Source organism: Phycodurus eques, chromosome 14 (genome assembly GCF_024500275.1).
Source record: "Phycodurus eques isolate BA_2022a chromosome 14, UOR_Pequ_1.1, whole genome shotgun sequence".
NCBI classification, from domain to species: domain Eukaryota; kingdom Metazoa; phylum Chordata; class Actinopteri; order Syngnathiformes; family Syngnathidae; genus Phycodurus; species Phycodurus eques.
Window position 1 is genome coordinate 21,813,907 of NC_084538.1, and position 70,408 is coordinate 21,884,314.

General features: G+C 42.6%; 2 protein-coding genes across 4 annotated transcripts in view; both read left to right on the top strand.

Annotated features, from left to right (window-relative positions):
* ccdc88c (coiled-coil domain containing 88C) overlaps positions 1 to 618 on the top strand; it is a 113,442-nt gene extending 112,824 nt beyond the window's left edge. For all 3 annotated transcript variants that reach the window (XM_061697127.1, XM_061697126.1, XM_061697128.1), the window contains one exon: positions 1 to 618. This exon is cut by the window's left edge and continues 4,450 nt beyond it. The gene's annotated coding sequence lies outside the window, so the exon portion shown is untranslated.
* A 24,100-nt stretch (positions 619 to 24,718) lies between these two features.
* Positions 24,719 to 60,605, top strand: LOC133413144 (ovarian cancer G-protein coupled receptor 1). Its single transcript, XM_061697130.1, has 6 exons — positions 24,719 to 24,997; positions 36,080 to 36,229; positions 39,251 to 39,384; positions 49,534 to 49,756; positions 58,142 to 58,322; positions 58,406 to 60,605. Exons 1-6 carry the CDS (start codon positions 24,911 to 24,913, stop codon positions 58,726 to 58,728), a joined length of 1,098 nt encoding a protein of 365 aa, XP_061553114.1. The 5' UTR covers positions 24,719 to 24,910; the 3' UTR covers positions 58,729 to 60,605.
* Positions 60,606 to 70,408: the final 9,803 nt, after the last annotated feature.

Sequence of the window (70,408 nt, forward strand, 5' to 3'; positions counted from 1 at the left end):
CCATGTAATTCCACTGGAGATGTTATTTATAGATTTCAATACTTTAAAAAATTGTAGAATTTTGATTAATTAGTGGATAAGATAGGAAAGGATGACATGAGGTCACTTTTGGTGTTTTCACTTCCCAACGTTTTTACTCAATTACATCTGTGCATCAGGCAGGGTGTTGGTGGGTGTCAACCAGTTTCATTTTGCTGATGTCAGAAGAAAATAGCTTAAATTCCTCCAGGCTATTTTTATTTTTTTATGTTTTTTTAAACGGCCTGAAATAACACACACTGCATGTGTCTGGCATTATTACTATTCTATTGACTGTCTGAAAGGAAAGTGTATTTGCGTTGCTGTCCTGTTTTATTTTTGTTTGTCGACCAAAATTCACCCGCGTCGCCCACAGAAGAATTTTGCATCTTTGGATGAAAGACGTGAGGGTGGCGCTGATGTCAAAGACATTTTCTGTTGTAACTGGAATAAATGCTTGTGTAGTTCCCTTTTATTAACTAATGTTGACTGGGCTGCTGTGATGTGACTATTATTAAAAGGCTATTAGACTGCTAGAATAGTTAAGACAATGGCTGACGTTATACTTCACTCTTTGGCAATAAAAACCTTTAAACTTGATAGTTGTCTGTGATTTGCTGTCAACTTTTGACTATTGCATTTGCATTACATGGACAAAAGTATTGAGACACCTGAATATCACATTTCTAACATTAGTTATGTCAAAGGTCACTGATGTTGGATTTCACTGCATGGATTAATGGATCCTGCTTTAATGCTGTAATAACCACAGTTTGATTCAGATATTAAAACTTGTTATTTTAATCTCACACTAAAAGAAGAAAAGTTGGGTGAACTCAAAATTTCAAAGCAACAAACAGTAACATTTTAAGTTGGGCAATTTGACGAAATGTTATAAGTTTTGGTTTAGCAAAAGTTGGCTTTTCCGCATTCCACAACAAAGAAATTAGTTGACAGAACTGTTGTCCCTGATGGAACCCCAAGTTCAATAAATAAGTAAAAACAACTGCGTAAATTGTTTTGGTGCAAATAACGTCCATTTTTGCTCTGTTTTATTTTGAAAGTGTTACTGTTCTGTTTCTTCTGTCTTTGTTTTGTTACGGGGCTGGGCGTGGTCAGGTGTGCTGAGCTCCTCACTTAGCTGTCTCTCATTACTCATCCCCCTCTTCATTTAACCTCCGGTCTGACCTCCACTTCGCCAGCTTTGCGCCTTCTGGTTAACTACTCTCCGTCGTTGTTCAAATTGCCTGCCCAAGTTTTATTACCTCCCTTGGTTGAACTTTTGGTCTTGCTTCTAGTTTTCACTAGTGATTTTCAGTTTGTTACTTTGGTGAAATTATGAGTTTTTCTCCTGGCTTTTTCCCAGTGACTTTTGTTTGGACCGATTGCTTTTTTTGTTCTTCTTTTTCATCCCCGCTGTGTAGCGAGCTTAGTCGCTGCCACGCCCGGTCGTCAGTTGTTTTAGTACTTAGTTGTTTTGTTTATTTGAAGTTTTTATTTTCTACTTGGGTGTCAGTGTCCACTTTTGGGTCCATCTCCTGCCTCAAACGTCACAGTACGTTTTGGCCTAAAATTATGGACCCAGGCGACACGAACAACAAAGAAGTAATTTGTTCTGATATAAAAGCCGAAAAATGTGAATTCAGTATTCAATCACTTAGCTTTTTAGGCTACATTCTTGCTCAGGGACAGCTCAGAGCAGACCCAGTTAAAATCGAGCCAGTGGCTAAATGGAAAGCACCCACCACGTGCAAAAAAACTCCAGTTTTTGGGCTTTTCCAACTTCTGGCATCAGAGACTAAAACACAGTTGATGCACCTCTCACTCAGCTCACCTCAACCTCTCCTTTCTCCTGGACCTCTGAAGCGAATGCAGCCTTTAATCGCCTGAAGCAGCTGTTCACCTTGGCTCTTGTTCTCATCCATGCCATACCCTCGCTCCAGTTTCTGGTTGAGGTGGATGTCTCCAACTCAGGACTATCAGCAATCCTCTTCCAGAGAAGTTCCAAGGAACAAAAGGTACAATTGGGTGCTTTCTTCTCCAGAAACTTATCCACAGTAGCACCAAGCCAGACGCTCACTCCTGCACGCGTAGTTCCTCTCAGGAGAAGCAGGATTCGGAAACCATCTTCCTGCTTCATCAGGGCGGCAGTGTGGGATATCGAGTGCGCGGCACAGGAACAACAACAAACTGATCCTGGTTCGGGCCTCAGAGAGCAACTCTTTCCCGGAGCTGGTTCGCTCCCACGTCCTGCAGTGGGGACCCTAAACGTTGCCTGCCTTTGTCTCACTTGGCCATTGACTTCATCACTGGTATGCTGCCTTCCAATGGAAAGGCTGTTGGCAGTCGTGGACCGTTTCTCCAAAATGGTCCACTTCATCCATCTTCCCAAGCTTCCTTCATCCCTGGAAACAGCCAATCTCCTAGTTACCCGCGTCTTCAAGCTCCATGGTGTCCCAGTTGATATTGTCTCCGACCGTGGCCCCCAGTTCACCTCCAAGGATTGGCAGGCCTTTTGTAAGGCTCTTGGGGCCTCTTCCAGCCTCTCCTCGGCTTACCATCCCCAGTCTAACGGTCAATCTGAAAGAGCTAATCAGGATTTGTTTTGTGCATCTTGGAGCCAGCATGAATTGAATACTCTCATAACTCCCTTACCTCCTCTGCCACTGGTATGTCACCCTTCATGGTCGCATGTGGGTATCAACCCCTGCTGTTTCCTTCCCAGGAATAAGAGGTCGCTGTCCCTTTGCTTCATGCCCACCTTCACCATTGCCATGCTGTCTGGAGGCATGCCAGAGCCGCCTTGTCCCACAATGACGAAGGCAATTGCCGGCTGGCAGACACTATATCCGTGCCCCGGATCACCGTCCTGCACAGAAGGTTTGGCTCTACATTCGTGATCTCCCCCTTCAGGTGGAGTCCCACAAGTTGCCCCCCAGGTTCATTGGGCCCTTTGAAATTGAGAAGGTGATAAACCCATCTGCTGTCAGCCTTGAGATTCCAGCATCCCTCCACATCCATCCCACTTTTCACGTCTCCCTACTGATCAACACGTTTTTTTGGATGCCAAGTTAAACGGCGGGTTATACTCTTCACTGATAGTTTTCAGCGTTGATTGTCATCTTCAAACCAACGTAAGAGCTGATGGCAGACACCAAAATAAAATATAAATGACTTTACCATGCTGGAAAGAAACTAGAAACATTCACATTAAAAGCATTAAAAGCTGAACACTGACCTAAATCTTCACCAAAGGTCAAACTAGCAGCTTTACATCACAAGGAATTGAGACAAAATTCACACAAAAAAAACCATCTCCTTGAACCACAAACACTATGTTGTGTCTCATCGGTGGGCAGGTAAAGGAATCAATGTTTTACAGAGCAAGAGAGATATTGGACGATAAGTAGTGATGCTATTTTTATCACCAGGTTTGTAAATTGGTGTTACTCTTGCAATTTTGGACATCTTTGGCACCACACGAGAGAGTAAAGATACATTTATGCAATGTGCAAGTGCTTTCGCAAACAACAGAAGCAATCGCGATCAAAATTGTGCAACAAATACCGTCCGTGCCAAATGTATGAATTGTTAGGATTCAAGACGGTTTCATAAACGTCATCATAATTGGTCGGTGTCATGAAAAAGGAGTTTGGATAGTCTTCTGTAAGATACTGATTACAAGAAATACTTTGAGGAGGACTGATTTTATGTGCCCGGTCTTCACCTATGGAGACATCCATGCATTCTCTGTAGCACTCATCCTCACAAGGGTCGGGTGCGTGCTGGGGCCTATCCCAGCTATCTTCGGGTGGGAGGCGGGGTATACCCGGAACTGGTCGGCAGCCAATCGCAGGGCACATAGAAACAACAACCATTCACATTCACACCTACGGGGAATTTAGAATCTTCAATCAACCTACCACGCGTGTTTTTTGGGATGCGGGAGGAAACCGCAGTACCCGGAGAAAAGGGGAGAACATGCAAACTCCACGCAGGTGAGGCCTCAGATCTGTGAGATGTGCTCACCAGTCGCCCACTGTGGCGCCAACGGAGACAAAGTAATTAATACATTTGTTAGCGAGTTCCTGTCTCGCCATTTACATGAGCAGGCAGCACTGGTGTGTTTTTAATTAATTTATTTGTTTTAATATAAATCCCGGCTCAAGACATTGTTCAGGACTGACCAAGTCTTCTTAGAGCCACTCTGGGATATCCTTAGCTCTTCGATGAAATGGTCATGTTTACTTTTCCTCAGCATATGAGCGATCTTATATCTGTAGGCATTATATTTATTTTTGATACCAATAATTGAGATTTTGATTTAATGTTTATAAAGACTGTTTTTATGTTTTATAGAATTTACAATCCCTCTTGTGAACCAAGAGTTCCGATCTTCGTCTCTGCATGTGAGTCTTTTCAGAGATCGATGAATGAATTAGGAACATTACATGAACATTATAGACGTCATTGATGGATTTTGTCTTCATGTTATCACATAGTTGCCCCGAAGTTATTTTTTTGTAACACTTTATTTTTTTCCCTACAGATAGGGGGTACAAGTTCACGAGTTAAATTTACAAACAGCACAATAGGAAAATGGTCACTTATATCAGACAATACTACTCCAGACTCCAGTATGGTGTTATGAATATTAGTAAGCACGCTATCAATGATATACTTGGGCAATTGTGTCACTCTTGTGTACTATAGATGTTTCTCGTTGGAAACAACGAGAAAGAAGGTAGCGAAATTCATGAAATAATTTTTTGTTTGTATTTTCTTAGGAGATATCTATGTTAAAATCACCAGTTAGAATACAGTTTTTTTGTTTTGTTTTTTATTGTTTATGGAATATAATGTTTCTTCAAATTGCTCCCTGAAGACTCAGCCCCTAGTACGGGCGCCGTCTTTCCATCCTTATTGAGTACGCACAGCAACTCTGGGCGCTTCCAATGCTTAATGTGCATGTTTGACCAGTGTTGATTCACTAGCATGTCTCCGTAGACACCCATCTATGGCATTTAATCACTTGATGTGGGGCCCTTGTTTGACTTTATCTTCCCAGACTGTCCTCTCATTTGCACTCAAATTCTTTCCAGGGCTGATTGCCACTGCGTAGTCACCCACACGACATACCACTAGCACTGCCTGGGTCGAATAACCCTGTCCTGTCCTGTCCTGTCCTATTTGGTAATTTTTGCGTACTTGGTCCTTTCCTCACCGGGTGTAGCACTGCCTTCCTAGTCTACATACACTGTCGATAATGGAAACTGATGGAAACTGCAACAGAGGAACCATCTCAAACTCTCCTGTGGCATCTTCTGTTTCAGCATGATAAGACATACATTACATATTTACCATACTACCACGGAGAGCTGGAGCCTATCCCATCTTATTTCAGGATAAAGACACACTCCACCCTGGACTGGTCATCAGTGAATCACAGGGCACATACACACAACCACTCACATTCACCTCGTCACTCAGTGGAAACTAAACCCACGCTGTGAAGGGAAGTCACGAGCGATGCTGTGAGAGATTAAAAAAAAACAAGTAATTATGTTCTTCGCCTATTTCTGAAAATGTCTGTGAGAGAGCCGTTATGAATTTACATAATAACTGTCTCTAAACTGAGTTAATCCGCCCATGTCTTGACAAGGCGGGCTAAAAGATCCACTTTCAAGTGATGACTAGATTCAGTCTGAAATGCTCGATCAAAACCAAACGGTAAGCAGAGCTGTAGTGAGTTTGGCTGAATGCTCACATTAGCGTTAGCTTCTGATAAGCTTCTGACGTTGTCGACGCTGTGGCGATGTATTCATGTTTGCCGATGTGTCCGCTGTTCCCCATAGGCAAATCCCCACACCAATTGATTACTTGTATAATTGAGCAGCCAGGTGATAAAGGACCAATCCCAATTCTACCCCTTAGGCCTTTGTTTCAAGGCTGATGTTAGTCCATAAAGTTTGTCAAAATGATCCTTCGATAAAAATGTTTTTAGAGTAGATAAAGATCCATCCATCCATCCATTTTTTTTTTTTACTGCTTATCCTCACTAGGGTCGCGGGCTCCTGGAGCCTATCCCAGCTATCTTTGGGCGGGAGGTGGGGTACACCCTGAACCGGTCGTCAGCCAATCGCAGGGCACATACAAACAAACAACCATTCGCACTCACATTCACACCTACGGGCAATTTAGAGTCTTCAATCAACCTACCACGCATGTTTTTGGGATGTGGGAGGAGACCGGAGTGCCCGGAGAAAACCCACGCAGGCACGGGGAGAACATGCAAACTCCACACAGACGGGACCGGGATTTGAACCCTGGTCTCTAGAACTGTGAGGCAGATGTGCAGATATGAATATAATTAATATGAATATCATTTATATTGTTCACAATTTGTTTTCCACAGGTGTCGCTACATGGAGCAGATTTTCTGCAAGGCTTTCTATGCTAAGTACAGCATTGGATAGAAGCAGCACACCGCGGGCCTCATGTACAAAAGGTACGTACGCACAAAAACGTGGCGTAAGTTTTTTTTCACGGCAAAGTTCAGATGTATCGAGAGTGAAACAACCGTGGAAATGTGCGGTGCCTCACGCCAACTTCATGGCTGGCGTACGCACGTTTCTGCAGCTGTCGGTGCTTTGGCGACACTTACAGGTAATGCTGGGAAACCGTTATAATAAATCCGCACATCAGAGACACATGGACAATTAGCACTGACGAACTATTCATGCCCGACAACATTTGATTTCAAAAATGTCAATCCTCTGAATTCACTTGTTAACCAGTGTATTCAATGAATCATAAGTTTACACCCACGCAATTTACAGGATATTAGACTAAATTGAAAGAAAGATGTACAGGATGTTGAAGGTCTAAAAAAGTAATTGACCCATCTTATTTATTAGAATAGATTTACACTAAAGTGAAAGTATGTTCATTTGTATAGTTCAGAATCACAATCATCTTTATTGGCCAAGTATGTCCAAAACACACAAGGAATTTGTCTCCGGTAGTTGGAGCCGCTCTAGTACAACAGACAGTCAATTTACAGAACACTTTGGAGACATAAAGACATTGACAAAAAACAATTGTGCAAAAAGATGCAGAGTCCTCTAGCACTTAGAGCAGTTCGAATGACTAATATTGCAGTAGTCCGGTGCAAAGACCATTGTGCAAAGACTTCAAGGAGTGTATGCGGTTTATAGTGACGAGTAGTGCGATCATCTGGGACAATGTTGGTTGTGCAAATGTTACAGATACTCCTCAATCAGTGTGCAAATGGAGCAGATGCTCATCTGGCATGAGTGGCCAGTATATGCAAATAGTGCAGCATGGCGAGACAACTACAGTGAGTGCACGAGTAATACATAATTGGCCCCACAGAAATGTGACAACGAACTCAAGTCAAAACATTGCCAGCTTGTTGTAATGGAATTATAGGTTAGGTGTTTAAGAAGTTGATCGCAAGAGGGAAGAAGCTGTTGGAATGTCTACTAGTTCTAGTTTGCGTTGATCGGTAGCGCCTACCTGAGGGAAGGAGCTGGAAGAGCCGGTGACCGGGGTGCGGAGGGTTTTTACCAGCTTTTTTTGTTCCTGTGTGCATGTTTTATGTAAATAACATTTCAACTCAGGAAAAAGAACCATGCTCTAAAGTGTTGGTGTATGTGAAGTCATTTAATGACAATAAAGTAATTTAATTACAATGAGTTAGCACACCATTATTTCTGTCATGTAATGTTGGTTTGATCTGACTGATTAGAATACACGATCTGACTAGCGCAGTGATTTCCAACCTTTATAGAGCCGAGGCACATATTGTATAATTAAAAAATCTCACGGCACACCAAGAAACGAAAATGTCACAAAAAGTGGATACATTAATTACTGTATGTACTTCCTACCATCTAATAGAAGACCATTCATTTGTTCTGTCTGTCACTATGCCTCACTGGCATAAATAGATGAGCAAAGATACATTATTAATTGTAAATATATATATTTTTTGAGCAATTAAGTGCACAAGTATATACAGTAAATGAACAAGTTATTTAAATCGCATCAGTGATCGGTTATCGTTTTTGTTTTTTTTTAAACTCGCTGATCAGTGATACCGGTGATCGGCCCCAAAAATCCTGATCGTGTAAAGCCTAAAATTCTCTGTACTTTATATGAAGACAAATGTTCGAGATGAATTAAAATAGCAACCAGAAAAAAAGAAAAACAAATTGCGAGGGGCTTTAAAGTCTGACACATCTGACTCACGCAATGTAGTTTGTTCAAGTGGAGCTGCCGTAGTATGACATCATCGGCAGTCGCGCAGGCCACCGAAGGACCCCGATCCAATCTTGCAGCCCAATCACATTTGATACCGGCAGACCAAGGAAGGGCGGGCCCAACCCCCTCCACCCGTAAAGGGGGGCCGAGCCAGCGCGCCCATCCCGTGGCTGACGCAGTCAGGTTGACGCCACCCACTCCCAAGGACCCAGGGCACTCCCTCAGCCCAACCGGCAAGGGCTCACCACCCCCCATGCCCAATTCCCTCCCCCGCCCAGTGTGCCCTACCGATGGGTGTATGATGCATTAAAACTGGAGGGGAGCCACCGGCCCACAGACCAACACAGATGTGCCAGGACCTGGCCCACCGTCCCCCTGTGTAGCAGTGTAGTGTAGTTTTGTGTTCATCACATTGTACAGTTTGTCGTATATGTATTTACGGTATTTGCTTTTGTTTTGCTTTGTTTTACTCCAGGTCGGCATTGCAATTGAGAATCTGTTCTCAATTGCCTTACCTGGATAAATCAAGGTTTAATCAATAAAAACGAAATTTGATCCTTTGGCTAATTTGACATTGTGGGAAAAATGCACACAATTGCTTCTTTAATTAATACGTATGGACCAGGAACGTACGGCGGTTGTGCCGGGTTAGGCATGCACGGCGTGCGCGACCGATGCGCTCGTGCACCGCTTTGTTGACATAAGGCGACCCTATAAGTCATAGGTGTCAAACTCAAGGGCCGGGGGCCAGATGCGGCCCGCCACATCCTTTCATGTGGCCCGCGAAAGCAAATCATGCCCGTCAACCTCCGTGATTTGTGCTAAAATCTGTACCCGAATGGTCATAATAATAAACAATAATGTTGAGATATGTATTTTTCTGTTACCAAGGCCTTCTTCGACAGTAACTTAAACAATATTTGAACAAACTGTTATCCTTGTCTTCTGATTTCAAAACTAGGTATCCCTCAATTTGTTGTGTAATGGTAATAATATGTTTGGGTGATGTGACTGTTCTAGCGGCACTCTGAGGGAAATCATCACGACAATGCGGCCCGAGACATGGCATAAGTATTTGTTGAAAGGTTGTCTGTAATTATGTTTTGTTAAAAATACGGCTGCGTGTATTGGAAATTTTGTAGGAATCATCCATTAAAAAAAAGAAAAAAACAAAAGGCGCTTGGACAGGTTGGCCTGGAATGGACCTGCCGTTGGGGAGTTCTCCTGATTCCCACCCCGCCCATGGATCATGAACGCATGTTAGGGATGGTAAATGCCAGTCTATGGATACAGCCTGGTGTAGTCCAATCCAATCCATTCCAATCCACTTCAATACATATAAACCACACATTTGTTTTGCTTTGTTTACAATACAATACTCCAATCGAGAACCCTTTATTGTACGAGAACTGACATCAATGGCATCATCTGCTCCTTGTGGTTGACACTCGCGCACACAAGATGAACTTTTCAATTCGGAGCCTTGGCGCGAGCGCGCGTCAGGAGGAGCGCGCGAGCACGACGCAGTCAGCCAGAAGAGCGCAGACAGGGAGAGACCGGAGACCGGGACCATTTCTACGCAGCCTTCACATCGGTAAGTCATATTCGCCTTTTCGCCCTCTAGTGAGTCTCTAAATGTAGGCAAAATCTCACATGGGAATAGTTCTGCTTCTACTAATGTGTTCCATTGCTGTTGTTTTATAATTGAGGAGTTGAATTGAGTTGAATTTGAATCATTTTTGGGGGGGGGAAAGGCACACACTATCAAGAAAGCTTGAAACGCAAAGGAGGGTTGAAAAAAAAAGCAAGCCAGTAGATAGCTGTTGGTTCAATTACACATTATTAATAGCTTTCCTTATGTTGGATTGGAAAGCTTTGTAATATTGGTAGGATGTTATCATCCTCACAAACAAACAGTAGGTTGACCCAAAAACAATGCAATTGGAGTTAATACTAGAACGGTTTCAAATAAACTCTTCCTTCCTTCCTCCTATCTTTATATTGTATTTGTAGAAAAATGGGGGAATCGAGGTAGCAACATTTTAGTCCGAGGCACTCTGGTCTAGTCTCATCCACTTATTCACAGCTTGCCTCTAAATTCAATGGAGGCAGATGCTGCATGGAGGATTGACTGTGAAAAATACTTAGGGTTGATTTACATCGATTACAGTGACACTTAATTTGGGGGGTGTCAGAGATAAAAAACAATTCCAAGCTTTGTTGCGCATGACTATTTTTGAAAACAATGGCTCTAGAAGGGTCTGAAAAGTCATTGAATGGGGCTTGCTTGTTGTTTTGTTAACTGATGTTAGTGTGCAATCAACTCGAACTGACATTAACGCTGGCTTTATCAATTGGACTCACAGACTGTGATTCGAATTCAAACACCAATTTTTGACCAGAAGTCTTTCCGTATAGTTCGTAGTCATTTATTTATTTATTTTTTTTTTTCTTGGTTCTGATGGCTTTTTCCACGTTGGATGGGAACTTTGTGCTGGGGCTTCCCACAAGATGCACAAAAGGAATATTGCAGTGTGACACACATTCGTTCCATCTTCTGCATTACTGCAGTATCACAATTTTAATACTTAGATATTAACTGTAGTGCTGGGAGAAGTGGAAGCAGACTTCCCAGCATGCTTAGTGGCATGTTGTACATGGGGTAATTATGTGTCAATGGTAATGTTAGATGTTTTTTTTGTGTGTGTTTGTCCATGATAATACTGGTGTGTTTGTTGTACCATAAATGTAGGTTGTGCTCTGTGCAAGTGTGTAGTTTGTGTGCATGAGCTGCTCATGATGCTGCCTTACTCTAGTGGGCACAGTGTTAAGGGGCCAGTGCCCCCTCCCCCGAGAACCGCCGCTGCGGGGGCACCACTTTAAATTTCCTTGCAGGCAAAATGCTCCAACCAACAACATTCCGATTAAAAATTCAGTAATGCTCTACTAGGGTCATATTTCATATATTTGTCTCAATATTGGGAAAGACCCTTGTAAAAATGTAAATTCTAATTTAGCATTTTTTATTTATTTTTAATGCCACCCTGATTTTGGGTATATGGGCCTCCCATGCTGAAACATCCAGTCGTAAATTTTCAAAACGTTATTGACAATTAAAAATGTTGGCATTCATATTATTGGCAATGTTTATTGACAGAGCAAGCACTTGTTTTTATAATGATAAATACAAAAGTGCATAACAGTAAAGACAAACAGCTTCATGAAAATCGTGTGCGTTGCATTTACAGTACGTCTTGCCCTTCAAACTCTGTAGACACAAGTGCATAAATGATCCAAACTACTCATCAAACCCATTACACCATCGTCTTTCAATCATAATAAAAGTAAAGACATGCAATAGTTCAGACACTGTCACAAATTCATACATATTCATTCTGAAATAACGACATTTTGTTTGCTCTCTTCTACTGTGTGAATGCAAAATGGCTGTCACTTCAGTTCACAGATCCCGCAACATAATGAGACTCTCTCCAGTTGCATTAACGGTAAAGACAGCTCGAGTGACAAAGAAGGACGGACCGCTTGTAAAAGAACCCCCCCCCCCCGAACAAGGAGCTCTGGAGACACTAAGATGCATTTGTGTTAGTTTTCATGGAAAAGGCATATTAAGCAATAGGAGAAAAGTTCTATATATCCAAAAAATGAAATTAGCATCTTCAGAAAACATGTTGCAAATCCTGAAACTTCATTTCGGACACCTAAGGGTAAAGACATTTTTGTATTCAGTTTGAAAAATATTACTTTAAGAAGAATGTTTTTTCTTAGAAACAACTATGTTCGGGGTTGGCACGTTAGACAAATGGTTAGCACATCTGTCTTACAGTTCAGAGGACTCGGGTCCAAATCCGGCCTCACCTGTGTGGAGTTTGCATGTTCTCCCCGTGCCTGTGTGGGTTTTCTCTGGGCACTCCGGTTTCCTCCCACATTCCCAAATCATGCATGGTAGGTTAACTGAATGTGTGTGTGAATGATTGTATGTTTATACTGTATGTGCCCTGCGATTGGCTGGCGACCAGTTCAGGGTCTCACCTAGAAGTCAGCTGGGATAGGCGCCAGCATGCCCGTGACCCTAGTGGGCATAAGTGGCACGGAAAATGGATGGAATGACAAATATGATGGATAATAACTGCCAATTATTCATATACTCATATCAGTAAAATTATGTGATTTTCAAAAGGAAATTCACTGGGCCATGTCTTTACCAATATTGATCAAATTATATAAAAATGATATATAGCTATATATATAATGATATATATATATAGCATGTCCTATGATGAGGAGGAACTGGTGTTGCAGACATTTTTCCCTTCTGCAGGCCAGAGATGACTGCTATAGTTCACCTCAGCATCCCTGTGCGCATGACGTATTTGACACAATCATGTGTTCAATCTTAAACTTGTCGGATTGTGCAAGGATGAGGATAGTTCATTCGAGATGAAATGACCAGGTGTAAAAGTACAATCCATGGGTACAAATTATTCCCCACTGCTTACCAGCTGTGCAAGAATATCCATGAAAAAAAATGACCGTGATCGAAATCTAATTCTGTAACACTCCAATGATTTGTGTACTACCTATAGGCATATTCTATGCTGCTTCCATTGATTCACTTCTCCACTTGGGACCATAGGCTGTTTCCACCTAATGCAATACACCTTTAAATGTTTCTGTGACCAGGATATTACCCATTTACATCCAGCAGAATATTATTATAAGCAGTTGTGGTGCTGGCTCGAATGGCACCCTGTGCGACTCCCCTTGTCCGTTTTCAAATCAGAGGGCACAACATTTTGCGTTTTTTTAATCGGTCAAAGAGTAGCAGGTTCAACCAGTATTCATTTACTTTGACCGTTATCACTGCGCCGTATTGAAAATGATCAAGAAAGTGTCAAGTTAACCTTCTGTTTATTTGACCTTATCGCCTCAACAAGTTATCATCATAATGAAAAGAAAATACTGTGAACATATTCATTATGATATGTAGCAAAGGACATTTAGCAGACATTGTAGTATTTTTCTGCATGTTTCAGTTTTCAGTTTAATCCAGCGTTACACACCGGTCTCAAAATGTCGAGGCCAAAAAATGAAAAAAGGGTACGTATTTTCCTCACACCCAAAGCAGCCCCAGTGACGCTTTTATTGATTTACAATATTAGTTGTTTAACCATCGGTCTATAATTACCAGAAAGACTTCAGAGTGAAGCAAGGACAAAACAACAAAACCCAATTCCAATTGCTTACCTCTCTCACTAACAGAAATAAGAGAAGTGAACATAAGTGATGTACCCATACTCAGTGTTTCAAGAACAGGCTTTACAAACATTCAAGTAGTGTGGGTGGTTAAAAAGGAAGAGAGATGGGGTTGCCATCCCTCACGCCATCAACACAGACCTGCTTTTAAAGGGGCTGGTCCTCTGATGTCATCAATTAATGGAGCTGATGTCCGTGCACCAATCACCTCTAAACACGAAACAGGACAAATAATGTACAGTATGTAATGTAATGTACAGTTTAATTGACCCCCCAAAAAAATCAGCAAAACCCTTCTGCCTACGTATAGTGCACAACATGGATTTGCGGCTATCCATATGCTTATAACATGAAGTATTATCCATATTTTATTAGATTTGCTTAATATTACACAACTGCAACAAAAAAGTATTTGGACATCTCTAATTATGCCCCCTTCTCCCTCTGAAAATATCAGAATGAAATCCTTCAAATTTGTTTTTCTTTTATGGATGGTAAAATATTTCCTCTGTATATGCGCTCACTACAGAAACAGCCGAACGTAAATTAATGTCGCGAAACTGCCACCATTTGTCACCAAAATGCCCGTGGACATTTCTACATATGCCCACTTCAACATCACAACCACTAGGTGCCAGTAAATTGCAAATATTGTTCTTGAATTGATTCAGAGAGATGGGAATAAAGAAAGCCAAAGAAAAACTGTTGGGTTACTGTTTTGGAAGTTCGGAAAAGCAATGATGAGAACTCTCCAGATGTAGGATCAGATTTCATTAATGCCGTGCCCGTGACCATACTGTAGATCAAATCGCTCAATGAGCGGGTGTGAGTAGTCAACTGTCCTTTATTTATTTATTTACTTGCGATGGTCCAGTCCAAGTCGGGTTTGGCCACATTGCACAGTGTGCGATGGGCCTTAGAATACAAAGAGCACGGCGTTTGGGGCGGCATCTTATGGCGTTATAGAAAGAGCCCAAAAATATATGGCTAAACGTGAACAAAGGCATTTTTCACTGAAAGGTTTGAGGTAATTTATACAGAAAAATTTGCAAATAGGTGAGTTTGTGAATGGTGATTGGTGCATCGTTGTGGTTTAAGTGTATTTGTGTTTGTCCATCTGTTAATTTGTTAGCAGTTTGACCTCTTGGTTCATGGAAGATGGGCAGTTCTGTTGTGATTTACAGTCAATGATGAAAATAAATTCCTGTAACTAAACTTCTTATCCAGATCCTTATATCTAATTTGGCTTCCTTAGCCCATGTGCCACGGTTTTTTTTTTGTAGATTTGTTTTGTCTTTTTTTAATGTAGCAGGCCTACAATTTACAGTGTACTCATTTAACATGTCAAAATTACTGCTGTGAAATAGATCTTCAAAACAACAACAATTGTTGGTGTCCTTCCGAAAACCTTCAGAAAATCCGACAATGGTCACTCAAATAAATTCTAAACTAAACCGTCGAGACATGGATTTGACAAAATGCATATTGACAAGACACGAAGGGACAATGTTGTTTGGCCAGGAAGTCACTTGAGCCCTCTGTCTACAGACCAAAACCATTAAGCATACAAAGGGAAGAACACTGTATTTTCTGTAAAACATGCAGGAAGCTTGGTGGTTATGTTCTAGGGCTGCTTTGCTGGAATGGACTTTGCTTGAATCTTTGCAGGGTACAATGAAATCTCAAGACTATTGCAGCATTCTTGATTGAAATGTGTTGCCCAGTGTCATAAAAGTCTTCCAACAGGATAATGATCCAAAACCAACAGGTAAAAACACCAAAGAATGCAGAATGGTATGGAATGGTAAATATTGGACTTTCCTGACTGTCTTATCAATCCAATTTGAAGTCTGGAAGGAGCTGAAACATGTTCTTGGGAGGAGGCCCCTCTCAAACCGAAGACCAGGGGCGATTCGAGCTTCAGATGTTTAGGCATGCGGCGATTCATTTAAACTCTAAAAATGAGCTAGAAAAGGGGATGCATTTTACCGCTCAAACAATGCACTCACATTATTAACCCTTACAAAACAGGTGTGCCATGATGGCCTGCGCGTATGCGCGTACTCCCACGCACACACACAAGAAAAAACATCAGCTAATCCTACCTAACAACATGAACAGTGATTTACGGTTAAATACAGAAACAATTAGCCTGGTAATCAGGGGTGCTTTTAAAGTTGGGGGGGGCCATAGTAATTTTGGGGCACTTTTTCCCGCTCCATGGGGCCTTTTTGCCCCTCCGATATCAATTGTCGGGGTGGGCGGAAATTTTCAGAGGCACTTTTGGCCGGTCCGAGGGCAATTAGGGGCACATAGGCTAAAAAGTGCCCCCTCAGCCCCTATTATTATTATTTTTTAAAACAATTCTGTTGGACTACAAACAAAACAATGCATGATTTTAATTTTAAACGTTTTGGTCTTTGTTGCTTTCATCAGTTTCAAGTTATTTGTTTAATTGAAGTGTACCAACATGTAGACTGACTTACTTATTTCGCTTGGTTGGAATGAACTGAGGAGCTGCAGAGAGACAACGCAGTGAGTGTATGACTTTGAGATATTATAATGATCATTTCTGTAATAAAGGCAGGTCGAATCAGACGGTACAGGAAATTAAGTACAATGAGAAACACATGGTCACAGAATAGAACTCATCTCCAACATTGACAGCAAATGATGATCATAGTTTACTTTCTTTAGACTTGTTTCCCATGGATTATTCAGGTACCTTTTTAATCTCTTTAAGAGCACATCTTTGGGCCCAGACTCAGACATCGGGCACCAGTTTGATCGAGTGCAGTGTTTCTTTGTGTACACTAACCTAATTTATCCTCAAAACGGCCATCTCTTTCCTCCAAAGACATAAGCAGAAGAAATATGTTGCCTATCTCTTGTGCTTTATGTTGCGACATCAGTGTGTAATTGTGATTACTCAACCTAAACAAAAATCCATTAACAGTATTTAAATGTATGAATAAGGAGACTGTGTGAATACAAATCCTAATTCCTATGAATTCGGGACGTTGTGTAAAATGTAAATAAAAACAATATACAATGATTTGCCAACTGATATTCAATTGAATACACTACAAAGACAACAAATTTAATGTTTAAACAGATAAACTACCTTTTTTGCAAATATTCACTCATTTTGAATTTGATGCCTGCAACATGTTCCAAAAAAAAAAAAAAAGCTGGGACAGAGCCATGTTTACCACTGTGTTACATCACTTTTCCTTTAACAACACTCAATAAGCATTTGGGAGCTGAGGACACTGTAGAGGCTTTGTTGGTGGAATTCTTTCCCATTCTTGCTTGATGAACAACTTCAGTGGCTCAACAGTCTGGGGTCTCAGTTGTTGTATTTTGAACTTCATAATGCGCCACACATTTTCAATGGGAGACAGGTCTGGACTGCTGGCAGGCCAGTCTTTTGCCTCCATATAAACGAAAAATGGTGTACGGACGTCACGGTGCTCAGCACACACTGCAGCCCGCATTTGGAGTCGCTGTTTTTGAACTGTAAACCATTCTACTCGCCACGTGAGTTTGCATCGTTTATACTGGCTGGAGTCTATATTACACCGCAAGCTAACACAAACGCCGCATTGCTAACGCTCGCCGAACAAGTCACCGAAATTGAAAAAAAACACCCGGACTCACCCCTCATTATTCTCGGGGACTTTAACAAAGCTAAACTCAACCACGAACTCCCTAAATACAAGCAGCACATCGACTGTCCTACCAGGGAAAATAATACTTTAGACCACTGCTACACTACGGTAAAAAACGCATACCGTGCAAAACCTCGTGCAGCCCTGGGCTCGTCTGATCACTGCTTAATTCACTTAATACCGACGTACAAGCAAGAACTTAAATGTGCGAAGCCAACAGTGAAAACAGTCAAAAAGTGGACCAATGAAGCCAAGATGGAACTTCAAAGCTGTTTAGACTGCACAGACTGGAGTGTCTTTGAAAATTCAGCTGGCAGCCTGGATGAATATACGGACACTGTCACATCCTATATCAGTTTCTGTGAAGAGGTTTGTGTACCAACAAAATCATTTCGGACATTCAACAACAACAAGCCGTGGTTCACTGCTAAACTTAAGCAGCTTCGCCAAGCTAAGGAAGACACATATCAGAGTGGGGACAGGGCCCTGTATAATCGAGCTAGAAACCAGCTGACTAAAGAAATTAACATTGCAAAGAGGATCTATGCAGCAAAGTTGGAAAAACAGTTTAGCGCGAACGACTCAAAATCAGTCTGGCATGCATTCCAATCGCTGACTAATTACAAGCGACGATCCCCCCAAGCTGAGAACAATAGCACACTAGCCAACGACTTGAATACCTTCTACTGCAGATTTGAAAAGGACAGTTTCACACCACACACCCACCCGGCCGCACCCGCGACCACAACCACACCTCTGACTTCTGCGTTAACCATCCATGAACAGGATGTGAGACGCATCTTCAAACAACAGAAGATTAACAAAGCGGCAGGACCGGACCATGTGTCCCCATCCTGCCTCAAAGTCTGCGCATACCAGCTCGCCCCAGTCTTCACTCAGATCTTTAACAGATCTTTGGAAATGTGCAAAGTTCCATCCTGTTTCAAACGCTCCACCATCATTCCAGTCCACAAGAAACCTGCAATCTCTGGTCTGAATGACTACAGGCCTGTTGCTTTGACATCTGTGGTCATGAAGTCCTTTGAACGTCTCGTGCTGGACCACCTCAAGAGTGTCACAGGTCCCCTGCTGGACCCCCTGCAGTTTGCCTACCAAGCGAACAGGTCTGCGGATGATGCAGTCAACATGGGACTGCACTTCATCCTAGAACACCTCGACAGTGCAGGGACCTACGCGAGGATCCTGTTCGTGGACTTCAGCTCAGCGTTCAACACCATCATCCCTGAACTCCTTTCAACCAAGCTTCTCCAGCTCAGCGTCTCACCTGCCATCTGCCAGTGGATTTACAGCTTTCTGACGGGCAGGACACAGCAGGTCAGGCTGGGGGAGGCCACCTCATCCACACGCAGCATCAGCACTGGGGCGCCCCAAGGTTGTGTTGTTGTGTCCTCAGCGAACCCGACTGTCAAGCTTCTGAAGTTTGCAGATGACACCACTGTCATCGGCCTCATCAAGGACGGTGACGAGTCTGCATATCGACAGGAAGCGGAGCGGCCGGAGCTGTGGTGCAGTCGACACAACCTGGAGCTGAACACGCTCAAGACGGTAGAGATGATCGTGGACTTCAGGAGGCATCCTTCGCCACAGCTGCCCCTCACGTTGTCCAGCTGCCTTGTGTCAACCGTCGAGACCTTCAAGTTCCTGGGAATTACAATCTCTCAGGACCTAAAGTGGGCGACCAACATCAACTCCGTCCTCAAAAAGGCCCAGCAGAGGATGTACTTCCTGTGGCTTCTGAGAAAGCACGGCCTGCCACCGGAGCTGCTGAAACAGTTCTACACAGCGGTCATCGAATCAGTCCTGTGTTCTTCCATCACAGTCTGGTTTGGTGCTGCTACAAAAAAGGACAAACTCCGACTGCAACGGACAATCAAAACTGCTGAAAGGATTGTCGGTACCCCCCTACCCACCATTGAGGACTTGCACGCTGCCAGAACTAAGACAAGGGCGTGCAAAATCCTCTCGGACCGTCTGCACCCCGGTCACCAGCTCTTCCAGGTCCTTCCCTCAGGTAGGCGCTACCGATCAACGCAAACTAGAACTAGTAGACATTCCAACAGCTACTTCCCTCTTGCGATCAACTTCTTAAACACCTAACCTATAATTCCATTACAACAAGCTGGACATTTTTTGACTTGTGTTCATTGTCACATTTCTGTGGGGCCAATTATGTATTACTCGTGCACTCACTGTAGTTGTCTCGCCATGCTGCACTATTTGCATATACTGGCCACTCATGCCAGAGTAGCATCTGCTCCATTTGCACACTGATTGAGGAGTATCTGTAACATTTGCACAACCAACATTGTCCCAGATGATCGCACTACTCGTCACTTTAAACCGCATACACTCCTTGAAGTCTCAGCGCCCTTTGCACAATGGTCATTGCACCGGACTATTGCAATATTAGTCATTCGAACTGCTCTAAGTGCTAGAGGACTCTGCATCTTCTTGCACAATTGTTTTTTGTCAATGTCTTTATGTCCCCAAAGTGTTCTGTAAATTGACTGTCTGTTGTACTAGAGCGGCTCCAACTACCGGAGACAAATTCCTTGTGTGTTTTGGACAAACTTGGCAAATAAAGATGATTCTGATTCTAATACCATCACAGCTCCTGGCTTTTGAACTTTGCACTGATAACAATCCGGATGGTCCTTTTTCTCCTTGGCCTTGAGGACACCATGTTCATGATTTCCAAAAACAATTAGAAATAACGAACTCGTCAGATCACAGTACACTTTTCCAGTTTGGGTCATACCATCTCTGTTGCCGGCGGTGTTTCTGGGTGTGACATCATTGATCGGCTCCGCAAAAGACATTTACTCCGCGTCGCCACGTGCACAGTATATTTGAAACGTGTGTTGGTGGTCACCGGTGCTCATGACAGGAGAGGACGTTTGTTTAAGGTTAGCTTGAGGTATGTTCCCGTATTTTTAATACGATCCGGCTTACAAGCAGGCAATCAAATGTTACGTAGCCTACCAAGCTAGTAATAGCACAAACGGTTGGACGTAAACATGCCGCCGTTCTGTCGAATCATGCTCTAAAGTTTCGGTGTGGGTGAAGTAATTTAATTTCTGTAAGTTAGCATTATTTCTGTCATGTTGTAATGTTGGTTTGACCTGACTGATTAGAATACACGATCTGACTAGAGCAGTGATTTCCAACCTTTATGGAGCAAAGGAACACATTTTACAATTGAAAAATCTCATGGCACACCACAAACAAAAATGTCACAAAAAGTGGATACATTAATTACTGTATTTACTTCCTGCCATCGAATAGAAGACCATTCATTTGTTCTGTCTGTCACTATGCCTCACTGGCATAAATAGAGGAACAAAGATACATTACTTATTGAAAATATAGTTTTTTTGAGCAATTAAGTACACAAGTAAATACAGTAAATGAACAGGTCATTTAAATAGACACAGTCCTCCATCTTGTGATCGAATCGGTGATCGGTTTTTAAACTCGCTGATCGGTGATCGTGTAAAGCCTAGTTTTGATATACTGTATGGGTTTTGCTTTGGATGGTAGAGTTTTAACTTGCATCTGAAGATGTAGCGATGAATTGTGTTAACTGATAATTATGTATGTATTCAATTGAATGTTGGTTTAAGAGGATTTGCAAATCATTGTATTCAGTTATTATTAACATTTTACACTAAGTCCCAACTTCATTGGAATTGGGGTTTGTAATAACATAACAAAAACCTGAAAAACTTTTAATAAAATACATCGTACTTACCAGTGATGCTTATTATTTACAGAAAAACTCCATCCTCTTTTTCTAGCTGTGCTAGGTATATTCAGACGTAGTTGTAAGAAGTGGTAAATAAATCCTTTACCAAGTTGAAACAAGCCAACCACGACAAGAGCTGTCCGACTGATGTCTTTTTAAAAACATTTTAAAGCTGAGACCAAGCTTTCTGACACTGGGCAGCATATTTTGCTCCAGTATACCTTGATTGTCTTGATTACATTGGCACAGATTCAGTGCACCCTTGCGCCGGATGCAGCAAAGCAGCACCAGATCACAATCTCCTTTGTGTTTCACAGTAGCCAGAGTAGACGAAGAAGAAAAAGAAGAATCACATTTTATTGCCGTGAACATGCATGCATGTACACGAAATTTGTTCTCTGCATTTAACCCATCACAGTGAACACATACACGTTAGTGTGAGAGTGCTTTATTTTTGCATTTGAAAATCCATCCATCCATCCATTTTCTGAGCCGCTTATCCTCAGGGTCGCGGGAGTGCTGGAGCCTATCCCAGCTATCATCAGGCAGGAGGCGGGGTACACCCTGAACTGGTTGCCAGCCAATCGCAGGGCACAAACAAACAAACAACCATTCGCAGTCATATTCACACCTACGGGCAATTTAGAGTTGTCAATTAACCTACCATGCATGTTCTTGGGATGTGGGAGGAAACCGAAGTGCCCGGAGAAAACCCACGCAGGCACGCGGAGAACATGCAAACTCCACACAGGCGGGGCCGGGGATTGAACCTGGGTCCTCAGAACTGTGAAGCAGACGCTCTAACCAGCTTTGTGGCTTGTCATTATGTATTTTGTCACATTCTAGTCTTGTCAGTTTTAAGTTTATTTCAGAGATTTTTTTTTTTTTTTTTTTTTTTTTTTTTTTTTAAATGGAAGTTTACCAACTCCTGTATACTGTATGTCCATGAGTGTACATTGTCAGTATTACTCGATTAATGGTTGATGCAAATCGATTAATTCACTGAACTCACTGCGCTGATAACCTACTGCAAAAAAAAAAAAAAAAACAGCACTAACTGTTGAACCAAAGAGGCAAATTGAATAATGTGTTGATGTGATTCATCGTGGTGGAATTTGCAACCTTAAAGGCAAGTTGTCTCACTGCCATGGCCACACACTGCCTAACTGTTACAGTAGAACGTAGCAGATATTAGCTCATCATCCTACCTCATCCTACCTTGCAGAGTTGTATTCTCTTTGTGCTACAAGGAGAAACACAATTTGATTTGTTTTAAAAGATGAACACTAATAAATAGATATTTAGACAAGTTACCATTTGAAAGCATATTTATTTAAGGTACTGTATATGCAAACATATGTGCAGGAATTATCATGATGATCATTCTTTTCAAGAAAGCTTATTTTCTCACACTGACCAGAGCCACTGCTGTACAACGATCGCATGGCTTTTGACATCCACAAATGTACAAGAAACGGGGTTGTGTACATGTATAAACTGTCTTTAAAAAAAATTATATATATATATATATATATACACACACACCATATATATATATATACACACACACACACCATTTATGAAATGTTTTTTCCCCCCCAGATACCGTTTAATGCTTGAGGGAAATCTTTCTTTTCACTGTGCTGAATGACAGATGACAGTGACCTATACCAATACTCTTTTTCTCTTAATGGTGATACACAATATACACTACTCACAAAAAGTTAGGGATATTCGGCTTTCGAATCAAATTTCAGGATGAAGTTAAAATGGACTTAACCTTTATTAGTGATATACTATTATACTATATAGTATATATATACTATTCAATTTAACCTTTATTTAACTAGGAAATATCCCATTGAGATTAAAAACCTCTTTTTCAAGGGAGTCCTAGCCAAGAGGCAGCAGCAAACATAAAATACAGTTACATATTTCCACAGATACGACAGAAGTTTACAAACACATTCTGAAAAAAAAAAATCACAAAAACTCTCAGTTTGGACTTAAAAGTGCTCAAAGTAATGAAATCAGTTAGCTTGCAGTCTAATTAATTTGACCTTCTCTCAACTTTTGAATGCCGGTCCAACAACTGTTCAATGTTTCAGTACTTTTTTGACAACTTGCAGTTTGCAAACAAGAAATTGAACAGCAAAATTCACAACAGGTGCGGGATCTATGATTTGAGCAATACATTTCCTTGTTAAATTAGAATTGGCATTTAAACAGTCTTCGTCATACTACAACTGATCTACAGTACCTTTCCATTGCGTGGCTTCAAAGAGGATGTTTTAAGAGGGAACAGGCCACTGAGCTTGAGAGTCACTGAGTGTCATCAGCAGGATGCCTAAAGAGATACTGTACAAATAGATGGGAAGAGTCACAGAAAGGCATCCGAGGAAACGTATTGGTCGATTCATGACTCAAAAACCTGTTGTGAATTTTGCTTCTTGTTATAGACAGCAAGTTGTGCAAAAGGTACAGTATTTAAACACTGAACAGTTGGGCATGGACCGGCTAAGGTTTTAGAAAAGTAAAATCAGTTGTGATCGTGCATTTTAGTATTGGTTAGGTGTAATGGGTAAAGCGCATTTTGGGACCTCCTGAATTGTAATCTGAAAATTGAATAGCCGTGATTTTTTTGTGAGTGGTGCATGTCCTGATAGTTTCTCAAAGTTGTCAAGTTAAAATTTCAGTTAATCAAGCAACATGCAAGATAACAAACGTTGGAACAATAGTTTTCGTCCTTATTTGAAAAATATACTGGAGTGAAAAAGGGGAATTTACACAAATAGTCATAGTCTCTGGGTCCGGTTTTTAGTCTTTCCACCAATGACAGTCATTTTCCCCTTTCCAGGAAAAATATTCAACAGTTAAAAAAACATCCAACCACAACCACAACAAAACAGAGAGCTAAGATAACAGCCAAATAGTTTGATAAAATAAAGTGATCGTGAACAATTCCAGTCAATGAGTATAGCCTTTGACACACACACACGCACACGCTCACACACATTTTTCCTGGCATAACCCTAAGCTCTCTTTTCACCCCACCTGTGGTGAAAGTACACCAAGACTTCTCAGTCACATGCTCAGGGGTGCGCATGTGCACTGAGAATAAAAACACACCAGATTAAAGTTTGTAAATGTGCATTAGCATACCAACTATTTTGCATTTTGTCTTTTTTTTTTTTTTTTTTGAGAGCAAAACGGCAGATAGGGTTTGAGTAACATTGTATCCTTTGCGAATGACTCGTTCAAATGACGTAATGTTTTGAGTGAATGTAGTGAATGGAATTCATTCCTTTCTCAGTTCAAGTGAGCTCAGCCGCGAGTGAGTGATGCACGAGAAACTCCCCTGCAAATAGGCTTCGTGGGCATCTCGGTCTTGCTGCACAGCGGCTACAATCGTCCGTCTAAATATGTCTTTATGTGAAACCGGTCTGAGTACAAAAAAAGGTTGGGGACCGGTGCCCAAGAGAACTGCGGGGGTCAGGGGAAAAAAATAGCAGAAAAGCAACAACTCCTTTGAGAACAAGAACAAAACTCTTATGTGCACCCTTGCATTTAATCCATAAATGTGACTTCCAGTTTCATTGTAATGCGGATAATATCCTGCTTTCCCTGTCCTGTCAGTAATAGTAATACTAAAACATGTTTTCTCTCTTTCTTCTAGGGTGGCAGCAAGAAACTTTAACAACCTTGTCCAAGAAGAAAACGCAGTAAAGAGGGTTTCAGGCCTTTAATGCGTTTCGGCCATTGTTGAGTCCTCTAGGAGACAAGAATATTTATTTGTGTATGGATGTTTGTGTGTGGGTGTAAATACATCTGGAAACATGAACGCGTTGTTGCAGTGAAGTAGTGATAGAAAGCGAAGACTGTGCTGGTGTTCATTATGCTCGAGGAGGGCATTATGAATTGTACCATCAGCCATGAAATCCATCAGTACGTCTTCTGCTTTGTGTATATCTTCGTACTATTGGTAAGTGTGTGCCTGCACTAAATATTTACTGAGTATTCACATATTTCAGAAATTGCACTGTTAATAGGACAGAATGTTTTCAGAATGGATATTCATCTTCCTGGCAACCCTATGGGGCACTTCAGTTTGAAGTTAGCATCGTCTTACTGTAGTGTGTGTGTGTGTGTGTGTGTGTGTGTGTGTGTTAATGTGAGTTTGGAGGTGTGTATGTGTGTCTGTGTGTGGGTGTTTCATATTTGTAAGTCAGCCTAGTGGCATATTATATTCCAGAGTCTACTGTAGATGATGCAGTACGGATATTTCATATTGTCATATACTATGACAGGTATTATCACAGTACAGTATTGCCAGAAGTAATGTAAACAACAACACAAAATACACACTCATTGCAACATGTTTTGTTATCCATTCACCCATTTTCCGTACCGCTTATCCTCACTAGGGTCGCGGTAGAGCTGGAGCCTATCCCAGCTGTCTTCGGCCGAGAGGGAGGGGTACACCCTGAACTTTTCACCAGCCAATCGCAGGGCACATATAAACAAACAACCATTCGCACTCACATTCACACCTACGGGCAATTTAGAGTCTTCAATTAACCTACCACGCGTGTTTTCGGGATGTGGGGGGGAAACCGGAGTCCTGGAGAAAACCCACGCAGGCACGGGGAGAGCATGCAAACTCCACACATTTGAACCCAGGCCCTCAAACCTGTGAGGTGGATATGCTAACCAGTCGTTTATAACTTTATAATAGTAGCATTCATATGACACAAGATGGCATCTCGGAAATGTAAACAATTGTTGCATCTGCCTACGAGAAAGCTAGCAGGGGGTGAGGGGTGATGACGTGGCGGTATTCAAGTGTCGTCCCAATTCCTAAGGACATTATCTTGGACGTGGCAGTGGGCAAATAAATGTGTTGGAAATATTACATGATAAGGCTCAAACATGACATACTTGTCATGTTTGACATGCATGACATACATACATACCAATTCCAATGAAGTTTGGACGTTGTGTTAAACATAAATAAAAACAGAATACACTACAAAAAAAAGATATTTAATGTTCAAACTGATTAACTTTATTAGTTTTAGCAAATAAGCATTAACTTGGAATTTTATGGCTGCAACACATTCCAAAAAAGCTGGGACAGGGTCATGTTTACCACTGTGTTACATCACCTTTTCTTTTGACAACATTCAATAAACGTGAGGGAACTGAGGACACTAATTTTTGAAGCTTTGTGGGTGGAATTATTTCCCATTCTGGCTTGATGTACAGCTTCAGGTGTTCAACAGTCCGGGGTCTCCGTTGTCATATTTTACGCTTCATAATGCGCCACACATTTTCAATGGGAGACAGGTCTGGACTGTAGGCAGGCCACTGTGTTGTAAAACGTGGAGAATGCGGTTTGGCAATGTCTTGCTGAAATAAGCATGAAAAAGACGTTGCTTGGATGGCAGCATATGTTTCTCCAAAACCTGTAGGTACCTTTCAGCATTTATGGTGCCTTCACAGATGTGTAAGTTACCCATGCCATTGGCATTAAAACAGCCCCATGCCAACACAGATGTGAAATGTGGACTCGTCGGACCAAAGAACACTTTTCCACTTTGCATCAGTCCATCTTAGATGAGCTCGGGCCCAGAGAAGCCGGCGGCGTTTCTGAGTGTTGTTGATAAATGGCTTTTGCTTTGCATACTAGAGTTTCAAGTTACACTTACAGATGTAGCACCGAACTTTATTTACTGACTTTGGTTTTCTGAAGTGTTCTTGAGCCCATGTGGTGATATCCTTTACACGTTGATGTCGGTTTTTGATGCAGTGCCGCCTGAGGGATCGAAGGTCACGGGCATTCAATGTTGGTTTTCGGCCTTGCTGCTTACATGCAGTGATTTCTCTCTCAGATTCTCTGAACCTTTTGATTATATTATGGACCATGGATGATGAAATTACTAAATTCCTTGCAATTGTACATTAGGGAACATTGTCCTTAAACTGTTCGACTATTTTTTTTGTTCACAAAAGAGGTGAACCTCGCCCCATCTTTGCTTGTGAATGACTGAGCAATTCAGAGAAGCTCCTTTTATTTCCAATCATGGCACCCACCTGTTCCCAATTAGCCTGTGGGATGTTCCAAACAGGTGTTTGATGAGCATTCCTCAACTTTCTCAGTCTTTTTTGCCACCTATCCCAGCTTTTTTGGAACGTGTGGCAGCCATAAAATTCTAAGTGAATGATTATTTGTTAAAAACAATAAAGTTTATCAGTTTGAACATTAAATATCTTGTTTTTGGAGTGTATTCATTTAAATATAGGTTGAACATGATTTGCAAATCTTTGTATTCTGTTTTTATTTATGTTTAACACAACGTCCCAACGTCATTGGAATTGGGGTTGTAGTAGAAAGTATAGATATTTGTGTTTAATAGTGATGGCGAAATGAAGCTTCATAAGGCATCCTAACATTTCTTGATGCTTGATGTGCACACGAAACTACCTGCTGGCCATCTGTATAATCACAGGCAGCTGTATCTTAACCAAATAATGTGTGATGCGTTGCGTTTTTGGCTCTTGTGAAAGACTATGTATTACAAAACAAGGTTTGACCAAGTAACTTTGGAAGTGCTTATTCACAAATAATTGTTTATGAACACCTTTTTGTTGATTCATTCAAGAGCAAGATTATATAAATTGGGGTACAGTCATTTTCCCTCTCCCAGTGAGGTTTTATTTGTACCCTACTTTCTTGGAACACAATAAACCCCCCACCTTTGAATAAAAGAAGAAACTGTGGAAATCACAGTTCTTGATGAACAAACCAAATTAATAAGCCTCAAGTCATGATAGTTATTTATCAGGAGCCTGTAGGAGGGGATTATTTTGCTCTCAAACCTCATGTCAAAATCTGATTCATCCCGAATCGGTTACGTGGTACAGCTGGGCAGCTTTCGAATGTCGTCACTTCCAGCTCCTCCCGTAAATGAATCAAGCACAACTATGTACTGGTAGATATGACACGCCCATTTTGAGCTGTGCCGACAGAGTGAGTGTGTAAAGCGAGAAAACGAAATATCAAGTATGCCGGTACATTGTGCTGCATACAGTTGCGTAAAACAGCGTACAATTACAACAAGGGAACTGGGAGTCTCTTTCACATGAAAGAATAAATTTAAATATATTCTCTTTTGCTTTTTTAAAAAAAATATATGTTTATTGATAGCATACGCTTAGGTGTTGACAAAACAGTAACCCCCATGAAAATCGATTGAGGACTAAGCAAGTTACGACTTAATTTCAGTGTCCATGCATTGCTTTCTACGGGAATGTCCACCTCCCCAACATGGCCGCTATATCGGCACGTCGGTTAGCCAGGCTACTTTGTAGCGCTGGTGTATCGACTAGGGTTGGGCATCGTTTGAATTTGAGATATTCCGGTCCCCGATTCCTTATTTCCTCACGACACCGGTAAAAACAAAAGTAAAACAAGACAAGAAAAAGGGTAATGAATTAACCAAATGCTCTTTAAAGCGTTGATTCCTTGACCTACCCACCGATAAGACACGAGGTTAGTGTTTGTGATACTGTCAGACAACGTTCTTGTGAATTTTGTCCCAATTCATTGTGATGTAAACTTGCTAGTTTGACCTTTGGTGACGTTTTAGCTCTCAATGTTTATAAAGCTTGTAATGCGACTGTTTCTACTTTCGTTTCAGTATGGTAAAGTCATTTATATTTAATTTTTGTGTCTGTCATCAGCTCTTACATTGGTTTGAAGACTAAAATAAACGCTAAAAACCGTCAGTGGAAGAGTGCAACCCACCGTTTAACTTGTTAGCTGCCTCAATGTTTGCAAAGACGTATTTTGCTTCACTCACCCAATTGACTTGACTGACGTTCCGCACGGTGTAGGCTGAGGCTGGGAGGGGAAGGGAGCGCATCGTAAAAGCCTCCTTTGCACAATATTATCTTAGCACATTTGTTTGCCGCTGCCGTTGGGCACAAGCACGGCTTTGTGCGCGTTCTTCTTTGTTGGTTTTAGCCACTTCTTCATTGGTTTTCGCCACTTTCTCCTTGTGGGTTGGCCGACTGTAGGCAGCGAAACTGGGAACAGATTTTTTTTTTAAATCTGAATGATTCTGGGGGGAACTGGAATGTTAGCCCTGGTTCCAATTGGTTTTCGATCTTGATGCCCAACCCTAGTATCTACCCATTCATATCTATGGAAGCAAGCCTCAATATGCGCTTTATGAAAATGCCCCCTTCATTACCCGACACACGCTTCGATGACGTAACATCATAAGTGTTTAAAAAGTAAGGAGTAAAAGTAAAAAGTCGCTACAAAACTAAATACTCAAGTACAGATACCTTAAAAATCTACTTAAGTAGAGTAGCGAAGTACAAGTACTTTATTACTTTCCACCTATGTTCCTAGGAATATTTGGCTTGCTTGCCTGACAAGTCATCTTATTGATTCTTTCTATGTTCGCAAATGAGTGATGTCGTCACGCGCAAGAAATCTGTTTTGGTTCTTAACTTTCCCACAATAGAGCAACCAACCCAATCAAGCCACACTAAAGCATAAATCGATTTGTCATGCCTGGGGAATGACATGCTAAAGAGCTGTTGATCACTTGAGAGCTTAGTTCAATAAAATAGCTTGCACTATGCAAAAGCACGTTAATCAAACCTCACCACGACTCAAGAGCATTAAGAGTAGCGCTAGTCAGTGGGTTAGCAGCCCGTCCTCAACCTACACCTCGGACACAGCACTAACAATGTATTAAGAATGAATGAAGGTTGATGTAAACTGCAGAAACGCTGCTACTTTGCAGTGGTGTGTTTACATTACCCACAAATACTCGTTTGCCAATCGCAGGGCACATATAAACAAACAACCATTCACGCACACATCTACACTTAAGGGCAATTTAGAGTCATCAATCACTACCATGCATGCTTTTGGGATGTGGAAGGAAACCAGAGTGCCCGGAGAAATCCCACGCAGGCACAGGGAGAACATGCAAACTCCACACAGGCGGGGCCGGTGATTGAACCCCAGTCCTCAGAACTGTGAAGCCGACGCTCTAACCAGTCGCCCACCGTGCCCACACAGAAAAATGTGACACTGGTAAAAGCAGCAAACTATGTTTTGTCCCATTTGTCCAGAAACCCCTGGATTCTATTCAGAGCATCACATCGTTGTATTTCACCTGTACACTTCAGCCCATTCTCAGATGGTTTTCTAGCTGTTGTAACGGACATGCTCTCGCCCGATGGCACCGTCACCGCAAAACTCCAGACTAGGCGGCATCGCTGTCGCCACTCCCCCGCTGAGGGAGACGACCACGGGGATGCGAGATTTAACTTCGCACACGGAGGCTAAATGAATCACAAACCAGTCCCAAGGAGCACCAAAGCTGAGACACAGACAGCTGGTTTCGAACCCGGACGCAAAATTAATTAAGTTCCTGCTTGAAGAGCGTCAACAACAAATACTTCTCTTTCCTGCTGTCTTTAGAGACATTTGCTCATCTGGGCTGGGACAATGGACAGGGCATTAGCGACACCCACAGGTAGTGGAAAGCGACTGCAACACTGGATTAACTAATTACAATCTTCACTGGATTTGAATGTGATATATTTTAAGAACTTCACATGAGCGTTACCAGTGATTGTATTTCTGCAAATTAGAATGTCTGATGTCAAATCTGTTTGTCAACTGAACCAGATGAAATGTTTCACCCCACACAACACAAATGCCACATTGCAAATATTACAGTGTTCTCAACAACCACATTCACTTGAAACATTCGTTACAGGGATTAAAGCGGATGGGCGCGTGACAGTGCAAAGTTGGAAAATGGTCTCGTTATCTTAAATCCAATCATTAATTTTTTATTCCACTGGGTTTAACCTACAAAATATTCCTAAAATGGAAAAGTAACATTCAGAGGCGGTCCATCTTCCCTTTTGGTCCCGGAGGTGGTGAGAAAGAAAGGTGTGGGGGGGACCACCCCCTTTGCGGCTGGCCATAAAAGGCTGGAGCCCCTAGGCTGCTCGGGCTCTTGGTCTCTGCTCTTTTCTCGTCCGACCAACTTGCCGAAGACTGGCCCAGCCAGAATGCCCCACTTCGCACCATGAGGTGGCGAGGACACATCGGACCCTTCCCCACCGCAGGGCATCCTACCAGGGGTCCGTGGGGACGGAAGCGGACAGCACACGTCAGCGCTGAACGTCTTGCAAGCAGCGACCCCCGGGCTGCGGCCGTCCTGCCTGGGAACTTTTTGTGCGCCCTTTTTTTTCCCTCCCTCCTCCTTTCCACCAAATCCCCCTGTTGCCCCGGGCGGCCAAATATTTGGAAGCTGGACCAGTCTACCTCACTTGTGTTCAACACACGTAAGTCCAAGTTGTGTTACTAAAAGTACAGATTCGTACATATTTGGGTTTAAATTAACAAGAACAGGAACCCACAACTATGTGCATTGTTACTACACGCTCATTCCACACTCACATCACAAGTCAGTTTCTTTTGGCAATGTTCGTCTGTCCTTTGTTTTGTTTTTGTTCCTCCATTGTTTCCCTTGTAGATTCCCCATGTTAGATCGCATACAATTTTCGATAACAATTTGCTACCTGCATCAGTAGTGTGTGCTTGGGTTCGAGAAAAAACCTCTGGCTGTCTAGAACTCTTATCTTATTCATGTAGCAACCTTCAAATTACGAGACTGAGGAAAAAAAGTTTGTTGTCACTTTGTCCTGAAGTTTTACACATCTAAAAAGTGACGTGGTGTTCCTTTAGTAGATAAAAGAGTTGATTTTAATGATTAAACTTAAAATTATGCTAAACCGGAAGTAACGCAGGCGTCGCTTCCGGCTTACTCTTTTCTCCTAAATTAATTACAACTCATATCCGCTACACAGTTAATTTTGACTGTATTTCCTATAGTCATCTTGAAAAATGAAACATTTTTGCCATATTATATCACTTGCTATTCATCATCCTTTGACTCCACGTTGGCTTATCCGATAGTCAATGAAATGTGCATTACCAGTAGGGAAAGGAATTGATAGGAATTTAGCGATTCCGATTCCATTGTCCATACTGATCAAAACTAAAAACTACTGATCCATGATAAAATGTATGTCATTGTCATTATATATCTCATTACATAATATGATAAAATAAAATACGTTTCTGCATTGTGCTGTGCGATATGGGAAAAATTTATTAAATTAAAATTCGATACAGTGGGACACCTGCATACTAGCAGTTCTGCACCCACATATTTACATATTTGCAGATTTTTTTAATTTATTTAAATTTAGTATTTTGTTTTTTTCTTTCAGTTTTTAGGGGGAACCGACGAGGAAAATGCTGATTGGCGAGATATACCCACCTAGTCAAGATTTTTTTGGGGTTAAAAAACAAATAATACAGTCACAGTCTGTTGCGGTGAATGTGGATTTAAGAAAGCAGAGTTTACCAACACCTGCACTGGACATTGCACCCCAAATCATAACTGGGTGTGGATATTTCACACTGGACCTCAAGCAGCTTGGGTTCTGTTCCTCACGAGTTTACTTTCATCGGAAAAGAGGACCTCGGACCACTGGCCAACAGTCCAATCCTTCTTCTACTTGGCCCAGTTGAGATGCATCCTACCTTGGCTCAGGCTCAGAAGCGGCTTGACCCGAGGAACCCGACAGTTGTAGCCCATCTCCCGGATGCGCCTGTATGTGGTGGCTTTTGAAGCTGTGACTCCCGCCTCATTCCACTCTTTCTGGATCTCTGCTAGATTCTTGAATCTTCTCTGTTTGATAATCCGCTGAAGCCCACGGTCGGTCATCTTTTTTGCTGGTGCATATTCTCCTGCCACATTTTGTCCTTCCACTAGACTTTCCATTGATATGCTTGGACACAACACGCTGTGAACAGCCAGCCTCCTTAGCTATGAACTTTTGTGGCTTACCCATCCAATGGAGCGTGTCAATGATGGTCTTCTGGCCAGTTGTCAAGTCTGCAGTCCTCCCCATATTGAAGCCAACTGGGACAATTGAACCAAACTGAAGCAATTTAATGACACCTGGGGAAACCTGTGCAGGTGCTTTGAGTTTAGTAGATGATTAGTGTGTGACACTCAGTTTAAAACATTTATGAACTACAAATTTTGGGCGGATTTCTTTACAGTATTTTAAGTTTTTTAATTCCTGATTTTGTGCTTTTTATGAACTGGAAGCCCAAATAATGTAAAAATAAATAAATAAATACTTGAAATTGTTTAAACTGTGGGCCCTGAATCTATAATCTATGAAAATTTCACTTTTTGAATGGAATTATGGAAATAAATAAATTTGTTATTCCCTACATTTGAATTCATGATATTCAAATTTTTTACAAAGGGTCTATTGTGTATGTGTGTGTGTGTGTGTGTGTGTGTGTGTGTGTGTATATATATATATATATATATATATATATATATATATATACGTGGACTTGAGCTCAATTGGTATGTGACTAAACTTGGTCTTATTTTTTCAAAATAATTTGATTTAATTTAAATAAACCTAAACACTTATTTGATATGCTGGAAACAGTAGACGACTGGTTAGCACATCTGCCTCACAGTTCTGGGGACCGGGATTGAAATCCCGGTCCCGCCTGTGTGCGTTTTTTCTGGGTAATCCAGTTTCCTCCCAGAAGCCAAAAACATGCACGGTCGGTTAATTGAAGACCCTAAATTGTCTGTAGGTATGAATGTGAATGCGAATGGTTGTTTGTTTATATGTGCCTTGCGATTGGCTGGCAACCAGTTCAGGGTGTACCCCGCCTCCTGCCCGCAGTTAGCTGGGATAGGTTCCAGCATACCCGCAACCCTAGTGACGGCGGGATGTGTATATATATATATATACACACACAACTCACACAAGAAAAGATTAAGCATTTATTCTGGGTGAAGGTGAAATGTCAAAGCTAAACATCCATCCATCCATTTTCTGTACTAAAATTACTCACAATCGGGGAATACACACTTTTCAAGCTGAATTAAGGTAAAAAAAAAAGAAAAAAGAAAAAAGAAATAGCTCATCAACTAAATACAACAGCGAAACGATACACAAATCACTAACAAATTGATGGCACCACTACAAGTAGCGTGACAACTGTCTGACGGGGACACTGACAGCAGCTGGATAATTTAAGTTGTTCTCAGCAGCAGCCAATCAGAAGGGGCCATTGCAGTTCGTCTCCTAGCAGCAGCCAACCAGCAGCACCATGATGTAAAAGCAATTAGTCAAACACCTGTCTTGGGGTCATGGATCCTTAAAATAAGAAGAGGCATTATACTTTGGCAACAAAGCACATACTGTAGCTTCTCAAAATTAGAAGCGCTAACACTCTCATTTCCAAAAAGAAAACAGCAAGAGGTATAATATGATATAATATCATATAATATATATTTTTTAACCTTTAAGTACAGAGTATGAGTTATTTTACCACCTAGAACTTCACCTTCAGGTCCTGTCTCAGTAAGAAAAAAACTGTCAGCTTACCCAAAACATCCATAAAAATCTTAACAGGAGCACTTCTCAGAAATTGCCTTCTGACTATTAAGGAAAGGTTTATATTCTACTGAGTGACATTCTCGTTATACAGTAGGAATGCGATCCCCCCCCCCCCCTCCCCCCAATGCTCATTTAAGGTTATATGAATCGTAACAAATGAATAGTAATGTGAATAGTATATAATACAAAATCATTTGTCAAACAGAAACTCCACATGCACTTTTATCTTCCAAGTGTTTAATTTTTGTCCATGTGAGGGTGGTGACCTAGCCTTTCCTTCTCTGAACGCAAGACAATTTTGTATTTTAATTTCATCACAAATAATGTACTATAGGCATAATCACATTTAAACTAGTGCATTTGTGGTCGCAAACACTGAAACAGGACGAATTTTGAGCATGACTAACTAAAGATAAGGGCACAGTGGCTGCTGAAGTATAGTATGAGCTAAGATCATGCAGTCAACCTCTCACCTGTGCAGGTGCTCACCCCATCCTGCTATTGTGTTCTTGTGTACAGTCTTAAAATGTGTGCGTGCATGCTCTGTCTGTTAAGAGGTGGAAACCAGTCCAGTCCAACGATCCCAACAAGGAGTGCCAAGCAGAGAATGTCACCATCACAATGGTCCTCCAGAAGTATAGTCACCCAATGATTAGCATTTAACTACATTTGCTTCATTGGAAAAAAATGAACAATCAATTAATCTACTCATCTATTTCTACAGCCTTCTGGATTCAACAGTATATGACCACCATAGCATTGCTTAAATAACAAATCCAATGGTGGCTTCAGATATTAGCACTGTATTGTAATGGTAGCTACAGACCCTTACCAAACAATTTGAATATCATGGAAAAATTCAGCAGGACATGGCCTTTGCCCATAGCGCCAGGAGCACCAAAACCTAGTTTGATGCCCATGCCATCACAGTGCTTGACTGGCCAGCCAACTCGCCAGATCTAAACCCCATTGAGAATCTATGGGGTATTATCAAGAGGAAAATGATGGGCACCAGACCCCAAAACAAAGAAGAAATCTGGGCTTCCATAACTCCCAGGCAATGCCACGACGCATCGAGGCAGTGATTAAAGCAAAGGGATTCCCAACCAAGTATTGAAGATTAACATATCGTTTTGAAAGTACTATATTTTGATTGATTTAATGTGACCCTGCTTTCTTTCTTTTTTTTTCTACAAAAAATGAGAAGGGTGATTTCTTCACACTATTCAATATTTTTGTATTCCTGATTTCGTGGGTTTTATGAGCTGGAAGCCCAAATTATGTAAAAATAAACAAATAAATACTTGGAATTGTTTAAAATGTGGGCCCCGAATCTATAATCTGTGAAAGTTTAACTTTTTAAATGGAATTATGGAAATAAATACACTTTTCCATGATATTCTATTTTTTTGGAAAAGGTCTATATATCTGTTTGTTTGGTGGCAGGGTAGGGTTGATACAGTATAGAAAGACATATCAGGAATTAAGAGAATCACATTTGTCTTCCTTATTTTAGGTGGGTGTTCCCTCCAACCTGTACTCTCTGTACCACGCAACTCTGCAGCTAAAGCAAAAGAATGAGCTTGGGGTTTACTTGATAAACCTCACTGTGTCTGATCTACTATACCTGGCATCATTACCACTCTGGCTCCAGTACTTTTTTCAGGTAAACTAAAACCAACCATTCACAATTGGATACAGTGCCTATAATAACACCCCACCACTCCATTTTTATTTTGTATTTTTTTACACATCCTTCAAAATTCTACACAAACAAGTGAAACAATGTTTTAAATGTTTGCACATTTTGTACATCCATCCATCCATCTATCCATCCATACATCTTTCATTATGTCAGGGTTGAGTTGTGGGGGCAGCTGCCTAAACAGAACCCAGCTCTTTGGAAGCCAAACAAAAGACAGTTTTTGTAGCGTCCCCTGTGTCTTCTAGACACCTCACCAGGAGGCATCCAATGCCAGAGCCACATCTTTTGACTCCAGACACCCTGCGGAGGAAACTCATTTCATTTGTTTTGGTGATCTTGTACTTTTGGTCACTACCAACAGCTAGAGACCATTTTGTGAGCAGAGAAGACTCAGAGAGGACACACACCACCCTTTTTCAGTTGAGGACCATAGTCTCAGACTTGGAGTGAGCTGGAGATCACAGCCTAATGGAGACATATTGAGAACACTTAAGTGGACTCCTCAATTCCACAGCTGCGCCTAGAGATTCTGTTAGTTTAAGGACAGACTCGATGACAAAGGGGAGCCTCGGTGGAGTCCATCACTCACTGGAAACAATACTGGCAATGGGGACCAAACTCTAACACCGGTTGTACATGTACCGAATAGCCCGTATCAGGGGTCAGGGAACCCATACTTGACAGTGACACAGTTGAATGCCTTCTCTCAGTCAACAAAGCACATGTAGACAGGTTGGGTGAATTTTCATGCACCCTCTAAGACCCTCCCACTGAAGGTGGAAGGAGGCTACCCTTTTATCCAATGGGTTGATTTCGATCATTAGAGGGACAGAGTCGGAGATTAAAAAGTATGCCCAAACCTGCTCTGTGTCTCTCGTCGGGGGAACTCTAGAGTGAAATGATAGTCCAACCGTTCAGATGACTGGCTCTGGAAACTAAGAAGTGTGTTGAGGTTATACTGTATCTAGCCTGAATATCTTCCTTGCACACCAGCGCAGGCCCTTTCCTGCCAGAGAAGTGATGATTCACATTGCTGCAGTGAGCTTCATCAGCCAGGGATCAGACTGCCGAGGTTCCTGCCATCAGCTACCAACAAGCTTATATTGCAACTGAAAACTTGGTCTGTTTATTGCCACCGTCATAAGGGGTCTTGAGCCTTTCTTTTGCTAAAGGCGGCCCTAGCAGGTGCATAAAGACAGCGAAAACCTAGCAGAATCAATGGGACACGCAAACCACTCCGCCACGTTAGTATTCACCCCCATTCATCAATATTGCAGCAATTGCTGCTTCAGAAAGTTTGGTAGGCTTGATGCTACATGCTTAGCATTTGGGGAGTTTTTCCCATTCTTCATAAGCCCGGTTTACTTGCAGACTTTTTTTGTCATTCCGATTGAAATCATTCCTAATGAAGATCTCTGGTCTACTGTTTACATATAACATGATCTATTCCTATCTAGCATCTGCACGGGCCACTACATTTAATCAGAACAGCCGTCTAACAGACATGATACACGTGCAGAGCTGTGTAAACATCACATGATTTATAAAGATGGATCTCACTTGTCTTTTTAACACAGTAGTTCCAATTATTTGTACACTTTTATTAAAGATACAGCTTGCTAAAAGTAAGTTACAAGCCAACTCTGGAAGGAATCAGCCATGTTTTCAAGCGCATAAACGATAACTTCGCCGCACATTTGTGTCAAGAGAGCAGCCTCACAAGATTCCGATTCTCGGTATACATGACGAAATCTACTTATCGGTTTGGCAAAAAGAATATTCCACAGCTGTGAATCTGAAAGAAATTATATGCGGCTTTGGCCTGTTTATTCCGATTGAACGTGTTTATATGTCGCATTTTCATTCAATTTGGGCTCCTACCTATTTCTAATCAGATTATAAGGCTTCATGTAAACCAGGCTATTGAAGATACTTAGGCTTCATCAGTTTAGATGTAAAGCATTTGAGTACATTCATTTGCAGATCTCTCCAGGGGCTCAAGTCGGCTTAAGCGTCCTCAAATTTGACTAGTCTCCCAGTACCTGATGCAACCATGCTTCAGTCTAGGGATGGTAATGGCCAGGTGATGTATGGTGCCTTGTTTCCTCCAGATGTGAAGCATGGTATTCAGACCAAAGAGTTGGATTTTGTTTCTCCTGGTCTGAGAGCCCTTTACGTGCATTTTGCTAACCTCCAAGTAGGCTACCATGTGCCTTTTAGTGAGAACTATTTTCTGTCTGAGCCACTCTACAATAAAGGCCTAATTGGTGAAGGGATGGCACGTCATTAAGTGACCAAACGTTACTGAACAAAGCCCTGTCTGGGGACATGTTCTAATAAGGGCCTTGGCAGTACTTTCAATTTCAAATACAGTAATGGGAAATGTGTTACTGGTCATGGAGCCTTTTTGGTACCCTACCCCAGATCAATAACATCTGAACTCTGAGATCTGCAGTTCCTTTGACCTCATGGCTTGGTTTGTGCTCTCATATGAAATTCGAATGGTGGGATCATCTACAAACAGATCATGACCAGTAAATTTAATTCGCCCCAGGTGTACTCTAAATAAGATGTCAAACATATTAAGAATGATCATTTGAAATCTGATTTAACTGGGTTCAATTTTTAGAGTCAAGGTAAAAGACATACTTGATACTGACTCACATGGTACATTTGAAGATTTTACTTCTAATAAATACACAAATACTGTATTTCAAACAATGATTTTTCACATTGCCATTATTGGGTATTGTGGGTAGAATTTTGAAGGAGAAAAACAACTTAGTTGATTTTGGTACACAGCTGTTCATAAAATGTGCAAGCAATAAAGGGGGAGGGGTAAATGCCATTGTTTTTAGACACTGTATGTGAATCTTTGTTAAAGCAAACATCCAAAACACAAATACACAACATTTGTCTTATCTTTACGTTCTTTTTTTATTCCCTAAATGTTTGTTTTATATTTGTGCTTTGTATTTGCAGGATGACGATTGGCGACACAGGGAATGGCTGTGTCAGTTGTGTGGCTTTCTTCTCTATGAGAACATGTACATCAGCATTGGGTTCTTATGCTGTATAAGTCTGGATCGCTACCTGGCTGTCGTGCACCCTTTGAGGTTATCTTAAACATACATACTACATTACTATACAACATGGCATATGGTGAATAAAAGGTTCCTAACAGGCGAAAACAATTGCAGCGATCGATCGGGTTGGGCATCGTTTAAATTTGAGCAATTCCGGTCCCGATTCCGGGTCCTCATTTCGATTCCGGTTCTAAACTATTCTCAATTCCGATTCTTTTAGGGGGTTCGGTCAAAGAAGTTTGCATGGTTTAAATAACGAGTGTCCAAATTATGAACATCCATTTTACAAACATCCAAATGAACATTTAACTCAGGGTTCTTTATAACCAGTATGGTTATAAAGCCTATGAACTAAAAGGCAATGTGTGTGTGTGGAACTAACCCAATTGACTTAATATTCATAAATTAATGTTTCAGCTAAAAGTTAAATATAGCATTCATCCATCCATCCATCCATTTTCTACCGCTTATCCGAGGTCGGGTCGCGGGGGCAGTAGCTTTAGCAGGGACGCCCAGACTTCCCTCTCCCCAGCCACTTCATCCAGCTCTTCCGGGGGGACCCAAAGCTCATGACCATAGGTGAGGGTAGGAACGTAGATTGACCGGTAAATTGAGATCTTCGCCTTTCAGCTCAGCTCCTTCTTTACCACAACGGACCGATACAAAGTCTGCATCACTGCAGACACTGCACAGATCCGCCTGTCGATGTCCCGTTCCATTCTTCCTTCACTCATGAACAAGACCCTTTTCCGACTGAGGACCATGGTCTCAGATTTGGAGGTGCTGATTCTCATCCCAGCTGCTTCACACTCTGCTGGGAACTGCTCCAGTGAGAGTTGGAGATCACGGCTTGATGAAGCCAACAGAAACTCATCATCTGCAAAAAGCAGAGATGCAATACTGAGGCCACCAAACCGGACCCCCTCTACGCCTCGGCTGTGCCTTGAAATTCTGTCCATAAAAGTTATGAACAGAATGACAAAGGTGACAAAGGGCAGCCTTGGCGGAGTCCAACCCTCACCGGGAATGAGTCCGACCTACTGCCGGATATGCGGACCAAACTCTGACACCAGTCGTACAGGGACCGAACAGCCCGTATCAGGGGGTTCGGTACCCCATACTCCTGAGGCACCCTCCACAGGACTCCCCGAGGGACATGTGTTTTGTGGACTTGGAGAAGGCGTTTGACCATGTAGACTGGTCGGGCAAACTCCCATGCACCCTCGAGGACCCTGCCGAGGGTGTAGAACTGGTCCACTGTTCCACGGCCAGGACAAAAACCACACTGCTTCTCCTGAATCTGAGATTCAACTTCCCGACGGAGCCTCCTTTATTCATTGGTTTTCACCACTTCTTCTTCGGGGTTGGCGGAGTGTAGGCATCGAAACTGGGAACCAAAATGTTTAAATTAGAACGATTCCGGGAGAACCAGAACGTTAGTCCCGGTTGGTTCCAATCAGTTCTCGTTTCTCAATGCCAACTGTAGCGATTAACTACAGTATTCCTCACAAATTTTTTAAACCACTATATTGAGATGAAATTTAAAATAAGATCAACCAAAAGTAATGTAGACTTCGGGAACAAAGGTTAATAAAATGCTGGAAAGGAAAGTCCAGGTGAATGTACGCATGGTGAGCAGAGAGATTGGTTAGGGTGGGGTCTTGCCAATGAGTGTTTTACAGGTAAACATGGACTGGTGAATTGTCTGTTTGCCTGAAGAGAGAGTCAATTATCCAGGGAGTACAGTTCACAATGGCAGGTGTTAAAGTGAGCACCGGGGACAAAGTGGATGGCAGCATGGTATATGGAGCTGATCTATACAGTACATCTCCATTCGCAAAGATTGGGAGGTAAGTCATTTTAACAAGAAGCAGAATGTTATCCCTCTCGAGCTTAGCATTAGTGATAATATTTCGGTAAAGAGAGCCTTATCTGCTTTTAACTTTTGAGAGAAGAGTGTTGATGTTTGTTTCAAATGTAAGTGAACTGATTCATAGGTTTTTGTAACAACTGACAAACTAAACAGCAGAACATGTCTGTATTTATTTAACCCTTATTTATCCAGGTAAGGCAATTGAAAACAGATTTTCACTTGCAATGCCGACCTTTTACAGGCAAACATGGGCTGGTGAATTTGTCTGTTTGCCTGAAGAGAGGGTCAAATAACTAGGGAATGCAGTTCACAATGGCAGGTGTTAAAGTGAGGACCAGTGACAAAGCGGATGGCAGAATGATACTCTATACTGTATATTATAAGAAAACACTGTTAAGAGACATAATATTACTGGGGTGTTTGGTTTGTTGGAGGTTTCTGTTGAAGATCATACATTTAGTTTTTCTTATGTTCAGTGACAACTGTAGACTGGAAAGAGCATTTTGAATGTGAGTAAAACTTGTCTTGAGTGTAGACAGGTCAGTGTGATGGAGCTGGAGGTATAAATAATTGTTGGCATACAAATAGGCAAGAATTACCGATAGCATGGGTTATATTGTTGATGTAAATATTGAAAAGTGTTGACCCATGTACAGAAGCCTGCGGAACACCTTTAAAGAAGTGGTAACAGGTATGAGAGAAGACCCTCCACCGACTGACTGAGTGTGCCCAGAACAGTGGCTGCTAAACCAGGAACCAGGTTTGCTTGTATGTGCCCTGTGATTAGCTCGTGACCAGTTCAGGGTGTACGGCCCTTGCAAAAGTGACGAAGCATCTTCTACTAGTTATGGGTTGCGACACTTCATTATTACGACAGTATTATTACTCAACCTCAGCACTGACTTTGATACCGTCCATCATACTACGAGATTGCATCGAAACGCATATCAGTATTAAAGGCCCATCACTTTCTTGCTTTAGATCTTATCGCTCAGATAGGAAGCACCGCGTAATCCATGGTAAAAAAAATTGATTACAATGCCCTCTGAGTATTATAATGTCACTTGGTCACTTTTGTTCAGTATGTAGTATATAGTAGTATATTCAATATGCTGCCGGTTGGCGATATCATCCGCTGATATGAGATTACTTTTCAGTGTTATGCCGACGATACTCAGATTTACATGCCATTAAAACTAACTGACTGCTCTAATCTGGAGGCATCTCTTATTGAGATTAAACAAAGGAGGTCCTGTAACTTTCTGCTCCTTAACCCTGAGAAAACTGATCTGTTGATTATTGGCCCCGCTAGACACAGTCACTGGTTTAAGGACACCACTCTGAGTTTTGGCAAAGGTCCCATTACCCAAAGAGACTCAGCAAAAAAATCTCAGTGTTATATTTGACTCAACTCTCTCCTTTCAAAAGCACATGAAAAATATAACCAAAACTGTGGGGGTTTTTTCATCTTTGGCATATCGCTATGATACGGCCCATCCTATCCGCTAGTTACGCAGAGGTCATAGTTCACGCATTTGTTTTGTCTCGCCTCGACTATTATAACGTGCTGCTGTCTGGTCATCACGTCTAGTATTAAAAGCCTGCAGTTAATACAAAATGGAAGACTTTTGACGAGGACGAGAATGTTCGATCATATTACCCCGATACTTGCCAACTTGCATTGGCTCCCAGTCCACTTGACCACTTCCCCGGAGTTATTGCTATGGAGGATTCTATTCCGACCGACCGGGCCAGGGGCCTGACTTATCAATGCTGTGTAGGCGCAAAATGGGGCCTGAAAGATTTGTACGCAGGTTCACCCTTCACATTATAGTCAGTGATAATCATGAGCTGATTTTGTTCGTTTTTTGCAAGATCAACTTAAGTACTTTCCGAAGTGTAACTGTGCCTTGTCAAGGTAAATTCCATACAGCTGTGCGTATCGCAATAATTACGAACAGGTGTGCGTAAAAGGCATATTGATTCCAAATTTGCATTTGGCCTGTGGCGTGCAGGGGGGTTGGGGAGGGGGGCGGAGGAGGGTGACTGGCTACGTCCTACCAGTGCTCCATGATCGCTCTTCCCAACTGGAATAAACAAAAGGTACATTAAACCACTTCTTTTATTCTATTTGTTTGCGTGTTGACTGTGGGATGTTTATTATGTCTTTTTTGGTACCTGTCCCAGCTTTTTTGGAACGTGTTACAGCCATAAAGTTAATGATTATTTGCTAAAAACGATAAAGTTGATCAGTTTGAACATTAAATATCTTGTCTTTGTAGTGTATTCAATTAAATATAGGTCGAATCTCAGCGGCCACAGCAGTCGCCCTGCCTGGATGACTTTTTCCCCCCTCCTCGTCGCAGCTGGCAAACTTTTACGCTGTTGATTAACAGCACACTGAATTTCAACAGAGAAAAAGGGGTGGCCACCCAAGAATGTCTCTCTGCGGCCCGTGAGGACGTGCAATCGCTGCTAATTCTTCTCTCCCAGTTTAGGAGAAGCCGTGAGAGGAGGCACGTCTTTGATTGACAGGTGAAAGTTCTGTGAAGGCGGGATTATGAGAGAATTTAGCGACACGCCCACAGCATCTGCAAGCAGACATAATGTCTCAATTCTTGACCATTTTTTAAACCTGATTTCACATACTTTGCAATTTTTTTTAATCCATTCATTCATTGTCCAGCTTGTTAACAAGACTTTTTTTCTGTGATGTGTTAAATTTGCAGGACATTTTTTTTTTGTCCATTTGGTTGCACTTTAACCTCCACTGGATATTAATCCAATCCAATTTATACATTTTTTAAGCACTTTTAAAAACAACCGAGTTGAGCAAAGTGCTGTACATCTGTAGATAGATTAAAATACAGCGGAAATAACATGAGGACATAAAAGCACTCTTTACAAAGATGACATAAAAACACAACATAAAACCATACACTGCCAATTCTCATCCAGGGTCTTTTCAAATGGGATTTAAATATTTGGAGGGTGGGAGCTAGGCTAACCTAGAGGGGCAGCACATTCCAGAGTTTGGGGGCTGCAAAAGCAAAGACCCTGTCTACCCTGCATTTCAACCTTGCTCTTGGAACGACCAGGTGTGATCTATCGGCAGACCTCAGAGAGACAAAGATACAGTATGTACTCCGTGCTGGAGTATATGGCTGTAGAAAGTCAGAGAGGTTGGATGGAGCCAGCCCATTCTGCGCTTTATAAGCAAACAAAAACATTTTAAAAGGAATTCTAAAATGTATTGGTAGCCAGTAGAGTGCCTCCAGTACATATGTCCTCTCGCCTGCATGCTCCAGTTAAAAGTCGAGCAGCAGTATTCTGAACCAACTGTAATTAAGCGAGGGAAGCCTGCCTGACAACAGATCAATTCTGTTATAAAATTTTTAAAAAATGTAATGAGAATTTCGTTTTTCCCTCACTAACTTTGAGAGAGTTATTCATGTTTTTGCCTCCGCCAGACTTATTATTGTAATGCCTTCCACAGTGGGAGGAATAAGTACAGTATGTGAACCCTTGGAATTTTCTGCATAAACTCATCATAAAATATAGCCTGATCTGCATCTAAATAACAAGAACAAACCAACAGTCTGCTGAAACTAATACCATAGAAAAAATAAATTCAAATTCAAATTGTTATTGAAAATAGGAACATTCAAGGACTGGGAGAAAAAAAGGTGAAACCTTGGATTTAACAACTGGTTTACCCTCATTTGGCAGCAGTAACCTCAACCAAACGTTTCGTGTAGTTGCAGCGCACACGTGCACAATGATCAGGATTAGTTTTCGATCATTCCTCTTTATAAAACTGATATCTGGTGGAAATAGTTCTCTTGAGTTCATGCCACAGCACAGGTGTTCCCAGGCCAAATGGGAGACATAGTCTCTCCCTCGGGTAGGGTTGGGCATCGTTTCAATTTAAGCGAGTCTGGTCCCGATTCCAGTTCCTCATTTTGATTCCGGTTTCAAACAATTCTCGATTCTGATTCTTTTAGGTGGCTGGGTCAAAAAAGTTTACATGGTTTCAACAAGGGGTGTACAAATTATGAAAATCAGTTTTCTTAGCAGCCCGCAGCATGGACTAAAATGAACATTGACTCAGGGTTCTTTATAACCAGTATCAATGCCAAACCTATGAACCAAAAGGCAATGTGGGTGTAAATAACAAAATTTACTTAATATTAATTCATTTTCAGATAAAAGTTAAATATACTGTTGCTTTTTTAAAATACCTACTTGTGACTGTTTTATCATGTCAAATGGTTTATGTGTACAAGTTTTAACTTGACTTCATGTTTTAAGCATGTAGCCTTTTATTTTGAAGGGTACACATCGGAAATCTTTTCGGCACGAAGGGTAACTTCACAAGACACCTGTGAAAACGAAAGTAAAACGAGACAGCATGAAAAAGAGTAATGAATGGAACCAAATGCTCTGTAAAACATTGATTCCTTTACATACCCACCAATGAGGCACAAGGTTAGTGTTTGTGATAATGTGAGACTACATTCATGTGAAATTTGTCCCAATTAATTTTGATGTAAAGTTGCTTTGGTGAAGTTTTAGCTCAATGTGAAGCTTGTAATGCGACAGTTTCTACTTTCTCTCCAGTATGGTAAAATAATTTATATATTATTTCTGGGCGGCACGGTGGGCGACTCCCTGGCTTCGCCTGTGTGTAGTTTTCATGTTCTCTCCGTTCTTCCCGTGCCCACTTGGGTTTTCTCCGGGCACTCCGGTTTCCTCCCACATCCCAAAAACATGCATGGTAGGTTAATTGAAAACTCTACATTGCCCGTAGGTCTGAATGTGAGTGCGAATGGTTGTTTGTTTGTATGTGCCCTGCGATTGGCTGGCAACCAGTTCAGGGTGTATCCCGCCTCCTGCCCGATGATAGCTGGGATAGGCTCCAGCACGCCCGCGACCCTAGTGAGGAGAAGCGGCTCAGATAATGGATGGATGGATATTATTTTTGTGTCTGTCATCAGCTCTTATGTTGAAGACTAAAATAAACGCTAAAAACCACCAGTGCAAGAGTGCAACCCATTGTTTAACTAGTTAGCCGCCTTCATATTAGTATAGACATATTTTATTGTTTCACTCACCCAATTGACTTCACTAAATTTCCGCGCAGTGTAGGCTGAGGTCCGGAGCGGGAGGGAGCACGTCAGACTTCTATACATTGCGAAAGCCTCCTTTGCACAATACATTCTTATTCCAAGTGTTTCACTGAGGCGACTGGTCATTTATTTTAACGAAGTTAAAAAACTCTTTTGTTCGCTGCCACCGTTGGGCACAAGCACGTTTTGTGCGCGTTCTTCTTCATGGTTTTCACGGCTTTCTTCTTCGGAGTTGGCAAACTGTAGGCATCGAAACCGGCAACCAAATGTTTTTAATTTGAACGATTGCGGGAGAACCGGAATGTTAGTCCCGGTTCCAATCGGTTCTTGATTCTCGATGCCAACCCTACCGGCGTGTCTTGGGTCTTCCCCGGTGCCTCCTCCCAGTGGAACATATGGGACACCTTATCACGGAGGCCTCAAGGAGGTATCCTAACCAAATACACAAGCCATCTCATCTGGCTCCTCTCAATGCGAAGGAGAAGAACCTCTATTCTGAGACCCTCCTGGATGACAGAGCTTCTCACCCTATTAATTAGGGAAAGCCCGGAGATTCTGTCGAGGAAACTAATTTCAGCTACTTGCATCATCCATCTTGTTCTTTCTGTCACAACCCACAGCATGTGACCATAGGTGAGTGTAGGAATGTAGATCGACCGGTAAATCGAGAGCTTCGCCTTTCGGCTCAGTTCCGTCGTCACCATGACAGACTGATACAGATTCCACATGACTGCAGATCCTGCGCCAGTCCCCATGTCAATCTCCTGCTACATTCTTCCCTCACTTGTGAACAAGACCTGAAGATACTTTAACTCCTCCACTTGGGGCAGGATCTCATCCCCAACCTAGAGAAGGCACTCCAACCTTTTCCGACTGAGTAGTATGATCTCAGATTTGAAGGTGCTGATTCTCATCCCAACCACTTCACACTCGGCTGCGAACTGCTCCAGTGAGAGTTGAAGATTGCGTCTTATGAAGCCAACAGAACCACATCATCTGCTAAAAGGAGAGACGCAATACTGAGGTTACCAAACTGGACCCCCAGAATGCTTTGGCTGTGCCTAGAAAACCCGTCCATGAAGATTATACATAAAGTCTGTGACAAAGGGCAGCCTTGGCGGAGTCCAACCCTTGCTGGAAATTATTCTGACTTACTGCCAGCAATGTGAACTAAACCCTGAGACTGGTTGTACTAGGACCGAACAGTCCATATCCAGTATACCATCCTCCTGGAGCACCCCACAATACCCCCTGGGAGACATGATCAAACGCCTTCTCCAAGTCCACAAAACACATATAAACTAGTCGGGCGAACTCCCATGCAGACTCCAGGACCCTGCTGTGGTCCACTGTTCCATGGCAGGACAAGAACCACACTGCTCCTCCCGAATCTGAGATTTTACTTCCCAATGGACCCTCCTCTCGAGAACCCCCGAATAGACCTTACCAGGCCAGCTGAGGAGTGGGATCCCCCTGTTGTTGGAATACACTTACACTTCTTGAAAAGGGGGACCACCACCCAGGAATGCCAATCCAGAGGCACTGTCCCTGATGTCCACATGACTTTGCAGAGGCATGTCAGGCAGGGCAGCCCCACAACATTCAGGTACTCCAGGCAGACCTCATCCACCCCCGGGTGCTGGGCCCTACCACCGAGGAGCTTTTTAACAACCTGTTTCCAGTGACCTCAAACACAAAGATAGGAGAGCCCACCTCAGAGACCCCCAGACTCCGCTTCCTCATGGGAAGGTGTTTCGGTGGAATTGAGGAGGTTTTCAAAGTATTCTCCCCACCTATTCACAATGTGCTGAGTCGAGGTCAGCAGCACCCCATCCCTACTATACACAGTGAAGACTCACAGAAATCAATGGCACATGCCAACATCGCTGTTGACAAATCTACCATATGTCAAACATTAAACAATTATGAGGTTCAACACTAAGGTGCTGGGACAACTAATAATAACACAGGCTGTATTTAGATATCAACTCACAGGTTCTTACAGGTGCTTAGACACTATAAAAACATCCCACCGCACCACTTATCAGTAGTACTACCTTGCTCATTTCCCTCATCCTTTCCTGCCCTGCCCTTTTCTGTCCTCTCTCAGTTAATAGTTAAGGAAGAAGCAGGTTGCTAAAGCGAGAGGGTGCTGGTGAGAATAAAAGCGAGTGTGGATATTTGAAAGGAGGCTCGCTGGCTCCATTCATTTGAACGTAACCAGCGTGTACGTACGTTCACGTACATTCTGGTCACAGGTACCTTATACATTATGAAGATAGTTAAGTATTGATGTACGGTAAAACACAATATTTGATGTTTGGATTTTTTCTTCACTTACATTGTGCTTTCCTGCACTTTTTTTCAAAGCCTTTACCATCATCTCCATGGTGTTTCAGATTGGCTCGATCTTAGTTTTAATAGCAGCTTAAGGTTAGTTTTAATAGCAGCAAAAACATCCATGACATTTAAGATTTTCCAGGTGAATTCATCCAAATGTTCATCAACTGTCTCTGCATTTACAGTTGGTGACACAGCTATAGCTTCCATAAACTAAGAGCCAGCACTCTTATTTATGTCAATTTTCTTAATGCAGTGCCGCCTGAGGGGTTGAAGGTCACGGACATGAAATGTTGGTTTTCGACCTTGCCGCTTATGTATGTACATGCAGAGATTTCTCCAGATTCTCGAAATCTTTTCATGGTGCTATAGACTGAAGAGGATGGCATCCCTAAATTCCTCACAATTGCATGTTGAGAAATTTTCTTAAATTGTTGGACTATTTGCTCATGCAGTTGTTCACAATGTGGTGAACCTCGCTCTATCCTTGCATGTGAACAACTGAGCTTTTCGGGGATGGTCCTTTTTATAGCCAATCATCACACTGACCTCTTTCCAATTAAGAAGTTCACCTGTGGAATTTTCCAAACAGGTGTTTTGTGAGTGTTCCTCAACTTTCCCAATCTTTTGTTGCCCCCGTCCCAGTTATTTTGGAATGTGTTGCAGGCATCAAATTCAAAATTCAAAAATTGCATTTTTCAGCACCATTTGACTTTTTAATTGATTAAAATGCCTGTACCAGGAATTTTAATCTCTTAAACTACTGTAGACCTCAATTTAACCTTTAAAAGTACAGTATCACATGATTCAAATTTAAAACTTGTCATTCCTCTGCAGGTTCACCTCCCTCCGCTCTTTGAGTGCAGCTTGTCTTTTTAGTGTCATCATCTGGCTTAAGGAGATTGCAGTTGGCGTGGTTTTCTTCCGTCATAAAGAGCTGAGCAAAAATCCCAACAACCAATCAGTGTGCTTTGAGCACTACCCTATGCAGCCTTGGGAGTATCCAATCAACTACTACCGCATCACCATTGGTTTCATGTTCCCGCTGACCATCCTGCTGGTAGGAATGCTGGTTCTGTAATAATTTACTGTGTAGGTAACAAACAATCTTTTACATCTATCTAATATATACTTACACATGATCTTTTTTGTTATAAACAGGTGGGTCGTAACATGCTACATTTACTCCGTTACTTTTACTCAAGTAACATTGTGGATAAATTGTACTCATCAGTGTAGTTTTAATGAAGCATACTTTTTACTTTTACTCGAGTATTTATGTTAAGGAGAAACGGTACCATTACTTCGTTACAATAATCTACATGCCGCTCGCTACTTTCATCCATAAATAATTGTGTGCACAATCTATTTTTAGACTTTCGTTTTCAACTTTCACATCGGGCGCCATTGCTCCAATCCTCCGTGATTACCACAGTGATGTTTGACTCGAGCTCACCAATCAAACGACACAAGAAAGTCACACGTCCGCACACAAAGTCTTCTATTGGTGACAGCTGCGTGCGACTCGTGTTTACATTACAGACTACGAAAAAAAAAAACTGCTTTAACATGCAGCGTAATTTTGTCATTGCCCAAAATTGGATATTTCAGCCCACTTCTAACTTGAGAAAACATCTTGGGGTAAATTGAAATTAAATTTTTTTCTGTTGTTTTGGCTGTAATTATGTCTCTTTTTTTTGGTGTAAAACGTGTAAAATATGCATCTTCTGGAGTATGTTCTATTCTGTTTTCTCTCTCTCTCTTTCCCTCACTCTCTTGCACTCCTTCCCCCTCTCTTTCACGCTGTCTCACACACATAAACACACACACACACACACACACACTATCAATATATCTGGTCAGCAAACAGCTTCTTCATTCAATCATTTTAGTGGATGAAGCAAATACTGTTTCTGTAAGGCCCTATGCATGTGTTGTTTTTTTTCACTAAAAAATTAAAATGGTTCCAGGTGTGTTTGGACTGCCATTGAACATGAGTTTGAATGTAATCGGCTACTTCTGAACACAGCCACATGCCAAGAGGGAATGCATCCTTGTGCAAACAGATTAATTTTGATTTTATTTAAACTTTATTTACCAGGTAAAAGACCGGTTAAAACTAGGGTTGGGCATCGTTTGAATTTGAGCGATTCCCGGTCCTAATTCTAGTTCCTTATTTTGATTCTGTTTCTCGATTCTGATTGTTTTAGGGGCCTGGTTGAAAAAGTTTGGCATGGTTTAAACAAAGGGTGTCAAAATACATTCATTCATTCATCTTCCGTTCCGCTTATCCTCACTAGGGTCGCGGGCATGCTGGAGCCTATCGCAGCATTCTTCGGGCGAGAGGCGGGGTACACCCTGAACTGGTCGCCAGCCAATCGTAGGGCACATAGAAACAAACAACCATTCGCGCACACATTCACACCTAAGGGCAATTTAGAGTCCTCAATCAACCTACCATGGATGCCCAGAGAAAACCCACGCAGGCATGGGGAGAACATGCAAACTCCACACAGCCGGGGCCGGGATTTGAACCCCAGTCCTCAGAACTGTGAGGCAGATGTGCTAACCAATCACCACCGTGCCGCCAGTGTCCAAATTATGAACATCCATTTTCTTAGCAGCCCGCAGCATAGACTGAAATGAACATTTGACTCTGGGTTCTTTATAACCAGTATCAATGTCAAACCTATGAACAAAAAGGCAATGTGTGTGGAACTAACCCAATTGACTTCACATTAATTAATTAATGTTTCAGCTAAAAATTAAACACAGCAGTTAAAATCTTTATTTGTGACTGTTTTATCACGTCAAATGGTTTATATATGCAAGCTTTTATCTTGACTTCCTGTTTTGAGCTTGGAAGGATATGCACCGGAACTCAGCATTGTTGCATGAAAAGCAACGTCACACAGCAACGGTGTTTTTTTTTTTTTTGTGTGTCTGTAATGGATGGAACCAAATGCTATAAAATGTTGATTCCTGTTCTTACCCACCGATCAGGCATAAGGTTAGTGTTTGTGATACTTTGAGACAACGTTTATGTGAATTTTATCCCAATTCATTGTGATGTAAAGTTGCTAGTTTGACCTTTGGTAGAGTTTTAACTCAATGTTAAACTTTTTTTTTTTCTGTCATCGGCTCTTACGTTGGTTTTAAAACTTATATAAATGCTAAAAACCATCAGTTCAAAAGTGCAACCAACCGTTTACGTTAGCTGTCTCAATGTTGGCATAGGCCAATTTTATTGTTTCACTCACCCAATTGACTGAGATGACTTCACTGAAGCTCGGCGCAGTGTTGGCTGAGGCTTGGAGTGGGAGGACGCTGCAGATTGTGAAAGCCTCTTTTGCACAATATAATCTTATTCCAAGTGTTGCACTGAGGCGACTGGTCATTAATTTTAACAAAGTTAAGACATACTTTTGTTCGCCACTGTTGGGCACAACCACGTCTTCGTGCGCGTTCTTCTCCGCTGGTTTTCGCCACTTCGTTGGGGCTGGCGGACTAGGTATCAAAACTAGGCACCGAAATGTTTAAATTTGAATGATTCCGGGAGAACCGGAACGTTAGTCCCGGTTCCAATCGGTTCTCGATTCTCGATGCCCAACCCTAGTTAAAACATAACATCTCTTTTGCAATGGTGGCCTGGCCAAGAAGGCAGCAAGTTAAACGTCAAGTCCAAGTCAATCACATTCATTTCAGTTTATTTTCACTTCCCCTCTCTGTGCGATGTGGATGGATGGAGTCAAGATGGCGCCTACCAGTGTGGCCGCCTCGGTAACGCGCTCTCTAGTATTGTCTTTGTTTTTGTGTTTTTCGTCCGTCTTTGGAGACCTTACACGACTCACTTACACAAGGGGAGACCTGCTAACCATCAAGGAGGCTACTCCGGACTTTCTGTCACCAACTTTCGAAAATCCGCTCAGTTTTTTCCCAGAGTTACTCACCGGAGCAGCGTCCGCGGTTTTCGGCGCATGGATGCGGAAGCGGCGCCACAGAGGAAAACGAGCCGGAATTCAGGTGAAACTCCGCAAGAGAGGACACAGATTGGCGTTCCCGTCGATCCACCTCGCGAATGTACGCTCCCTACCCAACAAAATGGACGAGCTTCATCTTCTGTTAAAGACCAGTAAAGACTTCGGACGTTCCGCGGCCATGTGCTTCACGGAGACCTGGCTTTGCGACGCTGTACCCGATGGCGCCGTCACGCTTCCCGGCTTCAACATTCATCGAGCGGACCGCGACATGGAATCATCGGGAAAAACGAAGGGCGGCGGGATATGCCTCCATATAAACGAAAAATGGTGTACGGACGTCACGGTGCTCAGCACACACTGCAGCCCGCATTTGGAGTCGCTGTTTCTGAACTGTAAACCATTTTACGCGCCACGTGAGTTTGCATCGTTTATACTGGCTGGAGTCTATATCACACCGCAAGCTAACACGAGCGCCGCATTGCTAACGCTCGCCGAACAAGTCAACGAAATTGAAAAAAAACACCCTGACTCACCCCTCATTATTCTCGGGGACTTTAACAAAGCTAAACTCAACCACGAACTCCCTAAATACAAGCAGCACATCGACTGTCCTACCAGGGAAAATAATACTTTAGACCACTGCTACACTACGGTAAAAAACGCATACCGTGCTATACCTCGTGCAGCCCTGGGCTCGTCTGATCACTGCTTAATTCACTTAATACCGACGTACAAGCAAGAACTTAAACGTGCGAAGCCTACAGTGAAAACAGTCAAAAAGTGGACCAATGAAGCAAAGATGGAACTTCAAAGCTGTTTAGACTGCACAGACTGGAGTGTCTTTGAAAATTCAGCTGGCAGCCTGGATGAATATACGGACACTGTCACATCCTATATCAGTTTCTGTGAAGAGGTTTGTGTACCAACAAAATCATTTCGGACATTCAACAACAACAAGCCGTGGTTCACTGCTAAACTTAAGCAGCTTCGCCAAGCTAAGGAAGATGCATATCAGAGCGGGGACAGGGCCCTGTATAATCGAGCTAGAAACCAGCTTACTAAAGAAATTAACATTGCAAAGAGGATCTATGCAGCAAAGTTGGAAAAACAGTTTAGCGCGAACGACTCGAAATCAGTCTGGCGTGCATTCCAATCGCTGACTAATTACAAGCGACGATCCCCCCAAGCTGAGAACAATAGCACACTAGCCAACGACTTGAATACCTTCTATTGCAGATTTGAAAAGGACAGTTTCACTCCACACACCCACCCGGCCGCTCCCGCGACCACAACCACACCTCTGACTTCTGCGTTAACCATCCATGAACAGGATGTGAGACGCATCTTCAAACAACAGAAGATTAACAAAGCAACAGGACCGGACCATGTGTCCCCATCCTGCCTCAAAGTCTGCGCGGACCAGCTCGCTCCAGTCTTCACTCAGATCTTTAACAGATCTTTGGAAATGTGCGAAGTTCCATCCTGCTTCAAACGCTCCACCATCATTCCAGTCCCCAAGAAACCTGCAATCTCTAGTCTGAATGACTACAGGCCTGTCGCTTTGACATCTGTGGTCATGAAGTCCTTTGAACGTCTCGTGCTGGACCACCTCAAGAGTGTCACAGGTCCCCTGCTGGACCCCCTGCAGTTTGCCTACCAAGCGAACAGGTCTGCGGATGATGCAGTCAACATGGGACTGCACTTCATCCTAGAACACCTAGACAGTGCAGGGACCTACGCGAGGATCCTGTTCGTGGACTTCAGCTCAGCGTTCAACACCATCATCCCTGAACTCCTTTCAACCAAGCTTCTCCAGCTCAGCGTCTCACCTGCCATCTGCCAGTGGATTTACAGCTTTCTGACGGGCAGGACACAACAGGTCAGGCTGGGGGAGGCAACCTCATCCACACGCAGCATCAGCACTGGGGCGCCCCAAGGTTGTGTCCTCTCTCCGCTGCTCTTCTCTCTCTACACGAACGACTGCACCTCAGCGAACCCGACTGTCAAGCTCCTGAAGTTTGCAGATGACACCACTGTCATCGGCCTCATCAAGGACGGTGACGAGTCTGCATATCGACAGGAAGCGGAGCGGCTGGAGCTGTGGTGCGGGCGACACAACCTGGAGCTGAACACGCTCAAGACGGTAGAGATGATCGTGGACTTCAGGAGGCATCCTTCGCCACAGCTGCCCCTCACGTTGTCCAGCTGCCTTGTGTCAACCGTCGAGACCTTCAAGTTCCTGGGAATTACAATCTCTCAGGACCTGAAGTGGGCGAACAACATCAACTCCGTCCTCAAAAAGGCCCAGCAGAGGATGTACTTCCTGCGGCTTCTGAGAAAGCACGGCCTGCCACCGGAGCTGCTGAGACAGTTCTACACAGCGGTCATCGAATCGGTCCTGTGTTCTTCCATCACAGTCTGGTTTGGTGCTGCTACAAAAAAGGACAAGCTCCGACTGCAACGGACAATCAAAACTGCTGAAAGGATTGTCGGTAACCCCCTACCCACCATTGAGGACTTGCACGCTGCCAGAACTAAGACAAGGGCGTGCAAAATCCTCTCGGACCGTCTGCACCCCGGTCACCAGCTCTTCCAGCTCCTTCCCTCAGGTAGGCGCTACCGATCAACGCTAACTAGAACTAGTAGACATTCCAACAGCTTCTTCCCTCTTGCGATCAACTTCTTAAACACCTAACCTATAATTCCATTACAACAAGCTGGCAATTTTTTGACTTGAGTTCGTTGTCACATTTCTGTGGGGCCAATTATTTATTACTTGTGCACTCACTGTAGTTGTCTCGCCATGCTGCACTATTTGCATATACTGGCCACTCATGCCAGAGTAGCATCTGCTCCATTTGCACACTGATTGAGGAGTATCTGTAACATTTGCACAACCGACATTGTCCCAGATGATCGCACTACTTGTCACTTTAAACCGCATACACTCCTTGAAGTCTCAGCGCCCTTTGCACAATGGTCATTTCACCGGACTATTGCAATATTAGTCGTTCGAACTGCTCTAAGTGGTAGAGGACTCTGCATCTTTTTGCACAATTGTTTTTGTCAATGTCTTTATGTCTCCAAAGTGTTCTGTAAATTGACTGTCTGTTGTACTAGAGCGGCTCCAACTACCGGAGACAAATTCCTTGTGTGTTTTGGACATACTTGGCAAATAAAGATGATTCTGATTCTGATTCTGAAAAGATACCAAAATAAATCAGTTGAGTTGTACAAATTCTAGGTCACATTAATGGGAGAAAAAGTTTTAAAATAATTTAGCTTGGCCAAAATTATTTTACAACACAAAACCCTGGCATTTAAACAGGAGTGTGTTTACTTTTTATACCCACTGCAGCCTTGTTCCTGTTTTTGTAATCTGCTTGGTGAGCCGGCAGTATTGTGCTGTTTAACAAGTAGAAACAATATAGTATAAGATCATTTCTTGGAGGTTAATTTGCCTTAATTTGTTATTTTACAAAGATTGAGGATATGCGGTTCAGAAAATGGATGGATGGATGGATGGATTTTATTTTAATGTTTTAGATGAAGTGATATTGTTCAGCAGTATCTGAATTTGCACACTCATATTTTATTTAGTTATTTTTATTTTATTTGACATTCATGCTCTGATTTTAAAAATAAATCAAAAGTTACTCAGTAGTTATGCAGTACTTGTTGTTTTCTTTAGTACTTTCTTACTCTTTCTCAAGTAATTATTTGGAGGACCACTTTACTTTTACATGAGTCATATTATTCTAAAGCTACAGTACTCTTACTTGAGTACAATATTTGGCTACTCTACCCACCTCTGGTTATTTATGAATGAGGAGTATGAGCTCCCTTGATTCTATTATATGGCAGGGCCCCAGTGATGGATGAGATCTGCCCTGAGCTACCAAAGGGTCTGGATGTTGGGGGGCTGTCCTGATTGACACACCACTGCAACATCGCATGGACATCTTGGACAGTGCCTTTGGATTGGATGACCAGGGTAGTGGTCCCTCTTTTTAAGGAGGGGGACTGGAGGGTGTGTTCCAACTATAGGGAGATCACACGCCTCAGCTTCCCTGTCTATTCAGGGGTTCTGGAGAGGAGGTCCATCAGGAGGTCGAATCTCATATTCAGGAGGATCAGTGTGGTTTTTGTCCTGGCCGTGGAACAGTGGAACAGCTCTACACGCTCAGCAGGGTGTAGCCTCACCAGGCCTTGGAGAAGGCGTTCAACCATGTCCCTCGGGGTAGTACTGTCGGGAGTCCCTGATACGGGCTGTTCGGCCCCTGTACAAGCAGTGTCAGAGTTTGGTCCGCATTGCCGGCAATCAGTCGAATTTGTTTCCAGTGGGAGTTGACTCCGCCAAGGCTGCGCTTTGTCACCCATCCATCCATTCATCCATCCATCCATCCATTTTCTGAGCCGCTTCTCCTCACTAGGGTCGCGGGCGTGCTGGAGCCTATCCCAACTGTCATCGGGCAGGAGGCGGGGTACACCCTGAACTGGTTGCCAGCCAATCGCAGGGCACATACAAACAAACCACCATTCGCACTCACAGTCACACCTACGGGCAATTTTAGAATCTCCAATCAATGCATGTTTGTGGGATGTGGGAGGAAACCGGAGTGCCCGGAGAAAACCCACACAGGCACGGGGAGAACATGCAAACTCCACACAGGCGAGGCCGGGGATTGAACCCGGGTCCTCAGAACTGTGAGGCTGACGCTGTAACCAGTCGTCCACCGTGCCGCCGCGCTTTGTCACCGACTGTGTTAATTACTTTTATGGACAGAATTTCTAGGTCCTGTTTGATTACTTCAATACCACGTCGCTGCTTTTTGCAGATGATGTGGTTTGATGGCTTCATTAAGCCGTGATCTCCAACTCTCGCTGGAACCGTTTGCAGCCGAGTGTGAAGCATTTGGGATAGAAATCAGTACCTCTAAATCTGAGGCCATAGGTGCCGCGCCTGCAGTGATGCGGACTCTGTATCGGTCTGCCTTGGTGAAGAAGTCTTGCTAGCTTAAAATCTGCAAATGTATTTTTAGCGTGTGTGAAAGCTGATCTGCATTTTGAGTGGCTGTAATCTGCAAGTTGCTTGTTAAAATTTTGAATCGAACACTCATGAAAATGCAGTTGCCGAACCCAGCACACTGTGCGAGAGTTCAGTCAGGTTTGGCCGCATGTCCACTTTCAGTGTGTCAGCGAGTTAACCCTTTTAAAACGACGGGGCTCACCAGTGACACTACGGCGCGTGTGTATTTCAAATTACCGTAACCCCTTGCTACTTTGTGCAATTTTAATCATTCAAACTGCCCCTGAAAGCTGTGAAACTAATATATATATCTATGATTATGGTGCTAAAAGGGTTTTTAAAAAAAATATATTTTTTAAATCTCTATTGTTTTCAGAAGTGCAAATGCAACGACTACAAATATCCTGATAACATGCCCGAAGTTTTTGGTTTACAGATCAGCTACCTGTGCGTGCTTCGTGCTGTGGGCCAGAGTGCAGGCACACAGCCAGATCAGAAGACCAGAATCCGACAGTTAGTCAGCAGTACCATCCTCATCTTCCTAGTTTGCTTCTCCCCTTACCATGTCTTTCTGTTAGTACGCACTGTGCTGGAGAGAGACTGCAACTTCATTACAGGTGCACTTTCTTTTCAATGAAGTGATCTCATGATTTCGTAAAACTGTTGTCACATCATCTGTCCTCTGTTCTCATTTCAAAAGGGATTTTCAACTTTTACCACCTAGCGCTTTTGCTGACCTCTCTGAACTGTGTGGCGGATCCTGCTCTCTACTGTTTTGTCAGCGAAAGTGCCCGCCGAGGTCTTTCCCGGGCTATTTTTCGACCTGTGACAAGACTTCTCTGTTGCTGCCTTGGCAGCTGCAGTGCCAGTCCCACCAACTCTGCCACAGATTCCCACAATGTTCTCACTGATGAGAACAACACCCACAAGCATGTGATTATGCTAGATCACCTTGGCCAGAACTGCAGAAGTACAATTCTAATCACAGTGGATGATAAAAAAACAATCATACCATTAACTTAAAATTTCAATTATGGAAAGACTGCTATGGAGGAGAGCCAGAAGATAGAAAAGATATAGGATTCTGTGATGTGAATGGGCAAAGAACAAGCAGGAGGGTGTCGGCCTCAGGACGTCATACCTCTGCAGCGTGGGAGTGACCATTGCTAATGCTGCTGCATTTACATTCTTTTTTTTGGGGGGGGTGGCATTGAAGTCTCAGAAACTCCTTACCCCTCAACCAATTTAACAGAGCTCCAGATACGGTGCGTACTATATTTTGTACGTTAAAAGACTCATACAGCTTTATCAACGCTGCGCACACCATAAGGACTTTCTGTTTGTACTTCCTTGTTGCCAATATTGTTTTAAGTTTTATAGAAAGTGACACAATCATGGAAATTGAAATAATCAGCTCCAGCGGCAGACTGTTATCATGATAAAACCTTTTTTAATTATACAGGGTCGTGGTGTGCCAGTAGGAGGGTTAGCCATTGGACGAAATAAAGTGTCCCAACCAGCCTTGCCAAGGCGGCCAACGCTAATTTTAGCATCATAAGAGATCACAGCCATCTACACTATACTACTTAGTACCTCTTTCTTTTCAGGCAAGGGCCATCTTCAAGATATCATTATTGACTATGACTTAAATACTTCCCCCAACTAAATGAAGCCACTACCCCTTGGTTTCTATTGGGCTGTCAACCCCCATGCCACGGGCTCAAGGCAAAGTCACGGTATAATGTAGAGTGAAAAGTCTCACCTGTGTAACGGTCATGCCATCAACAAGATGTCCCCACCAACCCCAAACCTCTGATAGTTCTGCATTCTTCCCTTCTGCCCCGCTGAGCCAGACGGCCTGGTTTATGTTACCCGCACCCTAAACTAATTAACAGCTCCCCGAGACACCTGGGATTCCAGTCATCAAAGACCCCCCTGTGTGAGCAGAACCAAGATACCGACCAAAGGTTTGGGGAAAAAAACGCTGTTCGAAGCGTTCCAAAATAAAGTTCAAAGAACCATTTGTTCCTTTGAAATGCAGGCAAGGACCTCTGGGACAATTGATGGAACACAAGCGACACCCGCTGGCGGTGGAGAGTTACTGCCAGCTGTTTTATATTTTACGAACTTTGCACGAATGTATAAATCCTGACACCAATGTCACTAATGATTGTTTGCCACAGGTCTGATGTCAAATCTGTTTGTCTACTGAATCAGATGAGCTATTTCACCTCACACAACACAAATGTTACATCACAAATATTAACAGGCTTTGCTACCACATAAAAATTGAAACACTCATTGCATAGACTAACCAGGGTGTGTGCGTGGCAATGCAAAGCTGGCAAGCGATTTCTTCACCTTACATCAAATAATTAATATTTTATTTCCACTGGTTTAAAACCACAAATAATCCTAAAATAAAAATGTATACGAAGAGGCGTGGTCTGCCATCTGTTCGGTCTCTGAGCCACACGCTCTCTCTCCGATGCATAAAAGGCCGAAGCCCCTTTGTTCTGGGCTTGTTTTTTTTCAGGTTTCTCATTTTTCCAACCCCTCATTGTGCAACCTGCCGAAAAACAGGCGCACAGCCAGGGAGCTCCGTTTTTGCCTCCCTTTTTTTTAATTCCTTCCTTTTTTGGTCAAATACACCTGTTAGGCGACCCGGCCCAGCCACCTGGAAGACTGACCAGCCTTGTCTAAATTCTGTTCTATGCAACGTAAGTGCAGCGTGCTGTTCCTAGGTAAAAACTGGTGCATAAGTGAATTATCATAATGGTCATAGAGATTCCCAGCCTCACATTGCGACCCGCAAATCCTCACTTCACACCTACATCACACGTTTGACCGACTTTACAAATGTTTATCTGTGCCCTTTGTAGTCAAGCCCTCTGCATTGATTCCCTGTAGTTTTCCCTTTTAGATTTAATAAATTTTTCTATACAATTCCACTTGCTGTCGTGCTTTGTGTGTGCTTGAGTTTTATAGAAAACCGCTGAAATCGAGGACTCGTATTTCATTCCTGTAGCAACCTTCAGATTATGAGACAGAGGTTTTTTATCACTTTTCCTAAAATTTACGAATCCCCCTTTACGAGACAGAGTTTGATTCTAACGTTAAATGTAAATCAAACTAAACCGTAAGTAATGCAGGCGTTAACTTCCGCCGTATTCTTTGTCCAAATTTAATTAAGTTTTTATCCAAAACCAATAACCGCTGCACCTGTGCCAGCACAGTGCACACTTGAGTCCGATGCTATAAGATTAAAGGGACGATGTCCAACCATAGTAGCTGCTATACGATCCACTGAAGCACACTGTAAAATCCAATTATGCACATTGAATCAGAATGACACAACGGAATTACACAAGCACTCTTGTTTTTGGTCAACAAAACTGACACTGGACTCTTTTCCACACTTCTACCCGAGTACTGAACTGAGAATGACTCGTTTTTATTCCAACACTATAATTAATAAATAAAAAACGCTATTCACAACCTGCTAGCTCCTCACGTTGCACACAGTTCATTCCTGTTTGCTGCTACAGAAATAATTGACCCCACCCTGGACTGGTTTGAAATCACATCATAGGCTTTAAAAAAACATTAATATCTTCTCTGTTATTTCCGAAGTAGGTCTGGGCAAATGATCTTTTTTTTTTTTTTTGCGGTTTCCGTATCATCACATCTCCGCTGATGTGAACTGCTTGCACTTTTGCAACTTTTCTGACCCCTCTATGGCTATTTTGGATAAAAGCAACTAAAGAGTTGAATTCCTACTAGGAAAGAGACAACATGCTCATAATCATTTTCACATTGTTTTCTGTGGAGTAAACAAGGGGTACAGCACTCACAAAGTCAATTGCACAGAACAGTGCCAAAGATGTGGTGATTTATCGAAATGTTGGAAACTTGTGACCCAAGGTAATGCTTCTAAGATGCACATATTTTGCCGAGGTACAGGGACGTGCACAGACACAGCAGGGGTTCAAGTAAGGAAAAAGGGCACATGGGGCATCTCTGACTTACTTATTTATTTCGGTACCCTTAAACTCACAAAATTGTTGAATATTCAGCAGATTTCAACAAAATAATCTGGCCACACAAAGAAAGGTTTTTCTTCAGTATTCACTTGGATTATCACCAGAGTAAGCAAGAACAAAAGAAACTGTGAAACAATGTGTGTGTTTTGTATGCTGCTCGTCTCTAGTAAATATTTAGAATACCAGTAAATGACTGCACTAGGGAGAGGTGCAAGAGGATGTAAGAATTTTCAAATAACGCATCAAAACGAGAGAACGGAGTTAACCCCGAGGAGGACAACTTCGGCACTGGAGAAGGTGTCTCCCCTGCGTCTGTGGATGTGCAGTAGGTTAGGGTGACTAAGGATAGAGATGGAAATATGTTGACTGGTGACAGTAGTGTGCTGGACAGATAGAAAGAATGCTTTGAGGAGTTGACAAATGAGGAAAATGAGGCAAGTGTGGTGGATCAGGAAGTGGCAATGATTAGTATGAGGGAAGTTAGAAAGGCATTAAAGAGGATGAAAAATGCAAAAGCAGTTGGTCCAGATGATATTCCGGTCGAGGTATGGGAGTATCTAGGAGAGGTGGCCCATTTTTAAGAACAAGGGTGATGTGCAGAGCTGTGGGAACTATAGAGGAATAAAGTTGATGAGCCACACAATGAAGTTATGGGAAAGAGTAGTGGAGGCTAGACTCAGGACAGAAGTGAGTATTTGCGAGCAACAGTATGGTTTCATGCCTAGAAAGAGTACCACAGATGCATTATTTGCCTTGAGGATGTTGATGGAAAAGTACAGAGAAGGTCAGAAGGAGCTACATTGTGTCTTTGTAGATATAGAGAAAGCCTATGACAGAGTACCCAGAGAGGAACTGTGGTCCTGCATGTGGAAGTCTGGAGTGGGAGAGAAATATGTATAATACAGGACATGTATGAGGGCAGCAGAACAGTGTTGAGGTGTGCTGTATGTGTGATAGAGGAATTTAAGGTGGAGGTGAGACTGCATCAGGGATAAGCCTCTTCCTGTTTTGTAGTGGTGATGGATAGGCTGACAGATGAGGTTAGACTGGAATCCCTGTGGACCATGATGTTTCCAGATGACATTGTGATCTGCAGTGAAAGCAGGGAGCTGGTGAAAGATCTGTTAGAAAGACGGAAGCATCTCCTGGAAAGGAGAGGAATGAAGATTAGCCAAATTAAGGCAGAATATATGTGCATGAATGAGAGAGGTGGAGGGGGAAGAGTGAGGCTACAGGGAAAAAAGATAGCGAGGTTGGAGGACTTTAAATACTTGGGGTCAGCAGTCCAGAGCAATGGTGAGTATGGTAAGGAAGTGAAGAAACGGGTCTAAGCAGGTTGGAACGGCTGAAGGAAGGTATCAGGTGTGTTGTGTGACAGAAGAGTCTCTGCTCGGATGAACGGCAAACTTTATAAAACAGTGGTGAGGCCAACCATGATGTACGGATTAGAGACAGTGGCACTGAAGAGAAAACAAGAAGCAGAGCTGAAGCTGGTGGAAATGAAGATGTTGCGGTTCTCTCTAGGAGTGACCAGGTTGGATAAAATTAGAAATGAGCTAATCCGAGGGACCTCAACAAAAGGTTAGATGTTTTGGAGACAAGGTTAGAGAGAGCAGACTTCAATGGTTTGGACACGTCCAGAGGAGAGAATCAGTATATTGGTAGAAGGATGATGAGGATGGAGCTGCCAGGCAAGAGAGCTAGAGGAAGACCAAAAAGAAAGTTGATGGATGTCGTGAGAGAAGACATGAGGGCCGTTGGTGTTGGAGAGGAGGATTCAGGAGATAGGCTTACATGGAAAAGGATGACACGCTGTGGCGACCCCTAACGGGACAAGCTGAAAGGAAAAGAAGAATAAAAGGCACAAGGCTTGCAAATGAATGATCTCAATCGCTGCCAAGCCATACAAATACAGCCTATAAAGTATACATACGTTGTTTTACAACTTAAAACAACTTAATATCATACAGGTGCAACAATTACATAATTGATTAACCGACAACTAATCGATGATTTGTCCAAATCCTCTGATTACAGCCTCTCCTAGTAAATATTTTCTGATTTCTGTCATCCTTCATGAGAACAGACCAATTTTTGTGTTTGATCAAAAAAAAATAAAAAAAAAAAAAAAGATGTGCACAAATCTGCTTTTACTTCAGGAAAACAATGATCAATATTTTTGCCTATTTTCTAAAATGTAACTGAACCAAACCAGTAACTGCATCATTATCAATTTATGGAAAGTTTAGTTTCATCTGTTTTGAAATTGTAATTGTAATTGTAAATTTCAGCCAAATGATGAATAACCTGTAATATACATGGAGTTGAATCTGAAGTTGCCTCTGAAGTGTATATCAAACTATTAGGGCACAGGGCAAAAACGAGTTAATATTCCGACGCCCACACACTGTCACGGTGCCCCCTAAAAAGGCTGATGATTACAATGCATGACAGGTGCGTCACCGATGTCAACGTCCACCTTCGCTCACCCAGACACTGCAACACAAAGAAAAACAATTTGAAACACAGGGCCATGACAGTGATATAACCACTGACCAATTACGCCAAAGCTGTTTTCCATATTTAACAAAGGAATATCAGCAATCCAATCAGAGGAAATCTTATTTGGATGTCAAATATTAATGAGAAATTAATTAGAAAAGAAGAAGAGGGCCAGAGTCCAGAGGCCAGGGAGGTATGAATATAGTTTTCAATAGCATTCTTTTCAGGATGGGAAAAGTTAAAGAGACGACTGGAGGGGAGAGGGGCTCAAGGCAGGCACTCGATGGCACCGTTATGGGGGCGGTGGGTGGGAGAGGGGGAGGGTGAGATGGCAAGATCCTAACTGAACACTGGCGAGTGGTCGTGATATTCTTCTGGGACCCGGGAGAGATCGATTGGTGTCACTGGTGGCTGAAGTTTGCTGGAGGTCGGGACGGCCGAGAGAAGGCAGTGGGTGTGGCAGAAATTACTCCAACCAGTGATAGACAGGTCGGTCCAATTGATGGTGGGCTTGTGTTTTTTGAGCCAGGTGATTCCAAGGTCTCGTGGGGTCTCAGGAGAGGGAATGATTAATAGTTGGAGGCTTTCCCGATGATTACCTGAGATGAGCAGGGTGAACGGTGCCGTCTGGTGAGTAACAAGGGAGATGAGTCGCCCGTCCAGGGCCATAACTTTCTTAGGGAACAGGAGGGTTCGAGGGATAGCTGACACACCAAGCCCTCGTGAATAAAGTTGTCGTCTGCGCTGGAGTCGATTAGGGCGGTGTCCGGGGTATTGCAATCGGAACCAAAGATAAACGAGGGAACAGTCATGTGGGAGGGAGAGCTGGGAAAGGATTTGGTTTGGCTCACGACGGCGCTCTCGGTTTGTGGGGAGCCCTGTCTTTTGGTTTCAGTGAGCAGATGGGGATGAAGTGGCCTGGCTGTCCACAGTAGATACACAGCCTTTGACTCATGCAGCGCTGACGCTCCATAGGGTCTAATCGAGTCTTGCCTAGTTGCATGGGCTCCTCCAGTCCAGTGTGGGGTGATTTTGTGGCGGCAGGCGTTTCAGTGTGCAGGAGAGGCTGTGCTCACGGAAGGGGCTACACTGCGCGTTCTAACCCCTTTCTCTCTCACTCTATCATACAACCGATTATCCAATTTAATAGTTAACGAAATTAATTCCTCCAGTGAGTTGCGCTCGTCCCTAGGTGCTAGCTCTTTGAGCTGCTCAGATAATCATTACATGAAAATTCCCTTTAAAGCGGTTTCGTCCACTCACACTCACCCGCTAGAATCCTAAAATCGATTGAGTAAGAAGCCACGGAGCTAGAGCCCTGAGTGAGGGCTACGAGCTGCCGAGTGGCATCCCTGCCCTTAATAGGGTGGTCAAATACCTTCTTAAATTCGGCCATGAATGGGTCGAATGATGTTCACACCGGTGACGAATTATGCCACAGCACGGTAGCCCACTTAGCAGCTCTTCCACTCAGGAGGTTGATTATGAAAGATCGAATACTAGTGAGCAGTTCAATAGGAATGGACCACAGGAACCTAAGTCCCCAGAGTAAGGTTCGGCATGAGGAACGTGAGGTTCTTTGTATGGGAGGAGAGGTTGGTTGGAGGCAACGGGCGTGGAAGGAATCCTCACGGGGGTTTTGATGAGGTGGGGGTTGCCGGAGTGCATCTGGGAGGACAGGAGAGATACTTGCTGTGTAAAGGTGCTTAATGAGTCCATGATTTCTTGGAGAACTTTATCCTATCGGGCGATGTGGGCACCTTGGTGGACGAGCGCCTCCCTCAATGCTTCCGGCGTTGCTGGGTCCATGAAAGCCAGAGTAGTCTGTCACGATTTATAATCGAGCGTTATTGGACTGGACCCAAAAGCAGTCGGAGGCAGAGGAATTAATTGATAATGGTTTAATTGGGCGGCACGGTGTACGACTGGTTAGAGCGTCTGCCTCACAGTTCTGAGGACCTGGGTTCAATCCCCGGCCCTGGCTGTGTGGAGTTTGCATTTTCTCCCCGTGCCTATGTGGGTTTTTCTCCGGGCACTCCGGTTTCCTCCCACATTCCAAAAACATGCGTGGTAGGTTGATTGAAGTGTGAATGTGAGGGCGACTGGTTGTTTGTTTGTATGTGCCCTGCGATTGGCTGGCAACCAGTTCAGGGTGTACCCCGCCTCCTGCCCGATGATAGCTGGGATAGGCTCCAGCACGCCCGCGACCCAAAAAAATCAGCTGTTCTAGTCAGCTGTTCCTGCCATTTTCACTTTGTAGCAGAAAATTGTGCGTGCTTGCATTTGAAATGTGGGCGTTCGTGTACACGAAGCTACGTTTTCTGACTGAAGCTACGTTTTCTAACTGTTATATAAAACCTGTTTAAGGGCCCAGTTCCAGCTGGAGCAAAATGGCTCCAAAGCATGATACTGCCACCACCATGCTTACTGTAGGTGTGGTTTTCTTTTGCTGATGAGCAGTGTTGTGTTTATGCCAAACATAAGTTTTGGAAATAGTCCCAAAAAGTTCAACCATGGTATTTGATTATAACACACTTTTCCACATGAGTGGAGTGTAGAGCTTTTGTTAAGGTCCAGTGAAACCAAGGTTGAACCTTTTGGCCACAGTTACAAAAGATTCATATGTTGGGTACACTGCTCATCACCAAAGCAACACCAACCCTTCAGTAAAGCATGGTGGTGCCAGCATCAGTGGCAGAGGGAATTATGAACAGTTCAATATAGCAGTGATTGTTTTGGGTTCGGCCGGCATGGTGGGTGACTGGTTATCACATCTGCCTCGCAGTTCTGGGGACCGGGATTCAAATCCCGGGCCCGACTATGTGGAGTTTGAGAATGGATGGAGAATGGATGGATGGACAAAAATACCAGACAAAGTGAAAACAGAGCAATGTAAATAAACAGAACACAATACATGAAAGAAAATAAGCCCAATTTAATCCATTTGTTTTTTTGCTAGGATCTGGTAAAGTAGGGTGTCATCAACAAAGCAGTACAACTGGTTAATATTGTTTTATTTACAGAATATGCCAGAGAGAGGGTGAAGGTTCAGTGGATAAAAAGTATACACATCCCTGTTCAAATGCCAGGTTTTTTAATGTAAAAAAATAAATAAAAATTAGACCAATTAATTTCAAAACGGCGGCATGGTGACTGATTGGTTAGCACATCTGCCTCACAGTTCTGAGGACCGGGGTTCAAATCCCGGCCCCGCCTGTGTGGAGTTTGCATGTTCTCCCTCTGCCTGCATGGGTTTTCTCTGGGTACTCTGGTTTCCTCCCACATCTGAAAATTTTCACTAGCCACAATTTTGATGTTGGATAATTATGTACCATTATAGCTAGATTAAAGAACTAAATTTACAACCCTTTCAAATCTATCTGACTCCTGTGCACAACCAAAACAAGAATATATAAATGTCTAACGCTACAAGAACCACCATACATATCAGACTTCTGAGTTTGAACTACCACATAGAATAAATAGAACATTAAATATCATGCTGCTTAGTTTTGTTGTCAACTCAATCAATGACAGCAAGCGTGCAGTTGTTTACTGTTTCCAACTCAGTAAAAGGTCTCTGATATCCATATCACCAGGGTACAGGTTTAATATATCAATAATATATCATATCAACATCCACTATGCGTTTTTCCCCCGGCTTTAAGGGAGACTGTCTTGTTTGTAGCAAAAACCAATTTAGTCTCATCTTGTTTGGTGCGGTTTTTATATCCTTTGTGCACATTTCCAAGCAGCTATTTATGACAAGTCCACTTGGACAAACTTGTTATAAGATGTGCTTTTGTATCACCATGATTTTATTGATCACTGCAAACACACACACACACACACACAGACACAGGTTACAACACGTTACATCTAATTAAAATAGTCAAAAAAGTCTGGCAGGCCATCTCACATTTCATACGGACTGCGAGTTAAAATAAACCTGGTTTATTATGTCGAATGCCGTTTGAGAAAACTACAATTAAATCCCGTGTAGCGTCGAGGACGTTGACGCTGGAATCCCCAGCATGCCAAGCATCTTTGTGTAACTACTTGACTTACTGATTGACTTTATTGTTGATGTTGGATGTTAACCATTCCCTAGTAGGAGTAGCAGACATTATGTGTGTTCCTGCAACGCTTTTATTTCATTATTGTTCACTAACTGTTGGGTTTATTTCTTCAAGCACTGTGAGTTTTGTCTTGTGATGAATAACCTGCCTTGTTGTTGCTCACTTGTGCAGTTTAGAGGGTAATTGCCCTTTGAAGTTAAGAATATCATGAACAAAGCCGGTGCCTCTAGGTCGTCTGCACGACACATGTCAGCCATATAGTTCACATAAAATTCAACCTGCCAAAGTGGCAAGCGAGAGAAGCAATGTTACTTAGCCACTGCTGAAATTTGGCTAGTTGGCCAGTGTTAATTCATGTAAAGTCATGGACACCAACTGTTATGAAATATCCTGATTGGCGCCCTTAATTTCATTCCTGTTTATTTGAAATTGTAATTAGATAGATAAATTTAATTCACAGATTTCTATACTCTTACTCTTGTGTGAAATAGTGAGCAATAACTCCGATGCTCAAGCACAGGATTTGTGTAATGGCGCAGTGTTGTAGTTGGCTGAATGTGAGCCATCATTTATTATTTTAAGAAAATTAATAAAAACGGGGGCAGGTGAATTTGGAAAATGTTAGTGCTCTATGCATGTCATTGTATTTGTTTGTGTAACTGAATCCTTCCTGTGGAGATTCACAATGTGTGTGTGTTTGTAAACAGACAGCTGAGAGCTGAACAGTGATGACAATGAATGGGTGTATGAGGGCGCATCTTGCCTCCAGACGGGTTATCAGCATCTCAGTGTGTGTGGGAGTTTGCAAATGTGTATTAATCTTGGAAGATGCTGCTGTCATCCAGCAGGAAGTCACATTAAATTTGGGTCATGACGGTGTCAAAGTTGAAAAGGTGACGAGAAGAGCAGCCAGTCAGAAGGCTCACTGACAATAGTCCTCAATTACAAACCGTGTGCATGCACAGATTTGTGCTAAAATCGTGTGTATGCACATTTGACACATAAACCTTTGATTTAGCAATATGTTCGTTCCTGTTTTTGTTTGTACTGAGCGAACAAATGTACAAGTAGAACCTCCTTAGAGCATGCGTATGCACAAACAATGGATTACCAAAGTTATTATTATTGTTTTCATTAATGACTGTAGTGTAATGTACGTTGTGCATCTTGGATAAAAGACAATATTTTTTCCAAAGCTGATCCTGAGGAAAAGAGCAGCGAGTCCAAAGGCTCAGTGACAATAGTCCTCATTTACTAACCATGTGTACGCACGAGTTTAGCACAAATCTGTGCGTACACGTTTGACACGTGAACCTTTGATTTATCAATATGTTTATATTTGGTTTTGTTCGTACTCAGCGAACAAATTTCGAATCTCCTCAGAAAAAAATAATGACGGATCAGCTTTGGAAAATGTTTTTATTGTCTTTTGCCCATGATGCACAACGTACATTATTCGACAGTCTTCTTTTCCTTTCGGTTTGTCCCTTTAGGGGTCATCCTTTTCCATGTAAGCCTATCTCCTGCATCCTCCTCTCGAACACCAACTGCCATCATGTCTTCCCCCATGACATTCATCAACCTTGTCTTTGGTTTTCCTCTAGCTCTCTTGCCTGGCAGCTCCATCCTCATCACCCTTCTACCAATATACTCACTCTCTCTCCTCTGGATGTCTCCAAACCATCGAAGTCTGCTCTCTTTAACTTTGTCTCCAAAACATCAAACTTTGGCTGTCCCTCTGATGAGACCCATTTCTAATCTTATCCAACCTGGTCACTCCAAGAGCAAACCTCCACATCTTCATTTCCTCCACCTCCAGCTCTGCTTCCTGTTGTCTCTTCAGTGCCACTGTCTCTAATCCGTACATCATGGCTGGCCTCACCACTGTTTTATCAACTTTGCCCTTCATCCTAGCAGAGACTCTTCTGTCACATAACACACCTGATACAGCCGTTCAGCCGTTCCAAACTGTTTGGACCCGTTTCTTCACTTCCTGACCACACTCACCATTGCTCTGGACGGGAGACCCCAAGTATTTAAAGTCCTCCACCCTTGCTATCTCTTCTCCCTGTAGCCTCA

Bases quoted from the DNA above. Each gene is read 5' to 3' on its own strand.
- LOC133413144 (XM_061697130.1), top strand. From the start codon at position 24,911: ATGCTCGAGGAGGGCATTATGAATTGTACCATCAGCCATGAAATCCAT. The intron at 39,385-49,533 runs GTTATCTTAAAC...ATTCCTCTGCAG, and splicing joins GCTGTCGTGCACCCTTTGAG to GTTCACCTCCCTCCGCTCTT. The intron at 58,323-58,405 runs GTGCACTTTCTT...TCATTTCAAAAG, and splicing joins AGACTGCAACTTCATTACAG to GGATTTTCAACTTTTACCAC.